General features: G+C 32.1%; 10 protein-coding genes and 1 non-coding gene across 13 annotated transcripts in view; 8 read left to right on the top strand and 3 right to left on the bottom strand.

Annotated features, from left to right (window-relative positions):
• Window positions 1-180, top strand: part of LOC109351703 (nucleobase-ascorbate transporter 12) — a 7,171-nt gene extending 6,991 nt beyond the window's left edge. For both annotated transcript variants that reach the window (XM_019593267.1, XM_019593265.1), the window contains exon 10: window positions 1-180. This exon is cut by the window's left edge. The gene's annotated coding sequence lies outside the window, so the exon portion shown is untranslated.
• Window positions 1,973-3,605, top strand: LOC109351705 (arogenate dehydratase/prephenate dehydratase 6, chloroplastic-like). The gene has a single exon (XM_019593269.1). It carries the CDS (start codon window positions 2,160-2,162, stop codon window positions 3,432-3,434), a length of 1,275 nt encoding a protein of 424 aa, XP_019448814.1. The 5' UTR covers window positions 1,973-2,159; the 3' UTR covers window positions 3,435-3,605.
• Window positions 13,323-14,806, top strand: LOC109353039. Its single transcript, XM_019595226.1, has 2 exons — window positions 13,323-14,110; window positions 14,354-14,806. Exons 1-2 carry the CDS (start codon window positions 13,389-13,391, stop codon window positions 14,433-14,435), a joined length of 804 nt encoding a protein of 267 aa, XP_019450771.1. The 5' UTR covers window positions 13,323-13,388; the 3' UTR covers window positions 14,436-14,806.
• On the top strand, window positions 16,230-19,399 carry LOC109352045 (histone deacetylase HDT1-like). Its single transcript, XM_019593825.1, has 9 exons — window positions 16,230-16,349; window positions 16,587-16,663; window positions 16,740-16,945; window positions 17,137-17,165; window positions 17,265-17,303; window positions 17,386-17,480; window positions 17,757-17,828; window positions 17,945-18,035; window positions 19,100-19,399. Exons 1-9 carry the CDS (start codon window positions 16,325-16,327, stop codon window positions 19,186-19,188), a joined length of 723 nt encoding a protein of 240 aa, XP_019449370.1. The 5' UTR covers window positions 16,230-16,324; the 3' UTR covers window positions 19,189-19,399.
• Window positions 21,848-25,886, top strand: LOC109351980 (GABA transporter 1). Of its 2 annotated transcripts, XM_019593720.1 has the most exons (7): window positions 21,848-22,047; window positions 23,312-23,542; window positions 23,982-24,079; window positions 24,161-24,347; window positions 24,628-24,758; window positions 24,859-25,092; window positions 25,321-25,886. In XM_019593720.1, exons 1-7 carry the CDS (start codon window positions 21,933-21,935, stop codon window positions 25,699-25,701), a joined length of 1,377 nt encoding a protein of 458 aa, XP_019449265.1. In that variant the 5' UTR covers window positions 21,848-21,932; the 3' UTR covers window positions 25,702-25,886. The 2 variants fall into 2 exon arrangements, with proteins under 2 accessions (XP_019449265.1, XP_019449266.1); XM_019593721.1 differs by lacking the exon at window positions 23,312-23,542.
• Window positions 28,464-37,907, top strand: LOC109351702 (DDT domain-containing protein PTM-like). The gene is made up of 10 exons (XM_019593264.1): window positions 28,464-28,697; window positions 28,860-29,748; window positions 30,468-31,163; window positions 31,392-32,616; window positions 33,561-33,846; window positions 34,361-34,485; window positions 34,591-35,051; window positions 35,165-35,193; window positions 35,508-36,101; window positions 36,191-37,907. The coding sequence occupies exons 2-10, from the start codon at window positions 28,949-28,951 to the stop codon at window positions 37,198-37,200; spliced, it is 5,226 nt and encodes a 1,741-aa protein (XP_019448809.1). The 5' UTR covers window positions 28,464-28,697; window positions 28,860-28,948; the 3' UTR covers window positions 37,201-37,907.
• On the bottom strand, window positions 39,213-39,294 carry TRNAS-GCU. Its single transcript has one exon. It is a non-coding gene; the product is annotated as a tRNA-Ser (tRNA).
• On the bottom strand, window positions 40,200-43,143 carry LOC109351701 (UDP-D-apiose/UDP-D-xylose synthase 2-like). Its single transcript, XM_019593263.1, has 9 exons — window positions 42,797-43,143; window positions 42,612-42,704; window positions 42,411-42,518; window positions 41,823-41,937; window positions 41,592-41,725; window positions 41,399-41,500; window positions 41,174-41,266; window positions 40,942-41,077; window positions 40,200-40,850 (listed from the first exon to the last, which is right to left on the bottom strand). The coding sequence occupies exons 1-9, from the start codon at window positions 43,070-43,072 to the stop codon at window positions 40,738-40,740; spliced, it is 1,170 nt and encodes a 389-aa protein (XP_019448808.1). The 5' UTR covers window positions 43,073-43,143; the 3' UTR covers window positions 40,200-40,737.
• LOC109352741 (recQ-mediated genome instability protein 2) lies at window positions 49,454-51,565 on the top strand. Its single transcript, XM_019594931.1, has 4 exons — window positions 49,454-49,616; window positions 49,709-49,823; window positions 49,971-50,032; window positions 51,279-51,565. The coding sequence occupies exons 1-4, from the start codon at window positions 49,497-49,499 to the stop codon at window positions 51,390-51,392; spliced, it is 411 nt and encodes a 136-aa protein (XP_019450476.1). The 5' UTR covers window positions 49,454-49,496; the 3' UTR covers window positions 51,393-51,565.
• Window positions 56,996-61,487, top strand: LOC109351698 (aspartic proteinase-like protein 2). Its single transcript, XM_019593261.1, has 10 exons — window positions 56,996-57,429; window positions 57,802-57,931; window positions 58,017-58,267; window positions 58,398-58,625; window positions 59,701-59,863; window positions 60,043-60,116; window positions 60,249-60,345; window positions 60,662-60,728; window positions 61,086-61,157; window positions 61,278-61,487. The coding sequence occupies exons 1-10, from the start codon at window positions 57,215-57,217 to the stop codon at window positions 61,451-61,453; spliced, it is 1,473 nt and encodes a 490-aa protein (XP_019448806.1). The 5' UTR covers window positions 56,996-57,214; the 3' UTR covers window positions 61,454-61,487.
• Window positions 62,543-68,412, bottom strand: LOC109351697 (protein argonaute 5-like). Its single transcript, XM_019593260.1, has 22 exons — window positions 67,758-68,412; window positions 67,371-67,591; window positions 67,091-67,246; window positions 66,851-67,005; window positions 66,667-66,773; window positions 66,312-66,415; window positions 66,031-66,169; window positions 65,831-65,947; window positions 65,654-65,761; window positions 65,497-65,568; window positions 65,073-65,195; window positions 64,823-64,991; window positions 64,629-64,750; window positions 64,385-64,522; window positions 64,172-64,314; window positions 63,974-64,036; window positions 63,817-63,880; window positions 63,603-63,729; window positions 63,352-63,425; window positions 63,171-63,265; window positions 63,053-63,084; window positions 62,543-62,969 (listed from the first exon to the last, which is right to left on the bottom strand). The coding sequence occupies exons 1-22, from the start codon at window positions 68,253-68,255 to the stop codon at window positions 62,797-62,799; spliced, it is 3,000 nt and encodes a 999-aa protein (XP_019448805.1). The 5' UTR covers window positions 68,256-68,412; the 3' UTR covers window positions 62,543-62,796.

Genomic DNA, 70,456 nt, shown 5'->3' with positions numbered 1-70,456 from the left:
TAATTTATTATAGATTAACCATGTATCTAGTTGAGTCATTCATCATCTCCAACTTTTTTCTTGCTTTATTTAAGGTGAGATTTCACAAATCATTTTGGATGTGTATATATATACATTTTTTTAAATTTGAAGTTTTATCCATTTTCATTGTAAAAGAGGCAGCAAGCTATTTTATTGTCACTTGTCCGTTGTCTGTGGTAAAATCTGGTATATCTACTCTGCATTTATGAAACATAGAATGCATCTTCTCTAAATGTAGCTAGCATCTTAGATGTTTTATTGTGTGGGAAATCTTAGCATCATAGATGTTTTATTCCCTTGTGTTTGTACTCAATTTAATTCTTTAGAATGCTTAAACAGCATTGGTGGTAGGGTTACCATTCCTTCTCAACCATCAATAGAGATCATAGGAATCAGCTTCTACATCAATTTGTGGATAGCCACAATCTCAATTAATCCCTGGCCCTCTAAGGATTGCAGGTTGTTCTGCTTATATGGAATAATAAAGTCCAGTGTGATATGTAGCATGCTTAGACATCATGTAAGGGTGTAAATTGTTTAGGTTTGGCATGGTTAATCAACTTGTGATCTACTGACTCAATTTGAGACTTGATCAACTTCCTACGTAGATGTTTTTGTGATTGAACTCATGAAAGTCCGAATCTCTTTGAATCTACTATTGAATTGGTTTGGTTTGACGTGGTTGATTGATCTAATTCTAAGTGTTACCAGGGTTCTTGTTCTGGAAAATAACCAATCCAACCTGAGCCGATGATTGATAAACTTCCTCCATAGATAGTACCATTTCCTAAAATATTACATAGTCACGTGAACAAAAATAAAATAATATGGTAAGCTGCGGCTGCTATGTCACTGAACATAACAGTATAATGTAAGGACTTACATACCGTTTGAAACAACAAGTTGCTGGGTTGCAAGATGCTCAAAGCTAAGGATAGAAACTAGTCAAGCTAAACTTTCTGCTACATAGACTGAACATATATAGTATATAAGAGACTTAGTCTCTGGTTTGTATAAAAAAACTTGAAAGCCTAGGCTTAATATATTTAAAAGTCTATCTTAACTGTCTATTTAAAAATCTTTTATATCATAAAGCCTTGAAATAAGTAAACATATATGTATTTAATTAAACTAATAAATTTACTTTTAATTAAGTTCATCTAATCCTATCAATTAAATTATATATTTTTTATAGATTTTTATATTAAAATTGTGTACATAATAATATTAGTTATATTATAATAGTGTAATATAAATATTATTATATAATTAAATAAACTTGTCTATTAGAATTAATATGCATTTTAAATAAACTTGAGCACAGTCTATTAAGTTAAATAGGTTTTTTTTAAAAACTAAATCTGAAGTATTTACAAAAAAGTCATACCAAACCTGTTATATGACAGGTTATAAGCCTCAAATAGAAAATCTGATTTATGTTCACTCTTAGTCACAGCTCTAAAACAATATGATATTGCTAAATCCTATTATGTTTATCCTGGTTTCACATTATAGAGAAAAAACACATTTAGCTTAAGATCTTAACATGTATATTAACCATCTTATATTCTCTGGCAACAATAGCATTCTCTTTCCACTGTGATCATATAGTACTTTATTAGTAGAGATAAAAATAGAGAACTCATTATTTAGATATTTATGTTTTCAAATAAACTAGTCTAAAAAATCACACACTTGGTCTAAACATATATAAAAAAAACTTATCTTTGAAGTTATTTTCTAATTTTAATTTGGTCATAAAAATTTTATATGTTTCAAAAAAGGTTTTTTATTGTGAAGTTGGATTTAAAAAAACTTGAATGGGGAGTCTCCAAAAATATAATATAAATAAATGTGTGTGTAATAATAAGAGAACACAAAGGGGGTAGGTGTGATGGTGACATTAACCGAACCAGCTTGGCGCACACACCATCATCCCCTTATCACTTTCAATCGCACTTTTCTCTTATGCCACTTGCTTACCCAACTCATATTTAAACCCCTTTCCCCTTCCCTTTCCTTCCTCAGCTTGAGTTTCCCTTCTTCTAAGAGAACACCAAGCTTTCTAGTTTCTACCCTAATTCCTAATTCACTTCACCTTTCTTTCTTCTTCTTAATTCCTTTTAACTCTCTACAATATGCATACTCTTTCTCACCCCTATTCCAATGTTCTCAATTTTTTCAATCACTCGCGCCCTTCTTTTTGTCGGGTCGGGGCGACCCGAATTTCCATCAAATGCGGTCACGGGTTTGAATCTGTTTATGGATTCGGATCTGCCCGAAGCGATTGGCAGAGCGATTGTGCTATCTTAACCAGTAAAGTTGATTCGCTGAAGGATTCTCATGTCGTCAATGAAAATAGCAACGGCGGTGCTGATCATGTCGCCGCCGTCAACGGCCACACTTCTGCTGTATCCAATCTCAATCTGGTTCCAATTGAAAGCAAAAAACAGATTCAGCCTAAGCCTCTAACCATCTCTGATTTGTCTCCGGCGCCGATACACGGCTCGCAGTTGCGGGTGGCGTACCAGGGAGTCCCTGGTGCTTACTCCGAAGCCGCCGCCGGGAAAGCGTATCCGGATAGTCAGGTTATTCCGTGTGACCAGTTCGAGGTGGCGTTCCAAGCGGTGGAGCTATGGATCGCCGATCGTGCGGTTCTACCGGTGGAGAATTCCCTCGGCGGATCGATCCACCGCAACTATGATCTCCTCCTCCGCCACCGCCTCCACATCGTTGGTGAGGTCCAGCTCCCTGTCCACCACTGTCTCCTCGCACTCCCCGATGTTCGAAAAGAGTACTTGACGCGCGTGATCTCACATCCTCAAGCTCTAGCACAATGTGAACACACCTTAACCAAACTAGGTCTCAACGTTGCTCGCGAAGCCGTCGATGACACCGCCGGAGCCGCTGAGTTTGTCGCCACGAACAACCTCCGAGACACGGCTGCGATCGCTAGCGCACGTGCCGCGGAACTCTACGGTTTACAAATTCTGGCAGACGGAATTCAAGATGATCCGAATAACGTGACACGGTTCGTAATGCTGGCCAGAGAACCCGTTATTCCTCGAACGGATCGACCATTCAAAACTAGCATCGTTTTCGCACACGATAAGGGAACTTCAGTGCTGTTTAAAGTTCTCTCTGCGTTTGCGTTTAGGAATATCAGTTTGACTAAGATTGAGTCAAGGCCTCATCGTAACCGTCCGATTAGGGTGGTAGATGATGAGAGTGAAGGTACTGCGAAGCACTTTGAGTACATGTTTTATGTTGATTTTGAGGCTTCTATGGCTCAAGTTAAGGCACAGAATGCACTTGCAGAGGTTCAAGAATTCACGTCTTTCTTGCGAGTGTTGGGGAGTTACCCTATGGATATGACACCTTGGAACCCCTCTTCTTGTCGCGGGGGAGATTAGTTATTTATTTATTAAATCTCACCTCATTCTCAAATTTGTGAATAACAAAACACGTTGTTACAGTTTGTATATATTTTATTTTCTCTTCTGGTTTGTTACTTTGAAGAAATCAATCCTATTATAAGAGGAGGAAAAAGTAGTTAGTTATGGGTGAATGGGGTTGTTGGGTTATTTAAGAGTGCAGGAATGTAAGGTAAAAGTGTGTTTTATAATTGCACACCTTACAATCTTCATCCTGTACCTAAACAAGATATGATATTCTGGTTACACACATTGTATATTTTGGTCAACAAATATAGTGTCAGATTTAAATTATTTTGTCCATATTCTCAAACAGTAGTTGGATATTTTACAAAATTATCATTAATGAATGAAGAATGGCATAAAATATTGGAAGTGACTATAACTTCACTCCTAAAACATCATACGTATACTACATTAGGTGAATGTTTTATGTTTGGACATTATTAAACAAACAAAAAACAAGTGAACGTGAGAGTATTAGATTTGGCTTTATACTTGATAACGTATTTAATATCACCGTCCAGAAATCTATGATGACAACGGCTGCGAATGCAACGGCGCTGCAGGAATCGTGGTAGGTACTAGTAGCAAAACTCCGAGTCACAGGCAGATGGTGTTGGTGTTGGTGCTTGTCTGTTGCAGCTTCGCATCAGTGTGAGTGAACACTTTTGTATCACTGCGCCATGTTTGGTGACCAGCCTCTTTTGCATTGTACAATGATCTTCTGTCCCCAAAATACTATCTCCTCATATCCTTAACCAATATCATATCCTAAAATAATATAAAATATTAATTTATGATTTTTATAAAATAAAATTACAATAAAATATTTTGATTGGTTTGATACACCATTAAGAACATTAGATATTCATCCATAAGTTGTCATCTTGCATCTCTTTCTATTTTTTTTTGTCTTGGCTTGTGTAGTTCCAGAAATTATGTGGGTTCAATCATTTAGCGGCTGGACTTTTTTTTGGTCCATTCCTTGACTATGGACTAATTCCTCTTTAGATGTGTACTATAAGAATCGAAATTTTGAGTATCAAATGCAATTTTATATTGTTCGATCAACATCTTGATTGTGGTTGGTGATGGGGTTAATGAGGGTGGGTGAAGTGAGTGACTATAGATAGGAGTAGTGAAGATGGTGGTGACATATTTGGAGTGTTGGTAGGGCTATCAATAGCTAATGGGGGATAGAACAATGGTGGATAGAAGCACATCTTCTATCTTAAGATATATATTATTTATTCTTTGGTGATGAGGAAACAAATATAAAGTTAATATATTAATGGAAAACAAATTGCGCATAAAGTAATACAAATTTTTTTGGAGGAGGTAATGTAGCTCCTTGGTTGATATATACTTATTTGAGAGTATTATATTATCTATTTGCTAGAAACATTTAATTAGTTATTTAATGATAGTTAGATCTTCCTTTAAGAACTAGTTTAATTAGGTACATCAAGACGTTTATGTATGGAGAAAAAAATGAATATTTACTCCTTTAATTTAAAGTACTCTTTAGTGCTTAGTGCTCACCAACCAAAGTATACGATATTCACATTCAACCATACAAGTTTGATTGTCAAAGCGAAGCATAAGCCAGGACATAAAATGCATAACTTTGGTCATTATTTGTTTCTTAACTCTGCGCCAACCAATTGAACTTTTTACAATCCACGCTTTCCAAACTATTTTTAAAATGCCGCCTTTGTTGAACTAATCAACCTACGCATGAAAATAAACTCACGACATATTTCTCACTAGATTGAGAGGCTGGATTTAAAATATCACTTACCCCATCATAATTGACAATTGTATTAGATACTTTTAGTAGTATTAAAAATTAATAATTGTATTGAATAATTTAGATGGGTTGGTTTTAGTTACAAAATATGGAGGTCACTTTAACATAGAGTAAATGCTAAAATTACTCCATTCATGATGTTTAAGAATTGTATTGCCTTTATCTATTCGTTTAGATATTTTGCCTTCCTTTTTTACAATATTGTTAGAGGAAAAATATGAATGTATTGATAAATAGAAGTTTTTTATTGTTATAGAATTATTCGTCATTTATTTTTAATTATCATTGAGTCTACAAATAAATGGTGGATTATGGTGTATAAGTCTTTTGATTAAATATATATACACTGATAGTATAAATATTTTTTAAAGTGTCAACAAATTATCTATCATTTATATGTTAATCATCATTAAAAATCATCTATTATTTATATGTTAATCATTATTAACTTTTAAATTAATAATATAAATTAATGGTGGATGTAATGGGGTTAACAGAAAGAATTTAATTGTTAGAGGTTAAAAAGCAAGGGGAATTATTTGCAATAAAGAAAAACTTATACATATGTAAAATCAAATCATAACTTTGGGGTCAATATAGTAATTTTGTCAAAAGAATACTAACGTTAACTTTTCGACCTTAATTTTCAAAATGAGCTAAGTTTACGACCTCATTGATAGAAAATAAAATCGAAAACATCATTTAACATAGAGATCGTATTAGTTAGAAATAAAATTAATAACATCGTCAGAATAAGCAAGGGTTAAAATTAATAACATCATGAAAATAAGTAATATAGTATATGGTAGAAAATTTGGGAGTAAAATTATTATTTTCACCAATGTTATTAAATTTGACTCGCACATTAAATGGGAAGAGATTTTATATTAAGTTTATTCGGTTAAAATGTTTGGTTAGACCAAATGATATCACATATAATAATAATCATATATAATTCTATAATTATATATAATTATATTGAATTAATATATCTCCATTTTTTTAACATGAAGAAAACAAAACATAAGAAATGTTTGTTTTTTAATTTTAAGTGAACTCTTTGATTTAATTCCTTAAATATTTCAATTTAACTAAGTTTAATATGATTGAATATGAATTTTCCATGTTCAAAACGTTACAATCATTCACTCATCAAAAATCAAATCAAAATTATTTTCAAATCCAATCAATAGTAGGATCAATAGAATTACCGATTGGATTCTCATAAGAATGATTTTAACAGAGGCTAGTGCAGTTTGTGATAATTGCGGGGTGATGATTAAGAATTGAAAATGTAATTATTTTGTTGAGAAAGAGGGTTTGGTGATGAAAGGGTCGTGCGTGCGTGTAGTGGTAGGTGAGGATGTGCTTTGTCATATTCATAATCATGTGTGATTTTGAGATTGAGTCTTTCATTAATTGTATACTCTTCCACTCCACGTATGGCCTTAATTGTATAGTCTTTGACCTAAAATTAATGTTGTGAAAATGGGACCATGTAAGCTTGTTCAATCACAAAATTGATGAATTAGCCCTTGCAATGATATGTAGGTTATGCAAACATAAAAAACTCTTGTAATTAGGGTTGTTTATGCTTTTAAGATATTGTGTATTACTGAATCACACATTTTGTTTTAACAAATCATATAAATAAAAATAGTTTTTATATTATTTTAAATTTTTCAATATATAATATATATTTATATATAACTTTATTTGTATGTAATTTAATCAGTGTACCATTAATTAAATTATTATATCATCATACAAGTACTATGAGTGCTTTGATGAATACAATATTAATAATATTGCTTAAAACTATATTATGAGTTTAATACTCAGGTGATTTATTATATTCCATTATATGTGAATATGATTAATCAAGTGTGAACAATTCTTATATAAAACTGTGATAACAATAAATTTGGGTTTTATAACCAATCATACATGATTAAGATCAAGAGTTAGTTATTAGTCACATGATAGTCATTTGTAAATAATTTTTAATTTTGACCGTTCAAATAAGATCAAATGATACATATTAATTATTATCATTTCTCGTAACAGTGCATTGTTCTCACATGAATCACTGTCCAAACTAAAATATTTACGCTGATATAGTTTAGTTCTTTAATAATACATGTGCAAATATATAAATCATGAGTAGATATTATTTTTAATGCAGAAGATTTAAAATGCTTTATATATTAAAGGTGTTGCATCTGAAAAACCAACTAGTTCGTGAATTACAAGATTAATTTATATCGGTGCTTAGTTGATTTGTTTTCAATACTTACCACGTCATGTCGGTAGATTTTGTCTCATTGTAGTATGTTCTTAAGCCAAATAAGGTATTGACAATATATATGAATTTTATATACTGTTAATATATGATTTATATTTATTTATTATTTATTATTAAAAAATAATAAATAATATAATATATGTATATAAATCTAGTGATAGTATATATATTATATTTTTTTGTTCTCATCTAAAGTTTATTCAACAATAGCTTGTGCAGTTATTACCATACATGCGTGAAACTAAGGTTTTTCCTTGTGAAATTATATATATGATATTGAATAGTTCTTTTGGTTAAAAAAATAAATAGAATTTGCCATTTGTTTCTCAATAAGTTTAACCTTTCTAATTAAGAAGTTAGAATTACTTTCTATAGCGATGAGGAAAAAATTTACCTCAAGTTTTTAAGGTGCTACATCGAATAGAGAGTAGGATAAAATAGTATTTGGGTAATGATGATGATTTGATAGTTGTGGTGGTCGGTATATAGTGTAGTATAGTAATGGGGTTGGTGGATTTGGTTGTTGAGGAAATGATTGAAGCAACGTGTAAATAGTGTTTAGTGTTTAATCTATAAATTGATACTTTATATTGTCCTTAACCTACTTGAATGAAATTAAAGTATATCAGAATTGATTTTTCCTAGAACTACATCAATAATATAAATAAAAATCTTCTATGTCTACTATTTTATATTATTATATCTACAATTTTTCATAAATAAAAAACAATCATCTCAATAAAAACAAATCATAAGAATCTTTATTGAGAATAGTTAATTGGAAATTTTTATACAAATATTCAACTTCATTTCTTGAAGAAAAGCCCCATGAAAAAGTAAATGATAAAAGTCTCCAATGGTTTCCCATTAGACTATATATAATAGAAGTCTTCGTGGTAGTAGATTACAGGAAAAATTGTAAACCCTTCCTTTCACTGCAAGTAGGAGTGATTATGGGTTGGGTTGGGACAGGCTAAGGCTTACCTTATCCGACCCTAAATATTGGTTGATTACTTTTTTGAATTCGGACCCGACCCTAAATAGTGATCAAGTTAGCCTTTAAACTCGACCAAACAATATATCCGATTAAATATAATGCATACTTATTTTAGATAAAAACTTCTCAGTATTATTTATTATTATGAATATGTAGTTTGATATATAAAATTATATATGTATATATATTATTAATCATGTATATATTACGGAAAACTTAAGGATATCATTACTCTATACATATTTGAGTAGAAACACATACAAACATGATGAGCGAATGACCTTGGGACGGGCCGGGACATGATTGGTCCCTATCCGACCCTAAATATTGAATGAGTCTATTTTTTGAACCCGAACCCGGCCATTAACTCGATCATAATTAGACAATATCAAGTGAGCGGGTAGGGTCGGGTCCTAGTCACCTCTAATTGTATGTAAGGAAAAAAAAGTGGAGAAGCATAAAATAATAAAGAATACCCAGCCGAATAACATGGGTTAAATAAGGGTTTACCTCCCTAAATAGTAATAGGAGTAGAAGTGTACGCATCCCTATTTACTTAAATTAAGAAAAAATCATTGTAGAACACAGCAGTATGGAAACTCTCGTGGACAGGGAGTGTCCCCTGTTTCATAAAGTATTTGTCTACATGTACCTATTTCATAAAATAATATAAAATAATTTATTTTTTATAATTTTTTTCCTTTAAATGATATATTATGATTGACTTGAGATACCAATGGAGACGTCAAAGGAGACATGAAATCTTCATCCAACTCCGTCTAATCAAATAAGTTAGTTTTACTAATAATAAGTGAAGAACAACGATCATTTTCATTAATGGAGAGACAAATTCATATATTTCTATTTGTTTTTAATATCAAAAATACAATTTTATTATAATTAAAATGATAAATATATCAATAAAAATTGTATTTCTCTTACTTGCCTCTAAATTAATCGTAACTCAAGTTAAACTTATGGTCCCTACAGGCAAAGAGAATTATTTGAAGAAGAGAATGCCCACCAATGATAAATATAAATGTGAGCGATTGAATAGGGCCTAAGGTAACTTTAATCCAATGGTTTCAGAGGACTGGGCTGGAATGGTTTTCGATTGTATATGGCTAACTTGGGCCGGGCTAAGGGGACATCATACCCATGTCTTACGTTTGGACTTAGAAGGATGTCTTCATTTTGGAAATGACAGAATAATGAGCGAACAAAAAAAGGTACATAATCATTACTAAGTTATTAGTCAATATTCATGCACCACCATTCAACCATTCTCTGACATTTTCATAGCAAACCAATTTTGTTTTTTTGTTTTTGCATTTTTAAATGATAGAATAAAATGAGTCTTATTAATTAGATGGACAAACATTGGTATGTTCTTCTTGCTAGCAGACTGAAGAGACATGTCTTGTCAATTTTACATGATAATTGGGGGTAAGTTTACTTTGAAGCCATGACTTAAATTCATACACAAAAGTCTAGACAATCCACATATATAAATTGAGTAATGATATATGCTCTTACAAAATTCTCATACAAATTTTACTACATCATAATAAAATGATATATATAACTTGTAAATCAATAATTAATAAATAAAATATCATTTTGGAACATATTTTACTTATAATTAATATATCATTTTTCATGTAAACTATATGCATTTCACCTATAAGGCAACAATGAAGTTAGTGTTGGACAAGAGTTGGAGGTATTCTCATGTGTATTGTATATATGCTCACAATTAGTGTTTATGAAGCCACGACAAGTGCTCAGTTTCACATATAGAAGCAATTTCACTAAAAGTACGTGTTTAAAGTGTTCATTGCATGTATTAATATTAATGCATGTTCATGGGTGGTGGACTAATGATGTAAATGATATAATTGGTATATCTTTGATCAACGGTTTGTGATTATATGGTACTAGTGTGTACAGGCACTTCGTGTCTGCCAGTCAATATTGTATGATATTATATATTCAGTTTTTATATATTTCATTTTTTCATAATTAGAATATATTTGTTGTATTCAATGTACTTTATACTATAATTTGTGTGTTTATGATAATGTATAGTTTAATGTGAGAGATGTGGTTAATTAATGTGTTGGTAGTGATTAATTAGAATTATATGGTTTTTTTTGTAAAAATTAAATAATGTGAAAGACAAAATAGGAAGTGAAAATTACACCATGGTGGAAGTTACACCATGATTTGGCTTTATATATACCAGTGTGTACAGCACTTCGTGCCTGCTGGCGAATATTGTGTGATACTACATATTCAATTTTTATATATTTCACTTTTTTTGAATTAGAATGTATTTGTGGTGTTCGGTGTATTTTATATTATATTTTTTTGTGTTTATGATAATGTTTAATTTAAGGTGAGATATGTGGTTAATTAATGTATTGGTGGTAGTTGCTTATGATTATATAATTTTTTTGTAAAAATTAAATAATGTGAATGGCAAAATAGGAAATGAAAATTATACCATGAACGAAGTTATTTCAAGTTTTGACTTTATATATAACTAGTGTGTACAGGCACTTCGTGTCTGCCAGTTATATTATGGTACCACATACTCAATTTTTATATATTTTATTTTTAGAATTAGAATGTATTTGTTATAATTTTTATGTATTTATGATAATGTTCAATTTAATGTGAAATATATATATTAATGCGTTGGTGATGTTTATTTATGATTACTAGCGTGTTGACATGCACTGTCGTGCTTGTCAACCCGCTTTCCTATCATTTGTAATGTATAGTTTGTATTTTATAAATTCAAATATAATTTTTTACGCTAAATTTACGGTTGAATTTATTCAATTGGTCTAATATTCAATTTTTTAAATACACTTTTAAAATAAAAGATAATAAGGATAAAATAAAAGAAATATTATATGGTTTTTTGGTATAAATAAAAAGATATTGAGAGCAAAATAGGAAAACACAAATTACACCATGATGGATGGTTATTTTGTGTTTTCCCTTTATTAATAGTATAGATATAGATATATCTGTAGGTAGATATTTAAGATTCTTGTAATTATTATATTACTTCTTTCTCAGTTCTCCATCTTTATCGATATGTTATAATTGGTTATCCCTAAAACAATGTTAAATATTTTGTCTGAACTTGATTATTAAGGACCACCCTCTGTTCAAAGAAGACCAAATGGGTCCTTCTAATTTCTCCCTCTTGTTTACGTTATTTTTTAAGATATAATTGTGTGTTAAGCTCATATGTTTCTTTTGACGTAAGCTGAAATAAATACATATCTGCTATCTCACACTTTATGTCATTTCATGTTCCATAGCAATTAACTAACTATAAGTCAAAATGTTGGGAGAAAACCGTCACTTTCAACAGAGCGGTGGTGTGTGTCAACATTGCACTAAACACAACATAATTTAAAGCAACATATCCAAATATAAATAGAGTCGAGAGAAAAAGATTATTATTAGAAATTAGAAAGAGAAGGATTGGGATACCGGTTGGGTGATAAGAGTACAGATGGCAGCCAAAGGAAGAAGCAACTTGTTGGTGCATGAAGCTGAAGTGGGGCCCAGCGCCTTCAATTCAATCAGTAATCCCACCAGGACACGTGTCAATAATGGTGACACGTCCACACCCGCCAATTACAGCTCGACAACTTCATACACCCGCACACAGTAAAGATATTCAATTATTTTATAAGAGGACAATCATCTTTTTATTGAAATAAAAATATATTTACGTTGTGAGGTTCTTGTTAAGAATATTCATTGTATAAAAATTCTTTTAGAAAATATGGATCCTAAACAAAAAAGGAGTACTGAAAAACTTTTATATAGTGATGTAATATTTCATTATTTATGATGATACTTGTTAAGAAGGACAATTATACATTCTAAAAATGATCAGTTTATTACAAAAAAAGATAAAAATATACATTTTGTAGTAAAAATAATAATAGAGAAATTGTATAATAAATTGAGACTCAAATAAGAATGAAAATAATATTTTATTATAAGAAAAATATATATGTTATTATGAATTTATATAATATATATTAAATTATAAAATACTATGTGGATTGCAAATAAGAATGAGTTAATATTTCCTACATTAACATAGCATATACATATAATTATTATATTTAGTAATTTATATTTATGTCAAACTCATACCTTATTAATAAAAAATATTAGTCTAGTGGTGTAAAAACTTCTAAACCTCTATAATGATTAAATGGTTAATGATTTATTTTTTATGATCGACATTTGTTGGGAGAGTTATCATACATCCAAAATGAACTAATTCATTTCTCATAAGATAAAGGGATATTTTGGTTTAAAAAAAAGAAGACATATATTATTAAAAAATTAGTAATTTATAATACCAAAGTTATTCACGTTTTTTGTCAACAGTGTAGCTGCTATAAACTATTGTGAAACTCACTTTAATGTATAAAACAAGTGTTCCATGTTTTATTAAGGATGAATAAATATGCGTATTTTTTCATGTGCATAAAATTTATATATTAATAGTGTAAAAATATATACATAATTAGTATATCATCTATCATTTATTTAAATTATATTTCAATGATTAACAAAAAAAAATGAATGATATGTACATATTTTTCTCTTGTATTCAATACTAAATAATAATAAATGCATTATTATCTATTTTTATAAGATATATACAAAGAGATATTAAAAGTGATTAATCGTTGTCTTTAAAGAAACCTTTCTTTTTTTGCCGTCATCACTGTCTCTCGCTCTTAAATACTCTTCGATCAATGGTCGTGGTTGATGGTGATGGATAAATGCTCTAACGAAAAGCCCTTACTCTTTCACCGTTCAACTTCAATGGCTTATTCCTATCACCACCTCAATTGTTCCAAAGCCCAAATGTGCTTCTTCAAGATTCTCAACGCTATTTTATCTATCCCTCCTTTCAATCATGAAAATTCTTCGACTCACGGAGATCGTGATGATAGGTCTGAGTCGTCTTCTCCCAATAGAAACACCAGTAGAGGGATTAGTATTGATTTGAATCTGAGTATCTATTCCACTACGCTGTGTGGAGGATCCGAATCTTTTGTCAATAATGAAGAAAACAATCAAGAAGGAGAAGAAACTATGGCTAAAGCTATTCAAGAAAAGAGTGTGGAAGTTTCACAGGTTAAGGATAGCCAAGTTCAAAGCTTTGAGGTTGAAAACAGTGAAATTGGTTACGTGGAATCAGAATCGAAAGAAGAAGGAGATGGAAACAAAGGTAAAGGAGATGGTAAAGTGGAAACGACATCGTTTGGAGATAGTAATTCATTTGATTTGCTTGTTGAAGCGGCGAAAGTGATGTCTGAAAAAGACGAGTCAAACTCGGAGGAAGAGATGAAGGGACTGAGTTACGAGTCAAAGAATGGAAGAACAAGGAACTGTGCGTTGCCGTATAGGTACAGAGATTCGGTGGTGGAGCCATTGAAACGCAAGCAGAAACTATCGTCAACCTCAAACGCCAAGAAACGACGACGGTAAAACCCTATTCATCTTTATTTATCAACAAAAACGACATATGGTATGGTGGGTCTATCATGTAAAGACACATCTATTATAATAAAATAACATATTTATTATTAAAAATATGAATAAATTAAAGTTGTTGCTTCTTTATTAATGGAGAGGATCCCTATTCTATCTATTCTATTGACATAGATTTCCAAACTTTTCTCTCAATATAATAATATTTTTCATTTTGGAATCAATGATGGCTACAGTGCAAGCATCGAAAATAGAAAATCTAAGTATGGAACATGCGGAGTGGAGCATCTGCTGAAGTTGGATTGGAACCTAATTTGAATATATGCTTCTTCTTCGAAATAGCACAGCTCTTCGATTCATGTTTCCTAGTTAATATTGTTTGGTTCTTTTCTTTCTTTTATAAAAAAAAATGATAGTCAATGTTGTGACTTGTGAGGTGTTCACATGGTTGATGGTTTTGATACTTGTTCTTTTTTACCAACTAAGTAGTTTTAAGTTTATGGTATCACTCAAATTAGGAAGAAATGGAACTTAAATTATGCAATCGAATAACTTCGTCGTGTTGGTTTCTTTTTCTTGCAAGCACCAACGATATGAATGACAATGTTAATGATTTCAACTTGGAAGACATCAAGGATATCACTAAGGGTGGAAACAGGCCAGACCGCCTACCAGGGGCCTATTACCTGGCCTATAACAGGCCAGGCCAGGCCAGGCTTTCTTCGTAAACAGGCCAGACACAGGCTTTTTGAAAAGTCTATTTAGTTAAATAGGCCAGACTGTAGACCATCCAAAAGGCCTATTAAGCCTAACAGGCCGGCCTATTTAATTATATTATGTAATATGTTCATATTATACAATTTTAATATAAGTAATATTATTATACATATGTAATATTAATATAAAAAATATAATTTAATTGTTAGGGTTAGAAGAGTCTAATTAAAAGTAGGAATATTAATCTATCTAAATGTAGATATGATGACCTATTTCAAGATGATATAGTAAAACAAGCTTTTAAACAGGCTAACAGGTCAGGCCAGACTTTTAAACAGGCCAGGCCTAGGCTTTGAATTTTTTTTTAAACATGCTAACAGGCCAGGCCCAGGCTCCTACATACTATATAGGCTGGGCCTGTTTAAGGCAAAGCCTGGCCTGACCTGTTTCCACCCTTAGATATCACAATATCAGTGCGTGCTAACAGTGAATAAAGTAATCATAGTACGCAGATGTGACTGTTAACGAACAAACTTTATGCTGAAGAGACTACGATCATTTGTGTCATTGCTGTTAATATAAACTTTTCTTTTTTCTAGTGTACCAAAAAAAGCAGAGGGCCTAAGATATTACACAACTGCATTATATTTAAAGCATTTATATCTCAGGGAAAAGTCCAAAAACATTCTGTTGTGCAATTAAATCCTGCAAATTTGATTTAAATTACTTTACTGTATATATATATTAACTTCATTGTCAGATATAGTTAAACGTACTTTAATATTTTCTATTTTCGTTCTATTTTTAATAGATAAAATAAACCATAGAAATTCTCTTTCATCTAAAAAAAAGTACTAAAATATTGTAAAAAATGCAAACTCTTTCAATGATACAATTAAAGTAAACAAAAACTTAGAGAAGTTTGTCCCTTATTTCACCATGAGCTAATTTTCATAGTCATGGAGTAATGGATAATATTTTTTGGAAACGGGAGAAGATAGACTTACTTTTAAAAGTAAGTTAAAAAAAACTTATGTCATATTTTAGTCATAAATTTTAGGAAAATTTAATTATTTAAATTAGTGAGTATATCTAAATCATTATATTTCTCTAGAATTGATGGCTAAAAACATGATGTAAGTTTTTTAAACTCTCTTTAAATAAGTGAATCTCCTCTCTTTGATAAATAAGTCACGGAGATTGAACATATAAAAACATATTAACCATCCAATTCATTTGATACCTTATCTTCATTCCAGTATTCCACTCTTGCATGTGTTGTACGAGTTGAAGCCCAATTAAAATACTACAAACGTGTTCCTAGGCCCACTTAGAAAAAGCATGAAAAAACAGGCCCATTTAGGGCATTACCTCAGTATAAATATATTTATATTTGTAAAACCCTTAAACCCTCATCTTTCGTCGTAATCGTCTCACTCTGCAGCCGTACCCTTCTTCCATCACTTTTGCCTCTCTCACTTATTTTCACTATGTCTGTTCCAATGGAGTTTTGGGGTAACGATTTCTCTATTTTCTATCAACTTTTTCTTTTAGTTTTCGCTTCTTTTTATTTAAACCTGTCATCGAACTTGCTATGTTTATTTTAGTCTTATATTAATGTTTGTGGTAAATTTATTTAACGTCAGAGGCTTTCATAAAAAATTACAATGATAATTCTATTCACTAAATATTTTGTCATCGTCGATGAAATTTTTGTTGCTCCGTAATTGTATGCGTTGGTTTGAATTTTAGGTGCTGAGGTTAAGGTAGGGCAGGTGGTTAAAGTTGATCAAAATGAACTACTTGGTGTAACAATCCACCTTTCTCAGGTTAGACAATTTCTTATTTATTTTATCCGATTTTCGCCGAAATTGGCCTAAAATCTCTAACGTGTGTTTCCTTCAGATTGCTCTTGGTGAATCAAAGAAAGACAAAGCAAATGAACCTGTGATTATTTCCTTGAAAGTTGATGACAAGAAGTTTGTTTTGGGAACTCTTACTAGGGATGGCGTTCCTCAGTTTTCTCTGGATTTATATCTGGACTCGGAATTTGAGCTTTCTCACAATTCGAAAAATTCTAGTGTTTATTTTAGTGGATACAAAGTTGAAAAGTATCCTTGACACAATTTGCTCTATCATTACTTGGTTAAACTTTTTGTGTAATTTTGATTTGTTGTTTTATGAGAGTGATAACTTAAAATTCCAAATTGTGCAAATTTTTTGAATAAATCTTGTTTAAATGTTCTTGTACTTAATATGCATCACTGCTTTTTTCCCTTAACTTATGCTGTTGTTGTACCAGTGACATCGATGACGTATCTGACTTTTCTGGTGAGGATTATGCATTTTAATTTAAGCTTGCTGTTGATATTTTGATTATGTCAGTTGCTCAAACATTGTTCATTGTTGCATTTTGTATGATTTGTACAGATAGTGATGAAGATATCCCATTGTTGACCAAAATTGATGGTATACACTTCCTCTTAATCTGAAATATTGTCAGTTTCACATATTATCATAAGTGTCTGATAAATAATCATATTCTTTTTAGGGAATAAAGTCGAGACTGCTGATCCAAAGAAAGACAACGAGAATGAATCTGATGATGACTCTGTCGATGAGGATGATTTTGGAAGTTCTGATGAGGTATTTCAGTTGCTTTGGTTGTAACATACTATTCAGTATAATTTATCATTCTATGTGGAAGATGTTCAGTTGTACTTTTTGTTGTGCTATGTGCACAAAATGTTCAAATGAGATACTTTTGCAGACGATCATTTTTGTAGTAATTTCATGTTCATTTCGGATTGTTTGGTGAAGTCAACCATTGTTTTTGTTCTCCAATTAGAAATATCTTTTGATTTTATTAGCTGGTATTCAAGAATTTACTGTTTAGTAACATTTTGACTCTGATCATTACAGTTGGGTGCTAATAGTGATGATGAGATTGACAGTGATGAAGATGAATCTGAAGAAGAGACCCCTGTTAAGAAGGTAATGCTAGTCCAGCTGTATCATTTGTTCTTTTGTTTTGTCATAATGTCTTATGGTTATTATGTCTGTGTGATTGGGTCTTTGCAAGCTCTGAAATATGGCTTCATTTTTTGTAGGTGGATCAGAGCAAGAAGAGACCCAATGGACCTGCATCAAAAGCTCCAATTCCTGCCAAGAAAGCTAAAAATGCTACTCCTGAAAAGACCGGTTAGTCTTTGATCTATATCAGTTTCCTCCATGGTTCATCTGTTTTCACACATGAATAATTAGAAAAGTTATTTTCTTGAATGCTTGGTTTAGTGCATAGTTCTGTACCGTAATCTTTGTTAATGCATTCTTACTTTAGCATGTTCATGGGTGACAAATGTACAGATTGGATGGATTTGGATCCTAATGTATGAAAGACCATCCATTGATCCATATAAATCCATTAAATCATATTTTAAATTATTTAATCCATCTATATCCAAATTTAATTGATGAGTTTCAATACATCCCTGAATCCGTTCTAATGGATTGGATGATGGATATCCATTTTTTATTCTGCAGAAATAGTATTTTGATGAATATCGTCATTTTAAAAACTAACATTTCAATAAAGCTTTTAAAAAATCATGTTGATTTTTTTGATTTTTTTTAAGCAACACTTCTTAAAAATGTGACTTTTGAACTTAAAAAATAAAACACATTTTTTTGCAACATTCTGGAAGCATGTGATTTGTAAGTTTCTATGTGTAAAATTTTTAACAAATATTTATATATTCTATATATTTAAGAACAAAATTTTAATATTAACCACATTCACATGTCCCATCATTGATGTCACCTAGCAAGTGCTACCAAGAATATATAAGCCATTATGAAAATTTAATTTATTAAAAAAAAAAAACAAAGTGAGATTGAGAAGCACATACAAGAAAGTGAAAGTTGGGAAACTGGAGGAAATTGAAAAGCAAATGACAAACCGTTTGTGAATATTTTTTTTTATGTATTGATTATCCATCCAGATGGAAGATATCCACTGGATTTATCTAATGAATTTGAGCCCATTGAATTATACTCATTGAAATATATTAATTTTAATTTTCTTGGATTTGGATATAACCTCGATAAATTTGTTACTTCTAAACATGTTATTAATGGAAGTTGTCATTTCTTCTACAAAAACTTGTCATAGTAAATTATACATCTAAATGTCCTTCTCTATATTTTAAACACATTTGAATACTTATAAAATTCACTAGTAATATTTGATTCAATTTGTGTTGCAGATGGTGGTAAGAAAGGTGTACAAAAATCTACTCCCCACCCAGTGAAGAAGGGTGGAAAGAATTTTAACAAGAAAGGGCAACGCTCCTAATTCAGTTGGACAGAATAGTTTTGTTCAGTTGATTATGAGTTGAGTTACTTTTTTTGTGGTATCGCATTTGTTACCTTATCCATGTACTATTTTCCCGCTTATTACAAGGAGTATAGCAAAGAGCTTGGGTATTGTATCCTTGTTCTTTGGCATCTTAAACAAACGATGAGTTAATTTGAATGAATGGTTTTGAAGTTTTGTTCGACATTTTTAGGGTATGTATGTCAAAATTGCTGCGTTTAAATCTTGGTTAGTTATTCAATGTGTTAACCCTTTTTTCTTCTGGGTCCTCTACCGTTTCTGAAGTTGATTACTGAAAAAGACATTAAAAGGATATCGTGTTCTACAAGTTTTAAATTTTAGGTCATGTTTGCAGTGCGGTTGAACACTCGGATACAATGTCTCAATCATTTAATGATGAGGTTAACTCACTCTAAGTAAAGGTAATGAAATTCTAAACGTTTTCAGCTACCCATAATAATTATGGATAATTATCTAGGTAAACTGTGAGTGGCTTCACCTAGACATCATTTACTGTCAAACATTAAGAAAAGATTGTAGTAAAATGGCGACAATATTGTTCCCTTTAATTTTTTGCTTAGCGTTTAGTTTTCTTCTAATAGTGATAGCCAGATATTACTCATTGTAGTAGAAGGGATACTTGGAAAAAAGTATATGATTATAAAGGAATCCCTTTATCTCCATGATGTAGAAGCAATTATGACATCAATTAGAATATTCCTTTCTCTTATGTATGATCAGTGTTGTTAATCCAATACCGATCAACTGGTTAGGGTATTTGTAGAGTGGTATAATGATTCAACCGGTAGTTCATTAATTAAACTGCATACTGACCCGTATGATCGGTACAGTTCAATTGAAAACCAGCCAGTATGACTAATTTTAATTGATATGATTGTATGACTAATATAATTATTATATCGTACTGGTGGATTTTATAATTATAATAGTCACTTTCTTTATACCAGTTGACAGTTGTACACAGTTACATTGAGGATGACATATTTAAAACTAACATTTCAGTCATGGGTAGTTAATTGTTCCTATTAGTCCATTTAAAAGGAGCCTTTTTAACCTATTTAAAGGCAAATCAGATTGCTTATTTAATAGCCCTATAGCATAAATTATATTCACACCAATTATGAACAAATTAGATTGCTTATTTATGAACAAATCAGATTGCTTATTTATGAACAAATTATATTCACACCATTTACTTATTATCATACTTTTTTGATCTCAAGTTGAAGTAAGCTAGGTAGCCTTACAATATTCCTGGTCAACCATATAGAGTAAATGCGACGTACTATAAACAAAGAGTAACATTAAAGTCAAAATCATTGTGTAACAAGGGCTATATAGGGGGGAGTGTTTTAAGCCTAAAGCCTTGTGTAAGGCCACACGGTGGAGCTAGGAATTTTGTGTTAGCTAATACCTGTTTGCTATTTGGGATATTGATGAAAGCTTGCTGTTTTTCCATGGCAAACCATATTAAGTGAGGAATTGATTTTTTTTTTTTGGATAATTGCTCATCTCAACAAGTGTTATTCCTGGAAGTTAAACTCTTGGATTTTTTTTGTCTATCTGTATAATGTGAATCTAACATGACCTTATACCACTTGATTAATATTTTGTTGGTAGTGAAGATTAGATTTAGTTGTTAGATTATTCTTTTCCATTATTTTAAACTGCACCCGACAATTATGTTATAATATTTGTCCCAAAAATTATTATTAATGTTAACTATTCTTAACAAACTTAATTTTAGGCAAAGAGGGAGTTAGGATAACGCATATGGGTTACAGATAAGAAACTTAACTAGTCCTAACAACCTCAATTCTCAACATGTGGTTTCTATTTCATTTTTAATATATTTTTGGGTCTTTCATATATACATCTGGCCACTGTGACCATTTTCTCCAATGTGGCTGGTGCCATAAACTTGTCAGTCTAATTTTGACAAAAGCTTAAGACCAACTACTTTATAAAATGCTTAGATATAATATAAGTCATCAACATGCTAACAAGTTGCCTAGAATTATTATAGCCAAACCAATATTCACCACAACTCTTTTTCAATCATATGGAAGCATACCCTGTACCACTAGTTTCCTATGTAGACAACTATACTTCAACAGTTTTTTACTGGTCAATTCACATAAGTCATGGGTGACGAGTTTAACTCCTCTCATTAGTGGACTCTAGGAATATGAGTAAAAATATGTTTTTAATTTTAATTTTTTATTAAAAAATAATCTAAATTTATGTTCTTAAAAAACAAAATTTGCCATTATGTGAGAATCATCTTTGAGGAGATGATATCTATCCATAGTTGATAACTCATAATATTTAGAGTATGAGAATAGAAACCCCTCCACTACTGAAGATATAAATACTTCAAATTTCTTTTGTTTTCAATCACAAAAATATTATTTTATATATTTAAGATGATATGTGTTATTATATGGTGATTTTTCTGTTGTTTTTTAAGAGAAATGATAAAGTAGATTTCAAAAATAGTGTAGGGACAAAAATATTTGTTAAGTTGCATAAAAACATATTCAACACTGTCAACATGGTCATATTGCCCCTTCTTTCTGTTCATATAAAAGCTAATGGTCATATCCCAAATTTCTCTTTATATCAAGATACCAAAATAGCATCAAAAGACTTCCAAGTCCCAACCTTTGTTTCATTTGTTAGAATTAGGCAAGGTGAATAAGATGGTTCCAACCTCAATAGCAGCACATGAAACATCAGAAAAATCAAATGAATCCCAACAACTTCACTACCAAAAAGATGTTGATGCAGGCGCTCTCTTTGTCCTCAAATCAAAAGGTACTCATAATTTATACCTTTCTTTTATGCCTCTTTAGTCCTTACTATGTTTACCTTTTCCTTGAACATATAGCACTGTGGTTCATCTTGTCCCTTATATTTTCTTTCTTTTCTTCCATTCCACCTTTCCTTCTTCAGAATATATTGCTGATTTTAGTACTCTTAGGAACAATGAAGTCTTTAATGACTATATTACATTTACGTGAAATTAATGGACCTGTTTCCTTGTGTGAACATACCCCTCCACAGATATGGAAAGGAATATTAGCAATGATCCCATTATTCCCTATGCCAAAAACGAAAGAATCAAGAGTTCAATGTCTATATACTATTATCATAAAGATTTATGCATACCCAATATGTCATTTACCATTTATTTGTATTATATGTTTTATTAATAATGGTTAACATAATGATGGAGGAACGATAGAATGATATTGTATCAAATTCATACACCGTCAACACTTATATTTTTTTCCTGAATAATTAATCAATTTTCAAACATACATTAAGATTACCAAAGTGAGTCACAGTAGTCAAGACAATGAAACCTAAAAGTCCAAGTACTTAAAAACCTATCAAAAAGTCCAATAGGTGAAGTATTAAGAAGTTATCTGTGTACATGGAATTAACGGATTCGTTGCATCATGTGAACAAACCCGTCACCACCGCCTCAAATATTGAGACGAACATTAATATTCATTTGACTCCCACGCAATTAATTTTGTCTCAAGTAAAAAGTCTACTATACTTGAATATATAATATTTAGCATGTACTCGCATGCTTGGTGCATATTTTAAAAAAACAAAGTCATGACTAACTTTAGTAGCTGGCTTTTGTAATATAAATAAATAAAATCATTTCATTTTTTATTGTTCTCACTTCTATCTTGATGTTGTGACAATGTATAAAACACATACAATGTTATTACATACATTTTTTTCTTAATATTATATTATACTATCACCGTGCCACATCTTTATAGTTTAAGGCAAGGCAGATTTCTAATCATTAGTTTGGTTTCTATCTTATAGGAAAGTATCTAGAATAACTCTATTAATTAATTGATAAATATATTAATTGATGATATAGTAAAACATGATACTATATATAATTATGAATGACGAAAACAGTAACTAAATCTTAAAAATACAAAACAACAAAAGCTCTAAAAAAACACTAAAAATGATAAAAGATGTAGAACGGAGAGGATAAAATATTAGTAAGATATTAATATATGATATGAAATTGTATTATTTGTAGGTTCGTGGATACACTGTGGATACCATTTAACAACTTCGATTGTTGCTCCAGCACTCCTAAGTTTACCTTATGCGTTCACATTTCTTGGATGGACAGCTGGAATATTTTGTTTAGTGATTGGAGCATTTGTTACTTTCTATTCATACAATTTAATATCTCTTGTTCTAGAGCATCATGCTCAAATGGGTAATCGCCAACTACGATTTAGGGACATGGCTCGCGACATTTTAGGTACACAACTCTTACATTATCTTATTTATTTTAAAAACTTTAATATTATCTAAGTAATAATAATTGAGTAGGTTAATGTTTAAAATATGAGTCTAGCATCTATGGAAATGTTCAAAATACTATGCACGGATTCGACCTCCCTTATTTAATTTTCATTCCAAACTTTTACAACTATTGGGCTCATTGCAATTTTTTAGTCCTTTCCAAGTATTTGTTCTACATATATGTATATATTTTTTCGATGAGAAAAATTGTATTAAAGAGAGCATAAATATTGTCCAACCCATTAAAATTATATTTTTTTTAAGCTAAGTTAATATACTACTTCACTTTGGGAAACAAAGATGAACATAATGGGGTAAGTAAGCATCATGTTGGCCAATTCATGTGCCAAATTAAGGCGTAGAGGCTAGAGCTAATGTAATACTATCCTTGGCAGGTCCACGGTGGGGTCGATATTTTGTGGGGCCAATTCAATTCGCAGTGTGCTATGGTGCTGTTGTGGGTTCTACTCTTCTTGGAGGACAATGCATGAAGGTTATTTTCAACTATTCATCACATTCACACACTGAAAAATACACACATTTGACCTGTTTTCCCAATGGAATTTAACTGCAGGCAATTTACCTGCTATCAACACCAAATGGGACCATGGCTCTTTATGAGTTTGTAATCATATTTGGATGCTTAATGCTTATTTTGGCTCAAATCCCATCATTTCACTCTTTAAGGCACATTAATCTGGTTTCTCTGGTTTTGTGCTTAGCCTATAGTACTTGTGCTACTGCTGGTTCCATATATATTGGTATGTCTTTGATCTCCTTTCCTTCTTTTGTCAATCAGTAATTTGCACTATATCATTGGAATTGATCTAAACATAAAACTGATGTACAATTCTTAAGATGTTCATGGTACTGTTTTCCAATAAAACATAACATATGTGACAACTTGTACTTATGATGTGCTTCATGTGTCATGTTTTAAATTTTATGGGAAACAACATGATAAGTATATATTGAATTGTATCTAAAATTTTCTCCAAGAAACTATTTGGTCTGGACTTAGCTTTACCATTATTACTACAGGAAAGTCATCAAAAGGGCCAGAGAAGGATTATTCTTTGAAAGGTAATACAGAGAATCGCGTATTCGGAATCTTCAATGCTGTTGCCATCATTGCCACAACTTATGGAAATGGAATAATTCCAGAAATTCAGGTCTGAAATAGTTCAACTCCCTCAGATTACATTACACACAATGCATAATGCTTAATGCTCACTACTCTGTACTATATGCTTGCATTTTCTGTTGCTACAGGCAACATTGGCACCACCAGTGAAAGGGAAAATGTTCAAAGGACTAGTGGTTTGTTACACCATACTCACGGTCACTTTCTTTAGCGTAGCCATATCTGGTTATTGGGCATTTGGCAATGCATCTGAAGGCCTCATTTTAAGCAACTTCGTGGACAACGGAAATCCGTTGGTGCCTAAGTGGTTGATATATATGACCAACATTTTCACTATTGCACAATTATCAGCAGTTGGTGTGGTAAATAGCAAACTCACACTCCCTTCTTTACATAAACATGTCACATACAAATTTAACATTAGGCCAACATATCTATGTTTAAGGATAAGAAGAAATTAAATTGAATACCGAATTGTATCATTTGATGACATAAACAAGTAGCATACAAATTTAACATTAGACCAACATATCTATATTTAAGGATAAGAAGGAATTAAGGTGAATACTGAATTGTAACATCTAATGCAGGTATACTTACAGCCTACAAATGAAGTGATGGAACAAACATTTGGGGACCCAAAAAGTCCTGAATTCTCGAACCGCAATGTTATTCCGAGAGTGATTTCGCGGTCATTAGCAGTAAGTATCGCAACCACAATAGCGGCAATGCTTCCATTTTTCGGGGATATAAACTCGCTTATAGGAGCTTTTGGATTTTTGCCACTTGACTTTGTTTTGCCAGTGGTTTTCTTCAACTTGACTTTTAAGCCATCGAAGCGAAGTCCTATTTTCTGGTTGAACGTAACTATTGCTGTGGCCTTTTCAGCATTAGGAGCTATAGCACTGGTTGCAGCAGTTAGACAGATTGTTCTTGATGCCAAACATTATCAATTATTTGCCAATGTTTGATCACATTGCATTGGACTATGCCTTGAAGCTTGTGTGTTTTGTATTTCATATAAGCTTCTTTCAGATAATGTGACAAGGGTTCAGGAAGTACACAATAAATTTAGATATATTCAGCTTTTGTATTTTTCATTTTTTCAAGAGGAGATTTATATGAGCCCTTAAGGCTTTTGCAATGTTTTAAGTTATTGATGTGTATATAGACAATCACAATATATGCAATCACAGTATCCCAAAACTGAATACACTAATACCTTATTAGTATGATAATCATTGTTATCTGTGTATCTTTACAAACATAATGGAAAGGCTAATGTTGGACATGAATATGTTCTATGTAATATCTTAGGACAATATTTATGGACTATTAATGTAAATATTTGTACATAATCATTATATCATATACCATTTATTTTTTCCTAAATATTTTTTTTTACCAAAATAGTGAGTAGAGAACTATTTCACGATCATAATTGACTTCCGCTGCTCCTCACAACTTGGTAAAAGATTACATGTATTTAACTAACAAATAATTTTTTTTACATGTTATAATGTTGTTACGGCCTCCCAAGAGCCAAGCCTATAAGGAAATGACTTTAGGGCCCTCTTTTAGAAGGCCCCAATTTTGTTTAATAATTTGAAATAATAGAAAATAATATTTACTTAATAAATAATTCTAATTTATTATGACTATAAATGTTTTCCAGAAAAACCTCTTATCTTCTCGTGATTTTCCCTATTCTCATAAATATTATATTAATAATTATTAAAATGATAATTATCAAATTTTAATCTTTGTACTTGATGAAATTTTTGTTACAAAATATTTATACCTATATTATATATAAATCTATATTTTACTACAAATAAAACCAAAACTTGAAATAGCTACACCATGATTCTATTTTTCTATTTTGCCCTTAATATTTTTTTCCTAAAGTAAAACCAAATAATTCTAGACAACTATAGGATATTATAGTAAATACAAAAATTATAACACGAAGTACATCCAATAAAAAACATTCTAACTCTCTAAAATAAAAATAAAAATTTAATACTTAATATTATAAAATAAGAATGCTGGTCGGTAAACACTTTAACACTCACCACTTGATTATATTTATTATAAAAATACTAGAAAAACAATATTTAGTTGATTTAATATTTATGGTTTAATTTTTTCTTTTCAGTTTTGATATATCATTCCAATATACTTGTTGGTAGATATTTATCTATGAATTTATCTACTTATATACTCTTTAACTCATCCATTCTTGCCCAATGTGGGACTTCTTCATTCACATTTGGAATACCCAACATCTCCCCTTCAAGTGTGAATTCTCATCCGATGATTGGATACACCAGAGTTCAGCTCTCTATCTACTTGCATCGTCGTTGGCTTATCCTTTCATCAATGGAACACGCCACATTGACCTATCGTTAGGAAGACTTTCGACACAATAATATCTCATGGATCTATCGAACACTTGTCTTGTCGCTTTAATACTCCGTTGAGCCGTCGAACCATCGGCTCTGATACCACTTGTTGGGAGATCTTCATCCATGAGTTACAACATTCCTCCATGGACTAAGTGAAAGAAGCATAAAAGTGAGTTTGACACCACATCTTATTGACCCAAAACCTTAAGGCATTAAGTCTATGAGTCTATCCACTTATATGCTTTTTAACTCATCCATTCTTGCCCAATATATGACTTCTTCATTCACACTTGAAATACCCAACAATACTATTTACTAAAAAAAATCAATAATTATTAACCCATGAATTAAAATTTACATGGTAAGTTGAGAAACTATTTTCTCCAAATAAGTATACAAAGAATTTTCAACCTCATGCACTACCTATGCTCATTATTCATAGCACATAAGTAATATAAGTAAAATATAATAAAATGAATGCTAGTAGGATCACAGTAATAGATAAAACTACGGAATGAAATCATTTTTATAATACACCAATAATGAGATTAATTTTTATATCGAAAATAGAGAATTACCAGGAAAATCTAAATTGAGCGTTGGATTGTTCCCGCCAAATATAAGCTAAACTACAATTCATTTCTTTTAACGACCCTTTATTTATTATTAGAAAGCTAAACAAAGTTGATCTTACATTAATATCTTTTTTCATGAATTCTTTAATTACATATGATAACTCATTCCTTTACATACATTTATTTCATTCAAAAAGTAATCCATGTAAAATATCCTAGAGTTGTCTTATTTTATTGTAAAAGTTGTTTAGACAATTACAATTTAGCTTAATAAAGTTGAGAAAAACAATTTTTACACCCTCATTTAATTTATGCCCAAAATTGTCCCATAATTTCCCACAATAAAAAACTTGATTCATGCCAAAATACTAGCTCATAAATTTCAAAGAAAAATAAATTATAATGCATAATCCCCAAAATATACATTTTATGGTAAATAGTATTAATTAGAGTAAAATGTATAATAGTTTCAAATCATAATATGTATTTATGTACACAAAAAAATCATAATATTTATATAAGATTTTTTATACCTATTAAACATAACAATATTTTTTAGCCAACAATAATATTTATTTGCAAGCTGGAATACCATTGTAATTTTTAAATTTAACTTATTTGTGCACATGAGGAAACTATAATAAAATCCTTTACAAATTTGAGAAATCCTCCATCTGCAATTGGAGAATGACTAAATGATGATTAATGGAGAACAATTTTGGCGGATTCAATTATTCAAATTGGTACCAAATTTTCTATTTTACTCACTAACACCGAGTGAGTTGGGTGGGTGAACTCGAACGTGACGAGTCAACACACAACCTGACTCGTTCTGTTCCTGTGATAACAATAATATAACTCGGTAACCGAGTTTTTAACAAAAACCATTCTTCCCCACTAGGGTTATCTTTTCTCTCACACCTGCACCATCTTCTTCTTCATCTTTCGCACCTTCTAGAAGTAGCAGATTCTTCGTCTTCAATGGTGCTCTTTTAATCCAACTACACAAGCACTTTCTCTTATTCTCTCTTCGCTTCTCACAAATCGTTTTTCAATTCATGAATTTCTGTTTGAACTTGGATTTTCCGTTTTTTATGTTTCACTATTGTTGTTATTAACATATGTTTCATATTGTTACTTTTGAAGGATTTGAAGGAACTTTAGCCTTTTGATTTTGTTCGGTAAAAATCAAAAGTTTCTGAAAAATCAAATCGGTTTTTGATTCGGATTGCACGATGGAACCACCAGTTGCTAGATCGAGGGGAAGGCCACGGAAGCGGAGAAGAAATGACGAAGACAAACCAGTTGCGGAATTGAAGAGGCAAGTTGTGGAGACAAGGTTGATAGCATTGGTTGGGAGATTCGTGCTGAAAAAGTTCCCGAGAAACGGATTTTTTCTCGGTAAGGTTGTGTATTATGAGTGTGGACTGTATAGGGTTCATTATGAGGATGGAGATTGTGAGGATTTAGATAGCAGCGAGGTTCGTGCAATTCTTGTTAATGATAGTGACTTCGACGCTGGTTTGACTCGAAGGAAGGTCAAATTAGAGGAATTAGTTTCACAGATTAGTGTAAAGGTCGCAGATGAGAAGAATAAGGGTTCTGTTGATCATGATAAAGAGGACTCCAAGGTCGATGTGCCTGTTTCTAGTGAGTCGAACAATGATGAACAAGATGGTGAGGGTGATGGTGGCGACTCAAGAGATTCTGGTGTGGGTTTAGGGGAACAGGGTTCCGGCACTGAGTCTGAGACACTGTCTCTGCCACCACCATTGCAGTTACCGCCTTCATCAGGAACTGTTGGAGTGTCTGATCAGTATGTCTCGCACCTGTTTGCCGTTTATGGATTCTTAAGATCATTCACTACTTGCCTGTTTTTAACTCCCTTTACCTTGGATGACTTTGTTGGCGCTCTTAACTGCCAAGTTGCAAACACATTGTTTGATGCTATACATGTTTCCCTTCTGCGCGCATTAAAGCATCGTCTTGAAACCATTTCATCCGAGGGATCAGAGCTTGCATCAAAATGCCTTAGGTGATTATATTTATTCATGTTATAATTTGATGGAATTTTGCGCATATTGTATACTGCTTGTAGTTTTATGCAAATTGGTTATATTTTATGCTATTTTGGTAAGATCATTTATATTTGGATAGATATTAAGTCTGTCTCTGACTCACAGGGCTTGTATGTTGTGTTTTTTAATTTGATGAAAGTTGTTGTATATACTGATGTAGTGATGTAGTGTATTATCTGTACAAGCAATTTGTTAATACTTATATGCTATTGTTATTTTGTTAGATCATTTATATTTGGAGATTTGAAGTGTCGGATTCACTTGGTTTGTATTTGTGCTTATTGATTTGATGGAATTTCGTGCATATGGTATATTGCTGTAGTGTATTATCTGTACAACTATTTTTTTAATACTTTATGCTATTATTATTATTTTGTTAAGATCATTTATATTTGGAAAGATATTAAGTTTTTCATATTCGCAAGGTTTATATCCGTACTTTTTAATTCAATGAAATTTTGTGCACTCATTTACTGTTGTGGAGTAATATCTGTACTTGTGTCAAAATGCCTTGTGCAGTTATATTTATTTGTACTTTTTAGTTTGACGGAACTTCGTGTATGGTATGCTACCGTGGTGTATTATCTGTACAAGTAATTTGTTAATATTTTATGCAGTTATTATTTGGTTAAGATCATTAATATTTGAAAAGATATTGAGTTTCGGGTATTTGCAGGTGCAATGATTGGAGCTTGCTTGATACGCTGACTTGGCCCATTTTTGCGATTCAGTATTTAGTCATTAACAGATACACAACAGGACCCGAATGGAAAGGATTTTATAATGAGATTTTTACTGGGGAGTATTATTTAATTCCTGTGAGTAGGAAACTAATTATATTGCAAATCCTTTGTGATGATGTTTTGGATTCTGAGGAGATAAAAGCTGAAATGAATATGCGCAAAGAATCGGAGGTAGGGGTGGATTATGATACAGAAGATACCCCTCCTGTGGAAATCAGGCCAAGAAGTCATCATCAAAGATATGGCAAGACTTCTGCTCGTGAGGATAAAGAAGCAATGAAGTTTGCTTCAGTATCAAATGTTGTGAACCAACCTGGTAATTCGCTTTCATATTTCAGAGATACTGAAAGCACTGAGGATGGTGATGTTGATAGAAATGGAGATGAATGTCGCCTGTGCGGTATGGATGGGACCCTGCTTTGTTGTGATGGGTGCCCCTCTGCTTATCATTCGAGATGTATAGGTGTGATGAAAATGTATATACCAGAAGGGGCATGGTATTGTCCAGAGTGCAAAGTTAACATGATTGAGCCAACAATTGTAAAGGGAACAACACTTAGAGGGGGTGAAATATTTGGAAAGGATTTGTATGGGCAACTCTTCGTGGGTACTTGCGACCACTTGCTGGTGTATGTTCAACATCTTTGTATTGTTACTTCTATTTACCCTTTCGTTTGTTAAGATAGATAAGCACTGATACTATTTTTGAATTTGAGGAAATTTAAAGCTCAGTTATGTTCATGCCTTAGACTTGACTTGTGCTTTAGTATTTTTCTTTGCTATGTTTCTCACCTTGCCCTTTATTTTCTGAAGTTTTATCTTTTTATGACATTTTAATTTAACATGGGTGACTGCAGGCTCAATACCAATGATGATAAATCCCAGCTTAAGTATTACAATCTGAATGACATTCCTAAAGTTCTCCAAGTCCTTTATGAATCTTTGCAGCATAGAACACTATATCATGGTATTTGTATGGCAGTGTTACAATACTGGAATGTTTCAGGAAGTTTCTTGCCTCTTTCTGTTTCAACTGGAACAAATGTAAACTCAGTAATTAAAGAAGAGACAGATTTCTCTACTTCATTACTTCCTCCCTCGGGTGAAGTCAATCACAATCCTGTTAATTTGGTGAATGGAGAGTACCCTCTAACCACTCCAAGTTCGAATCATGGTGATATTGCAGTGCTATCTCTTGATGCTTCATCTGTTACCACTCAGAGTCCTGCTCCTGAAAGCCTTTATAATTCTAGAAGTAAAGAGTGCCCTATTGTGGATACAAAGCTTCCTGAGGAAACTAGGATGGAGTCGATCATTTCATTTTGTTCTGTTAGTCATCAGTCTGATGTGAATTGCCATCATTCTGTGGATAGTTCTATTTCAATGGATCATGCTAAGTGCTCTTTGGTGAACAGACAATACAGTAATCCAAGTCATGCAAATGATATGGGGTTGCCTACGAATTGTTCAGTGCAAACCAAAGAAAGCCCTCAAGTAGGTTTTGGAAAGTGGGAACACAATATTACTAATAGTTTTAGGTACATGGGATTCTCCTATAAACCTCTGGCGTACATTAACTACTATATGCATGGTGATTTTGCTGCATCAGCAGCTGCTAAATTGGCTGTTCTTTCTTCAGAGGAGTCTAGGTCAGAGAGTCATGTATCAGACAATCAGAGGAAAAGTACAGCTGCAATTGTTTATTTGCAAGCAAAAGCATTCTCACTAACAGCTTCACGCTTCTTTTGGCCAAGTTCTGAAAAGAAGCTTGTGGAGGTTCCAAGAGAGAGGTGTGGCTGGTGCTTGTCATGTAAATCCCATGTTTCAAGCAAGAGAGGATGCATGTTAAATCATGCTGCTCTAAGTGCCACTAAAAGTGCTATGAAATTTTTTGCTGCCTTTTCTGTTTTAAGGAGTGGAGAGGGAAATCTTCCTAGCATTGCAACATATATTATATACATCGAGGAGTGTTTACACGGTTTAATTGTAGGCCCCTTCCGAAGTGCAAGCTACAGAAAGCAATGGCGTGAGCAAGTTGAACAAGCCACAACTTGTAGTGCTCTCAAGCTGCTTTTACTTGAAGTGAGTGATTGTTTAGTTTTGATTTTGTTTCAATCAATTTAATGCCATTTTTTAGTTTTTGCAAGTATTTCCTTTTTTCCTAATGAGGTTATGTATCTGCATTTGATCACTTTTGCATTTGTTATTTCAACAATTCATGTTTCCGGTGTAAAATATGCTGTGTGCTGTATAATTCTTCAACACAGACCTTCACAGGTGCTAAAATGAGGGATTAAAGGGTATGGTTGCTCAGTCAGACGCATGCCACTTGTGCCTTTCACTTTTTTGGTTTCTTTGTAAACTCCAAGGTGTTTTTTTTTGTTGGACTGAGGCAATGTGAATGATAAAAATGAAAGAATTCTTGAAATTAAGATCAATGAATTAGTTAATACTTATTCAGTAATTACCCAGGAAACCCTTCACAATAAGCTTGCTTCTGTGGTACAGCCTAGTTATTCTAAATTTCTAATAAGAAGGCTGACTTGAGTAATGCCATCAATCAGAGACTAAGACTTCCTAATATTGAATTAGTTGTTGCTAATCCATATGAGCCAAATGATTTTGAAGGGCATAGTTTCCAATGAAAGAGATGTCAATTTGGATTTAAATCTGATCACACCAAGGATGGAGTCGGATTCTCTTTCTGTTTCATTTATGAATTTAGGCCTTTTTCATTTCTCTATCTCCTTTTGCGATGAAATCCAGGCTGGCACATGGGACCTAACTTCTTGTAACTTAAGGTTGCCTTTTTTGCCTTTGATTACCTTGCTGCTTTAAGTCACTTTATATACTTCATCCGATCTTGTAGAAATTGGTGTTTATGACGATTTTATTGTATACACTTAAATGTGGGTTTCTAAGTGATGGTTGTAATGGGTCGGTGATTTCATGCTTTTGCCAAATTGCCATGTGAGAAACTTTGAAACCCCTTTTCTGGTATCTAATAAATAAAATTTCATTTTCAGCTTGAGGAGAATATTCGTACAATTGCTTTTTGTGGGGACTGGGTTAAGCTCATGGATGATTGTTTGGTAGAATCTTCCGTAATACAAAGTGCGCCATCTTCTCTTGGGGCAACACAGAAACGTGCACCAAGTGGGAGGCGTTATAAAAAGCGATCAGCTAGTGATGAAGCTAAAGTTGATGCAACCCCAGAAAGCTTTGTATGGTGGCGAGGTGGCGAATTCATGAAATTCGTATTTCAGAAAGCAGTTTTGCCATTATCCATGCTCAGAAAAGCAGCTCGCCGAGGTACTTTGTTTCCAACTTATTAATATATCAGGTGTGTAATTGAGCCTACTTTGATATTTGAATTAGAAATCACTGAATTTGAACTTTTAATATTAGTATACCAGGAGTTAATTGGGCCTGCTTTGAACTTAATGGTTTGACTGAGTTTGATTTGAATTATGATTTTATTTCTGTTCAATATTAATATATTAAATAATTGTGAAATTTAATTGAACATATAGTTGTGTCACTTGTGTGTCTGCATGTGCACACATGCACAATTAGTTGGTTATGCTTCTGAGCTTTCAAGCCAAGCTGAATATTGTGTACTAGATAGATTGGAGTGTTATACAGATTCGTTTGATATAATCTAGGCTTGGATCAAATTAAGCTGAGCCTAGAGAACTCCTATTGAATGGTTGAATTTTATCGTCACCTCTTTATACAAGTAGACAACTATTTGCCAATTCTGGACTATTTTGGTTTACATTTGTTAGGAAATAAATGTACATTTGTTATTTATTGTGGTCAACAGGTGGTCGGAGGAAAGTTTCTGGTATTTTCTATACTGATGACTCTGAAGTCCCTAAAAGAAGCAGGCAACTTGTTTGGAGAGTTGCAGTTCAAATGAGTAGGAATGCATCACAACTGGCACTTCAGGTTCTTTTTTTATTATGAATTTATTTCTTGAATTAGCTAATTTTGTTTGGTTGTAAACATAATTGATTTGCTAACATTGTGAGTTGGTGATATTATTTGTACCAGGTAAGACTTCTAGATTCTTATCTCAGATGGAATGATCTTATTCGCCAGGAGCAGAACATCCAGGATGGGAAAGGTCAAGAGACTGAAGCTTCTACGTTCAGAAATGCAAATATATGTGATAAAAAGCTTGTAGAGGGAAAAGGTTGTTATGGAGTACTCTTTGGGAGCCAAAAGCATCTTTCTTCCCGGGTGATGAAAAATGTTGTTGAAATAGAGCAAGGTTCGGATGGAAAGGGAAAATATTGGTTTTCCGAAACACGCATTCCTTTATATTTGGTAAAAGAGTATGAAGAAGCCAATGCAAAAGTACCATCTGGCGAAGAGTGCTTGGATTTTGTGTCTCAGTTGCACAAAAGGCGATTGAGGACTAAATGCAAGGACATATTTTTTTACCTTGCCTGCAAGAGAGACAACTTGGACACGTTCTCGTGTTCTGTATGCCATATGGGGGTTCCAATTCGGTAATTACCTAAATTGTTTACTCTTTCTATTATTTATTTTATGGTTTCCCTCACTCCTCTCCTCTTTACAACTAATATCTCAAGACCATAATATCTATCTTGCATCATTTCAGGACCACCTTCCAGTGCAATGCATGTCAAGGTATCCCATATTTGATCCATAATCCTTTCCCTTACTATATATTATTCTGTCCAAAGTCTCCAAGATAATCTTTAACTGAAAAGGAAACTTGTTCATTTTCTTACATAATAACTCAATATTTTCCATATATACTCACTCACACAACAACACAGAACAATACCTTCTGTTGATTTTGGAAATAACCCTAAACTAAAATGTTGCTTGTTGGAATGTATTAGGATGTGGAATGTGGATTCCTTTTTTTGTATCTGGCCTTTTATTTTATTCTTGTTCATAAATATAAGTTTTAATATTAGGTTCTTTATTGGCATTAGGTTATTGCCACGAGGGCTGTTCCATAAGTTCAAAGATCTTTACCAACGAGAAAGTTGAGTACTTGACCACATGCAACCATTGTCACCATGCTAAGTTACTTGCTCTAAAAGAGACTAGTAATGAATTTCCAACTAGCCCCTTGCTCTTACGAGAGCGAGAAAATGGTTCTTTGACGATTTTGAAGGGACCGATGCCTAAATGTTATGATCAAGTACATAAATCTGCCAGGACAAAAGCTAGTTCTCCTGGCATAAACCAAGTTGGTTCTGTGTCAGTTTTGAGGGGACCAAGATCTAGATGTGATGATCAGCCATTGACTTCTACCAGGACAAAAGATAGTCGTCCCGGCAAGAAACAAGTTGCTTCTGATTCCAGTTCAGCAGCAAAAAGTCGACACAGGAATAGTTCTTGGGGTATTATATGGAAAAAGAAAAATAATGAAGCTGTTGAAAATTCTGCAGATGTTGATTTCAGGCTCAATAACATACTTTTAAAGGGAGGTTCTGGCATGCCTCAAATTGAACCTGTTTGTCACTTGTGTCGGAAGGCATATAGGTCTGATCTGATGTATATTTTCTGTAAGACATGCAAAAGTAAGTTTTCTCTGGTCAATAACTGATTAAATTAACGCACGGTACACACTTCCGCCCATAATGTTGATATCTATACTTGCTTTTCACAGATTGGTATCATGCTGAAGCTGTTGAACTTGAAGAGTCCAAAATTTTGGACGTGTCAGGCTTCAAATGTTGCAAGTGTCGCAGGATAAAATCACCTGAGTGTCCCTACTCTGATGTGAAGCCTAAGACACAAGAGGGCAAGAAGTCCAGGTCACGCCCAATGGCTTCAAAGAAAGAGCATTTTCCAGCGGATTCTGATTCTGGAACATTTTCTGATATGAAAGAATGTGAACCTGCTACACCTGTCTTTCCTGTAGATGATGATCCTCTGCTCTTTCCTCTTTCAAATGTAGAGTTGATTACAGAACCTACGTTAGAAGTGGATATTGAGCAGAATACTGTCTCTGAGTTAGGACCTCAGAAATTACCAGTGAGAAGGCAAGTTAAGTGTGAGGGGGATGAAGATTTGGATGTTGAGTGGAATACTGTCTCTGTTTCTGGACCTCAGAAATTACCCGTGAGAAGGCAAGTTAAGAATGAAGGGGATGGTTATGATTCTTTTGGGGGTAATTCTTTGCATGCTGAATTCTCAACACACAATGAACCAGACAATCTGTCCAATCCTGCATGGGGGTCATCAACTCCTTTAGAATATGATACTGGTGTTTGCTTTGACAGCAATCTTATGAATGACTCTGAAAGTTTAAATTATGAATTAATGGATTTTGAACCCAATACCTGCTTCTCTCTTACGGAACTGCTGCAGCCTGATGGTAGTAGTAGCCAGTTTGATGGAGTTGATGCATCTGGAGACTTGTCTGGATATGTTGAAAATTCTGGCACCCTTGTTCCTGAAGAATGTGGAGGTGTTAGTTTAGTTGAAAGTTCTAAACCTGCAATTTCCTTTGAAGATGACAACTTCTATTTTTGTTGGCAATGTTGCCAAACAGAACCACCCCCTGATCTTTTTTGTGAGACTTGTGGGATGTTAATTCACAGCCAATGTTCAACTTGGGCTGAATCACCATCTAGGCTTGGAAATTGGAGGTGTGGTAATTGTCGGGAATGGTAATAAGCTGATTTACTTCTCAACTTGTTGAACTTCTGTGATGTAGAATTCTAAGTTCTTGACTTCCTCTTGGCGGAGTTGGTGGGTTGAACATGAGAAGCAATTTTATCATAAATACAAGTTGGCTCGATGAATACTGAATAGATATTTGCTTCCAGTTATCACCATGGACTAGTTGAAACTATATCTGTTAAACTCGCATGCAAATTTGCATGTGCACTTTGAGGTTAATTGGCTTCGCCTGTCTTACCTGCTCACGGAAATGACTGCTGTGTCTGCAGTAGAATCAGTTTTCAGTTCAGTGATTTGTTTTTCAAATTGCAGTCATTGCCTTGATCAGTGCTCTGGAACCGTGGGATAATTTTTTCCCATTTCGCCATTGGCAGAACTTTGCTTTGATGAGATAAGCAGGTTTTTTCCGTGCTGATTATTTGATGGCATTTTCTTTTTTGGTGATATTTGACATCATTATTTGTATAGATTAAAATTCTCATTTTTCTAGGACTAGATATTTTAAATTCTCTAGTGAAGGGGTGTTAGGATTAGTGCTGTTGTGGTGATAGGTAAAGTCTTTTCAAAGTGGTGAAACACAGTCCTAATTAATATTGTTAAATGGCCTTTGTCAGTTACTACTTGACATGGAGTGTTTTTCAACATAATGAAATGCATTTGGTGTTCACTTTGTTTCCCCCTTGAACGTCATTTGTCTTGGTGAAGATGCCATCTATACCTGCTAATTATAAGCTCTGTTGAAATGAAAATGCGAAATGGTGAAATAAAGGGGCTTGGACTTATTATTTTCTTCAATAATAATAGAGGCCAATTACTAAATATAAAAAACATCAGCGTGTTTCAAAGGTGTTCTAATATGTTACTGTTGGTTGTCACTTCAATGTAAGTGCACACTGTCCTCTTATCTATGCTTTTGGATTTTCATAGGCATCACAAACCCATATATATATATATATATATATATATATACTGTTGCCTACGCTATTTATTGCAACTATAAGAATATAATAATACAAACTACTACAGTTTCTTACTTTCCAGACAATACATCAAATGGTATATTTGTGCATCACAAACAATCCAGTGAAAACAAGGGTTACAATATAAGAAAACTGAAGCCTTGCCCTAATGATGTAAAATTGCTCTCAAGACATTCATTTTCTGCAGAATGATAAAAATGCTGATCAACACAGAAATATAAATTCAAACATAACATCTAGCTTACCCTTAATTCCGCTAGCCCTTTCAACATGGTTTTGTTTATGCCTCATTGATTACATTAAATCAGGGTTGAAGAGTCAAATGTACATAACCGCGAATCATTCACCTTCACTAAATCACAGAATAGCGGCCAGTGCCGCACTGATCAGTAGAGCCACTGCTGATATTGGAGGCTGTTGTGTGTTGGTACATGGGTTGCAGTTGCGATGCTGACTAGTTGTTGGAGTCCTTCAATCTGGCAAACCAAGATCAGAGTCTATTGATAGCAGCTAGTAATTTGCAAAAACTAAATAACATACTCGAATGTTAGTGTCGGGTCCCAAGAAGCAACTATTAAATCAGAAAATATGATTCCAAAGTCCTGCACTAGAACAGATATCTAGCACAAGTTCCACGTTTTTTCACTGTTTATTATCTCTGTTGGGAAGTTGAAGTGGATGCAAATGCATAAGGTAAAAAATAATTGCCCAAGTTACTACCAACTAGTCGTAAGCCTAAACAATAATTTAACAAGCTAAACAATAACTTGTTTCCTTGCCTATTTTCTGATGCTGCAAAAAAAAGTTGTGTAACAAGATGCGTGTCATAATCAATTAGTGTGCATGGGAACCTGGGACATCGAAGCTAACGGCTCTTGTGATTAGTAAAAGCTAGACATCAATTATAATAGCAACATGATCCTTCAATGAACTGAGTTTTCAAAATTGAGCTTAAGCAGTGAAGAACTGATCTTGGGGTCAATATAATAGGAAAAGAACAAAAAATGTTAAAAACAATTTCCACGACGCCTGAGAGATTCGAACTCTCGCGGGGAAACCCCATGTACTTAGCAGGCACACGCCTTAACCACTCGGCCAAAGCGTCATTCGTGAACAATAACGAAATTTCTTTTTATTTGATGTAGTCGCTTCAAAACAATCGTTAGCCACCTTAGCTATGTAGTTCTTCCTTAAATTCATCTATATGAATACAATTATTGCATGCCATCACTCAAGCAGACATTAATTCCATATTTCATGCATGAAAGATATGTGAATCATTTATGAGAGAAAAAAAACAGATCAATCTCATCCATAATAGTTATTCACAGTTGGTCCATGATATCTGCTAAATTTCCTCCCATTTTTCAACATAGGGTTGAGGTTCTTTTGCCTGTCGAAAAGAGTTGTTCTTTTATCTCATATTCCCATAATTTTAAAATCAAAATGTCAAAATTTCATTAAACCAACTCACTTTTAACATGCTTCAATAATTCCGAAACTTTCATGTAATTTAAGCAACAACTTGTGGTGCCACTTTCAGGAACAAGAACCTCAACAAAATCATTCCCTTCAAACTCCTTACAATTATTGTTCGTATGATTAAGAACTCAAGCAAACTTTCAACAAAACTGCACACTTTGATGAAATTTGATTCTGGTATGATTAAGAACAGTAGTTATAGAAGAGATGATTTCTCAATTAGCATTTGATCAGTTTCTTGCTGGACTTTAAAGGAACAAGCTTATTTTTATCTTGAATATATCGTATCCAATTGCAAACATATAAGCTTTTACAGTTTTTATTTATAATGCAACAGTATTTGGACACACTAGTAAATCCATATAGAATTCCGATCATTTTTCAAATAAGAAATGATTTAATTATCCTTGTACAAAACTTCAGTGCTAGATGATTCGAAAACTCAACATATTGTGTATTAACAAAATATGCGAGTAAAACCGATTTGTAATCAAGTTTTTCAACCACCACCGACAACAAACATAACACTATAAACTAATTGCCAGGTTTATTGATGACAAATGACAAATAGGACCCATACAATAAATTAGAACACATGGCTTAGAAGAACAAACAAAATGTTACAACTTACAGTGATCATAGGACCCATACAATAAATTAGAACACATGGCTTAGAAGAACAAACAAAATGTTACAACTTACAGTGATCATAGGACCCATACAATAAATTAGAACACATGGCTTAGAAGAACAAACAAAATGTTACAACTTACAGTGATCATAGGACCCATACAATAAATTAGAACACATGGCTTAGAACATCAAACAAAATGTTACAACTTACAGTGACCTGGAAAAGACAACAAAGCAATGACCACAGATCTCTAAAACATGGAAAAGAAAAACAACTGTCCTACACTTAAATACATAATAGCAACATAACTGATTTTATTTTCTAATACATAGCAACATAACAGATACCCGCAGATAAATTCCTGCTTAGGCAGAAACATATGGGATGAATAACCTTCTCAGAGGCACTAAACATCACCATCGCCGTGTAAGCTTAAGTTGCAATTGGTTTTGCAATGACTTTCTTGATGGCTTCGGCATATGTCCTGTGCTGATAAGTGAGAGTAGATTCAAGCAGATCCCAAAGTGAGGTCTTAGGATTCCATCCTGAGAGAGAAGGGCAACAACATCCCATTAACACTTCAAAGTATCTTATAATCATTCAGGTCAAATATGGTGAATGAATAGGGAAACCTACCAAGCTGCTTGTTTATTATGGTCATGTCAGGAATTCTCTTATCACTGTCATCATATCCCTCGCCATAAAATTCTTTTGAGCTCACATCAATTGTAGGTGTTTCAGGGGTTTGTTCTCCACTTACCTTTGAGTAAACCTGTAAAAATCCGATAATAATTCTTGAATCCCTGAAACAGCATGCCTAAATTCTAACATTAGAGTAAAAGTAATAAGAAAGGATTACTCATTTCACCTGAATCATCATTTCAGCTAGCTGCCTAACTGTAACCTCATTGTTTGGGTTACCCACATTAAAGATATGGCCATTGGCCCTGGCAGGATTTTCCTGTTAACGGGTAACAGCATTCAGTGGACCAGTCAAGAAAAATGATAGTTGAAGATGAACTTTCTACAATAATCACATAAACTTTATTTGAAAACAAATACTCTGCATGAAAGATTGGACATAAGAACCTACAATCATCAATAAGACAGCTTCAATAGCGTCCTTAATGTAAACAAAGGTTCGCTGGGATTCGCCACCATCCACAAGCTTGAGAGGCTCTCCTCTGAGAAGATTCTGCAGAATAAAGATAAATTTAGAACAAAATAAAAAATTGATTAAAAATATACAGACTTCAACCGACACTCTAAATTGAAAAGTAACTAACGTTGCTGAAGCAAGCCAGGACACGAGGAACACCCTCACTTGGACCATCAACGCCAGGAATGAAATCCATCCGAGGTCCAATCCAGTTAAAAGGCCTCACAATTGTGAAATCCATACCATTTTCAGCACCCTCAGCTGTCAAAGATATCATGTCGGTGAACAAAGTCAAGATCGGAAAACAGAAAAAGTCTATACCAAAAACAAATTATAATAATATAAATCAGCTTCTCACCATAAATCAGCCTCTCAATCAACTGCTTTGCACAGGCATAGGACCACCTCTGCTTTTCAATTGAACCAAAAATGCATGGAGAGTCCTCTTCTTTAAGAAGATAGTAAGCAGGATCCTAAAACAACATTGGAAATAATATAGCTGAACTTATTACAAGAAAGAAATAGTCAATGTAAGTCAATGTAAAAAGAAAAAAAGACAAACAAAGAAAATAACAGATAGGGACGACACAAATATTTGCTTGAAAAAGTCTACAGTCACTACTAAAATAGTAGATAGGAAGCTAACAAACAAATCATAAACAATCATATGAACTTTATTTTGTTTTTTAAGGTCAGAATCATACCAATAATTTATAACAAATGACAATATCTCAATTTATTAATTCCCTATAGTATAACTAACAAAGCCAATTTTAGTTAAGATCTGAAAACCTGGTGAGCTTAACCACCGACAGATTCCACAGTAAAAAATGGATGCAATCCAACGGTTCACAAAAATAATATCCAAAATGCAGAGATCTGAATTGAATTCCTTAATTTTAAAATGTCAAAAGAAATAGCAAAGATTATGAAAATGAAAGTTTACCTCACGAAGAGGACTATCTTTAGGGAGAAAGCTCCCAATAGTTTTCCCATACACTTCACATGTAGAGAAATGAATGAGCCTTTTGTTATTTTCCGAACAGTACTTCACCTAAACACAATCAAATCAACATCATTACACTTCAATTTCAATCAATTCATCAATATGCACAAAGATTCATTCTTGATTCAAAAGAACACGTACCACAGGAAGTGCATCAATGAAATTGCTGAAAATTGTATCGAGAGGTCGTGTATTATAATCCGCCGGAGTACAAATTGCAGCCAGATTTATAGTCTGAAACACAAAATAAGAAAATTATTTCCATAAATCCAAAATAGCATGCAATACATTGTTCGTTAGAAACATGTATAGATATAATTACGAACCAGATCTGACATCTTGATGAGGCCTTCGAGTCTCGAATCGTTTTTGATATTGAGGCGGTGAAAATGAATGCGACCGTGCCAAGGTAGATTATCGGGTTCCAAAAGGTGTTTGATCTTATCGTTGTAAACATCCAAGGCAAGAACATTGTGTGGGGTCTCGTTCATGATCTTCTCACATAGGTGAGAACCGATGAAGCCACCGGCACCGATCATGCATATTGTAATTGGCTTTATTTGGTTACCGTCAAGATCTACACGCTCCAATGAAGAAGACATTGTTCTTGTTATTTGTGAGAGAGTTAGAGAGATTCTTCTGTGCTATGGAATGGAATGGTATGGAAGTGGTGTGTGTATTTATTTAAGGGTATGGGGATGATGTAATAAATGAAAAGAAAATCGGGAAGGTATCCATTTACTCTACATATTATCATCAATTTTAGGAAAATTTAATTATTTAAATTAATAAATATATCTAAATTATTAGATTTATCTAAAATGGATAGTTAAGATGTAGAGTAAGTCTTATAAACTTAATTTCTTGGAGTAAATGAATACCAACTCAACAAAAAAAATAAAATTTAGAAGGAAAGGGAAAACACGTGTTTTGGATTATGACACCTCATTCAACATTAGTCTTTCATATACAATGAGATAAATTATTTTATTTCGTTACTAAAATTATAACACGTGTCATATTTAATTTTTTTTTACAAAAATAATATATGTGTCATATTTTTATTAGCTGAAAAAATAAATTATCTCATAGTACGAACATATACTTTATTATTCTCCTCATATTATACATGTTTTGATTTTGTTGATTTATATTAAGAAATCTCATAATATCTTATCAATAATTATATATGATTTTCATTCGGTTTAATTCGAGTTTTTAATAGAAGGTTGAAAAACATTACAATTAAACATTACATAGAACAAATTTTCTCCTAATATAATGATAACTTTATTCTCCTCATATTATACATGTTTTGGTTTTGTTGATTTATATTAAGAAAAATGATACATTCTGGTCAATATTTATATGTGATTTGATTCAGTTTAGTTAGAGTTTTTAATAAAAGGGTTGAAAATGATTAACGTTACAATTAAATTTGTGTTAAAAATGATTAATGTTGTAATATATATAAAAACTAAAATTAAATAATATTGACCTAACACTCTAATTTAAAATAATAAAATTAATGGAAAAATATTTCAATGCTGTTAATTTAAATGTCTCTCTTAAAAGATAATTAAAAATAAAAATAATTTAGAGTAAATTACACTGATACTTGCTGCGTTTTAGTAAAATTATACAAATCAGCCATCACTTTTCTACACCTACACGTACACTCTAATTTTTATACTTTTATTACACTGATCATGACTCATGCATGAGAAATAAGTGTAATATTTTAAACAAAAAATATGATAAATGCAATTAAGTTAAACAAGACATGATATATTGTGGAGACAAGTTCAAATAATATATGAGTCGATATCTTTTTATTATTTTTGGTTCATTGCGATATAGTATAAGAACAACAAACTATAGAATGTTTGTGTAGGTGTAGAAAAAAAATGATGGATGATTTGTACAATTTCATTAAAACTCATAGAGTATATACTTAACTCACTAATTTATGATGACTTGTTATAAAATGAGTAAACTGTGGTTTTATACACTTTCTCCATAAGAATAACAATTCTAACTCATTTTTGAAATGTTAAGTTCACAATATCTATTTCAAAATGATAAAATTAGTACAAAGTGTCAAGTATGCAAGGCGAGCTGCTTTAGTTAAAAGAAAAGCTCCATACTCCTATAACGACAGCCATGGTGCCTCTGCCACAGGAAATCACCAATCACAACACATAACTGACTCACTTTGTGCGCACCATTTCCACTACTGCAGACTACCTCAAATAAAAGAAAATCACAACTCCTTATAGATAAGAGAGCAATGTGAAGAAAAATGTAAAGAAAATTTTCCAATTTGTTTGTAATGAGAAGAGATGTGATGTGAAAATTTGGGTTTTCACCATTTTCTGCATCTAAAGAGGCAATGAAGAGGATTCCTGTTCCTGAAGAGGGGCGTGCAAATTCAAAGAAATGCACATCATTGTGCCACTGTAATCCGTGTATGAAACTTTGAATCAAACGGACCGTTGGATCATGGTATCATTGTTATGCTGCTTGACGTGACAACATCCTTGCAATCCAGAGAATTTGTGGTCAAAAGATGGACGTGACAACATCCTTGCATTCCATAGAATTTGTGGCCAAAAGATGGAGTTGTTTTAGATTCACGTGCCTGCTTACCTCAGATGGACCACAGGACCACACTCACTTAAATTCAATTAATATACATAGTACCAACAAGGTTGGTTTAAGTGGTTAATTCTTGGATTCGAATCTTATGAATTGAAAAAATATCAGCTGAGAAAGTTAGTCATACATATCTATGAATGTTTTCAACTCAGATATGATTGCCTCCAATATGAGAAATCAAAAAAATTAATATTTATAGTAAAGGTTTGAGCTACTAGATCTAAGAATATACATAAATAATAAATCATTTTTATGAAGAGATTTTCAGCGTCTTTCAAACCCATACACGATTAAATAATATATAATTCAATAAATTTTCATTATTTTTTTTAGTTACAATATAATACTTTTGTAATTATTAATAAACACACATTAAAAACTAAAAATGTAACCAAACACCACCCTTAGTTATACAAAAGTAACCAGACAAGTGAGAAATGATGTTTACTTCCAATTGCCAAGTTATTTACTTAAAGAGATTTCTGTCATGAGAAGGGAAATATAATATACATTAGTTGTTCGGTCATGATTTACAATATTTGTCAATTGTGTAATGAAAATTCACAAACAAAACCTAACTCTCTACTTACCACAAGATAAATTTGTTGTGAGTAATAAATATGATGTCTAAGTAGTTGGTCATGTCAGTACTCATACATTAAATACTTTACACACACATTTATACAATAGAATGAAAATACAGAAGAAAAGAGTGGTGAGAAGGATATTAACATTCAGCTGTGAACCCTCCCAGTCTTACCTATTTTGAGCCTAAAAATAAACCCAAAAAATAAACTAAAAATAATGTTTTGAATTGTATAACATTTGCATTTGTATCTATAATATATTATATTTTGTTTATTTTATTTATATTTATCATCATTTTTTAAAAGATCACATTTATTTATTATAGATGAGTAATTAAAGCTCAGAAATATCAATGTAATCTACTCGAATTTAATTGAGTGTGGTAGGTAGCAATACGTGAATCTAAAACAACTCCATATTTTGACCACAAATTGTGTCGATTGCAAGGATGTTGTCACGTGAAGCACCATAACAATGATACCATGAATGGAGGGTCCTTTTGATTCAAAGTTTCATATTGGTTTATGTAAGTTTCCTAAAACATGGGATGGTCTGTACACATTATATAAGACTTAATAGTGTAAGACCTTGCTAAATCCATATGATAACTAAAATATAAAGATTTAATTCATGAGAGCGATATGTATTGAAAGAGACAGTCATATATCCCGAAAAGAATTAATTTATTATCCAAAAGGTGGAAAAATACATTCAGTAATACATAAAAATATTAGAGTAGACTGTTTAATATGATAAAAATTATATTTTTTCGATGATATTTCATTCGACTTCAGAATCAATTAAATTTTAATAAATAATATAAAAATAGAAACCAATGACCGTGAGGCTATATTTCATGTTTGGCAAAAAAAAATAGAAAATAAAATAAAATATTACTTTCTTTTAAGTGGTAGCTATTAAAAAAAATCAAATGGATTGATGTGTATGCTTAGCCTAATATCTTCTTCCAAATTATGAGTAGTAGAGGTAAAGTGGACAATGTCCACATCTCTACTTGCATATTCCGTAATTTTTTTGTGGTCACAACATATAAATTTAGTTTATTTGGTTGTATTTATTTGACATATTTATTCATTAAACTTACGTACCCTTCTCTTGAATAATGCAGGTGACCCATAAGTATAATATTTAAAAAAATGTAAAATGCAAAAATAAATTATGATGTAATTTAATAACTTCAAAAATTATAATGTAATATGATTTGCTCAAATAAAATGAAATATCAAAAGTTTTTATACCATTTATCTCAAACTTATTTATTTAATTAATTTTTGTTTTATAGATTTTTTAATTACTTATGAATGGTCACAAGCAAACTTGGAAGACATTAGCTACTTTTAAAATGAGGAGGCTAAGAGAATTTGGCCTAAGAATGGTAAGTGAGTATGTCTACACTTGTTAATGATTTTTAAGCATTTTGTCAGCACGAGCTAATAAGGTCGAGTGACATGTTTTAGGATCACTAATTGTTACTTTGCATAATGCATTGCCCCAATCAACTTGATTTTTTTTCCAGATGGATTATTAATGGGTTGGACAAAATAGAATATAAACATAAGAGGATGTTTAACTCAATTCACAAAAAGAGCAGAGCAGGAGAGATTGAAGGGCATTCTTGATTAAAAATAGAAATGTGTTCTATTAACTAAAAACCCTCCTAATAATTACTATATCAAAGGACAAAGTAAACTTTATGAAATTTTAAGAATAATGTATATTTTTTGTCATTTTCTATAGGTTTTTATACTAATCCCTAAATGATGCGTAGATATAAAGATTTGAACACATGAATCAATAGTTAAAGTTCACCTTTTGTATAGTTGATTTTTATTCTAACCAACCAAATTTGGAAACATTGAATACTTTATAAATGGGATTGCTATGATTAGCATACAAGAGGAGGTAAATTAAAGGGAAATGTGAACACTAATCATATCATCTGTCAGAACCTTTTTGGTGTCTCCATGAATCATATTCATCCCAAAATATGTATTCAAATGCATTAACACATGTTCTTATGGAATTCTTATTGTATAATATAGCTACCTCTAGCAAGCTCGTTATACGAAAACCTTTTTTCCTTCATAAAACTATTGATAATATAACACATGTCATCAAACTCCATATCGCCAATCTAGTTGTATAAAAAATAGTTTAAATACTTCTTGAGGTGATTGACACATAACTAAATTTAATATTGTTTTCAAAAAGCTTGGTAACAAGGTCATAGAGAGGTTGTTAAATGTCAAGGATAAACAAGTTTTGATGTAGGTTAATGTTAAGATTGTCATTAAAGCATGTATTAATGAAGTTCGAATTAATCAACCATGTAAACCTCGTAAAACATAGTTTTAAGATTTATGTAATAGTTTTGAGTAAAAGAATCAATGTTCCCAACCGTAATAATGTATATACTAGTATACATAATTGATGAAACCTTGATTACTGGTTCAATAGAATTGCACTCTACACTCATAATAAAATTCATCTTCAAAAGAAAAGATAATTTCTTTATCTTTTATTTTGTTTATTTCTTAGAATTTTTTTTCAACATTTAATGTAAAATTCCTTATAAAAATCATTTTAAATTATATAAAGTAGAGAAGATTTTGATATAAACAAAAATGAATAGTTTTAAATTTTTAGATAAATTTATGTTTTAGCGTAAAATTAGAATAACTAGAAGTAGTTGGGCAAAGTTTGCACCCGGTAGAAAAGAGATAAATTCAAGGGTTTCAACTATAATAAATGAATGAATGCAGGCCAAACAAAGTTCTAACATATAGTTAGAAAAAATATAAAATATGTGTTAAGAGAAAGGAGATTTTATGATGAACCTATATGCTAGTTGGGAAAAAAATATGAAATGCATGTTTTAAGAGAAAGGAGATTTTATCATGAGCTCTTGTCCTAGTTGAAAAAAATATAAAATATGTGTGATAGAAAAACACATAAATTATATAATAATATATCTATCTATTTTATTATAATTTACATATTTTAGATCAATTTTTTATATATATATATATAGTAAAATTTAAATTGTAAAACCCCATTACCAAACTTATTTTATTAAAATAAAACTATAAGACCCATTTTCAAATTATAGTGGCTTTATAAAACTCATATATAATTATTACATATTTTTTTTCTCATTTCAAAATGGGTGTAGGAGTGAAATGTTCATGCCTTCATGGTGTATAATCTGGAGGATATGAATGCAATCAAGAGACTTTAAGCTTTATCGGCTAATTGTGTCAACCTTGACCTTTAAGATTACTACTCTATATTTTAGGATTGAGGAACAACTACAATATTCAATCAATCTAATGATTAAAAAATTGAATTTCAGAAACTCAAATTTAATTAATTTTACAGTTTTGAAAGTCAAGTAAGGAAACTTTTGTTAAAAACTTCTTACATAGATTTGAACTTAGACATTAATTATAAATTTAATATTTATACATTAATAATATAAATATTTATACATGATCAATGTATTATTTACTATTCATTTGTATTTGTGTTATTCTCATTCAAGAGTCTACGAAGATTAAAATAAATGGTGAAAATGTGGTAATAATGTAAAAATTTCTTACATATCTTTCTCTTAATTTATTATTTTTTATAAACACTTACAGATAAATTTGAACTTTTATGATGAAAAAATACTTACCATTTAATTATGTTTAACAAGATAATGGTTTTTCATCTCTATGAAAATAGTTAGTATTGAACTTTGAAAGGGTTTTCTGAGTGATGGATTACAGTCTAGCAGCGCTGAAATTGTTATGCTTACAACTGAAACACGTTCGAGAAGTGGCGTCTCAGAACAGCTTCACTCTCGGTGGCATTCTCTTCCAACGCGTTTGGTTGCAGGTTTCTCTCTCTCTCTCTTTCTCTTTCTCTTTCTTCTTCTCCATTTCTATTCCCTAAAACGCCACCGTTTTCACCTCTTCATTATGTCTCAGGGCGTTCTCGTCTCCTCCTCCGACGGCGACGATGTCCCTCTGCTTCTCGACGACGGAACTGGTCTCATCCAACTCTACTTATCTGGCGACTTCCGACACCGCCATTGGAAACTTGGTAAATTTTCGCTCTCTAGATCATATCCGCAATTCAATGTTCCGTTCTTGTGTCCCCACTTTGTGTCATTCAATTCAACGTGGGGGTCTCTCAAAATTGGAACTTTCTTTTTAATTTTTGTAAGATCTGTCTTTGTATTTTTGGCAGGGATGTACGTAATGGTAGTTGGAGGGTATGTTATACGCACAGGAGAGCCTCCCATGCTCAAGGTAATGTACATTTTTGTTATTAATATATTCTGTATTTTATTTTGTACTACCAGCAACCAGGGTATCCTCACCTTTTTGGGTAAGGAACTAATCCCTTTCGGCCTCCCAACAAGTGTTGCTCCCAGGAATCGAACCATCGACTTTGGGATCCAATGGAGTCTCACACCACTAGACCAGTGTTTTGTTGGTATTAACATATTCTGTATGATGCACTGCTAGTATGAATTACAAAACTTGCACTTGCCATTAGTTACTTGCCCTTGCTATGGTTTTTAAATTATTGTTGTAGATGTGTAGTTTTCAAAACCCCAATATTGTTGTGACAAACTGACAATGGTGGACCACAATGTTGATGATATTAGTTTTAAGACTAAATTATCAATACCCCATCAATGAAATCACATAAACTACGATTTTTATACACATACGCAAACCACCCGAGGTTTACCTTTGTAGCGGAGATTGACCTCGTATTAGGGGAGGTGATCGTAATGTTTTAAACCTGAGGTGTGATGAATGTAAGTAAGTTAAATATAAGGGGTGTTAGTATAATTTACTCTAATTTTAACTAGGCTTGGGGTGTGCTTATTTGGGAGGCGGGGAATTTAGCATGAGAAGTTTTCCTTGATCGGTATAGTAAAAATATCAGATGGTTGAAGGCCAAGTATGACTCTTTTGTGCCCCAACCTATGATGTGGGCAATTTCTGTAACAATTAGTTGAAAGTGTATTTTCACCCTTAACCATCTAAAATGGGTGTAAATCAAAGTCTTCCTTGTGCTTTCAACCTCTTCAATTTCTTCCTCGTCAAACAAAACACACTGTTAGGTGCATTTATATATGGCTATAAGCATTAAAATCATGTATGCCATGCTGTTTATATTGCATCTATACATATATGGCTACCAGTTCCAAACATGATGATGGTATTATAGGCTAATATTTTTCTTTCCAGTGTCAAGTTTCATAACCTGGCATTCAAATGACCTGAAATGACCTCTAGCAAGTTTATGTAAAAGAACTGTTTTTTTGTGTGGAATGTTGCTGGAAAATCTAGTTTTTATTTATTCACTTTTTTTCTTGAAGTTGTGTAATTATCTTAAGAGATTGTGTCCACTGGTTCTATCTTCTATTTAGATTCTCAAGGCACTAAAAGAACCCATCATAATGTTGTTATCACTAGTAAAAAAATATTGATGAAGGAAATCGGGGACAAATTATCCTAATTTGAGTTTTTGTTGTAACAGGTTCACAAGATTGTTGATCTTTCATCATCTCCTGACCGAGAGGCAATGTGGTATCTTGAAGTTATTGAAGCATACAAACTGTTCTACCAGCCTCTTGTTGAAGAATTTACATAATCTGAATGCGTGTTTAAACAGAGAAAAGGGTATGAGGTTGGCAAGTTAGCATGAGAAGTATTTTCTATGATTGAGATGGTAGTAACATCTCTATTCTCTGAGAAATTTACCAACAGTGTAAACCACTACATGCTTTAAGAAATATACAGATCTGGTATATCAATTTATTTGTCCTCCATGTCTCTTCTACAAAATCATCTTTTTACAGCTTATTAATAATCAGCAATGCTGCTATGAATTTGTCCCGGTATATGAGCATTTATGTTTGTCAGAACTCATTTATGTTTGCAGAAGTTGTAACTAATAGGCTTGCGTTAGAATATTTTCAGCATCAACCTGCAATTTGCTCACAATTTTAACCTGTAATTTTCAAAAGTTTTTTACATTTTGATCTTATGGGTCTTGTTCCAACTATTACCAAAGAAACTAACCTAGGAACTCTAATACTGAAAATTTTACAATATCTGTATATAACTGAACCCAAACAATATTTTACCTAGTTACTGATTACTAATCATACCATTCAGATTTATCATTCTCACATTCCTAAAATAAATATTGTGCTTGTTATAGACGCCCCTATAGATTTTAATAATATAGTCATTGTTATAGTTACATAGCAGAGTGTGATCCTTAACCATTTGCAACTACTACTCCTACTTTGTTTGGAGCAGCTAGTTGAAGATGAAAAAACATGTTGGTAGGTTTTTCCTGACTAGAGGGCCCATGCATAAGGCCTGTGCCATATACACAGGGCCGAATTTTGGGCTGCAAATTTGGGCCATAATAGTCGCAGTGTGCCAGTGTTACGCTTTGTTTACTTAACATGGACAATTTGCCCAACTCTCATTGCATTGTATTGCCTTCTGTTTGTATTAAAAGCTTTATTTTATTACGAGATTACAACTTTATACTCAAATAATAATTATAATACCATAATTTAAAAAAAATTGTGGTTCCTGTCAAGTTTTTCTTTTAATTTTTGTAATGTAAACTATATAAAGTTAGGCAGCTTTAACTTTATACTTGAGAAGGAACAGAGACAACTAAAAGAAGTGGAGTCCTACAAAGATGGTGTTCTATAGAATCCACTCGCTAAAAGATTATCCTTTCCTATAAAAAGAAAATGCACCCTACAATTTGTTTATTATTACCAAAAAGTTGTAAATGATGCATAACATGAGAAAAAAAAGATTCAATAATGTGTATCTGGTGCTTGCCTTGGTGGTGTGGTGGACCTAGTAGTGATTGAATTTGAAAGAACTAATGCATATGACTGAGAAACGTGTACAAGTGAAAAGAATAAAGATGCTTATTGAATAGTAGATTTTGGCGCATGGTGCCTTCTATATGCAAAAAAAAAAAGATTGATTGATGATTCATTTCAACTTATCAAACCTAATGTACAAGATATCATGTTCATAATTCATTTATTAAACATCAATCCATTTAATGGGAGACAAAAGTGTGATTCTTAGTTTATATGTAAGGGTTTGCGATATTTAATTGATTGTTGATGCAAGTAGCTATGACCTGGAACCACTTATCTTGCAAGAAAAGTTAAGCATAACTTGGTGCAGAAAATTTTGGCATCTCTCATGCACAAGCTACAGACACTTTACTCATGCCACAGCTCACTCATCCGGTTTTTCAGTATACCTTTGGTCTATTTATTGGATAAGGTATTTAGCAAAACATGAGATTTTTTTTTTGGTATTATCAATAATATATTCTCACATTTTTTTAGTAAGGAATTAATTTCTTTTGAAGTTCATAGCGACTCTCTCAATAAATGTTTGCTCTTAGGAATCTAACCATCAATCTTAGATATCTAATTTGGCCACTAGACTAATGTCTTCTGATTAGCAAAATATTGGATTTTATCACTTCATATATCATTTATTATAAGTATCTAAAAATTTATTAACTATTGAATAATTTTAAGCTACTCAATCATAAAAAGTTGCACTAGCATATAATAGAGTAATATAATCAAGTTTTTGGATTTTGATTTGTTAAACAACTTTTCTCAGAGAGATGCATGTTGGGTTTATCATTGTATTCTTTCATTAGATACACAATAAATCAACCACTCAAAAAGCATGGATAGATGCTAAAGCGAAAATGAAATCAATTCTAATAATATTTTTTACATATACTTAAATCTAAAAATCAGACTTAATATGACTCAGATCTCTTTCACTGAACCATTTATAAATTAGGAGTTTTAGTGAAAAATGAACCCTAAACTATATGCCCTAAATTACTCCAATATAAATCACATTTTACTATTATCAATAATATATTCTCACATTTTTTTAGTAAGGAATTAATTTCTTTTGAAGTTCATAGCGACTCTCTCAATAAATGTTTGCTCTTAGGAATCTAACCATCAATCTTAGATATCTAATTTGGCCACTAGACTAATGTCTTCTGATTAGCAAAATATTGGATTTTATCACTTCATATATCATTTATTATAAGTATCTAAAAATTTATTAACTATTGAATAATTTTAAGCTACTCAATCATAAAAAGTTGCACTAGCATATAATAGAGTAATATAATCAAGTTTTTGGATTTTGATTTGTTAAACAACTTTTCTCAGAGAGATGCATGTTGGGTTTATCATTGTATTCTTTCATTAGATACACAATAAATCAACCACTCAAAAAGCATGGATAGATGCTAAAGCGAAAATGAAATCAATTCTAATAATATTTTTTACATATACTTAAATCTAAAAATCAGACTTAATATGACTCAGATCTCTTTCACTGAACCATTTATAAATTAGGAGTTTTAGTGAAAAATGAACCCTAAACTATATGCCCTAAATTACTCCAATATAAATCACATTTTACTATTATCAATAATATATTCTCACATTTTTTTAGTAAGGAATTAATTTCTTTTGAAGTTCATAGCGACTCTCTCAATAAATGTTTGCTCTTAGGAATCTAACCATCAATCTTAGATATCTAATTTGGCCACTAGACTAATGTCTTCTGATTAGCAAAATATTGGATTTTATCACTTCATATATCATTTATTATAAGTATCTAAAAATTTATTAACTATTGAATAATTTTAAGCTACTCAATCATAAAAAGTTGCACTAGCATATAATAGAGTAATATAATCAAGTTTTTGGATTTTGATTTGTTAAACAACTTTTCTCAGAGAGATGCATGTTGGGTTTATCATTGTATTCTTTCATTAGATACACAATAAATCAACCACTCAAAAAGCATGGATAGATGCTAAAGCGAAAATGAAATCAATTCTAATAATATTTTTTACATATACTTAAATCTAAAAATCAGACTTAATATGACTCAGATCTCTTTCACTGAACCATTTATAAATTAGGAGTTTTAGTGAAAAATGAACCCTAAACTATATGCCCTAAATTACTCCAATATAAATCACATTTTACTATTATCAATAATATATTCTCACATTTTTTTAGTAAGGAATTAATTTCTTTTGAAGTTCATAGCGACTCTCTCAATAAATGTTTGCTCTTAGGAATCTAACCATCAATCTTAGATATCTAATTTGGCCACTAGACTAATGTCTTCTGATTAGCAAAATATTGGATTTTATCACTTCATATATCATTTATTATAAGTATCTAAAAATTTATTAACTATTGAATAATTTTAAGCTACTCAATCATAAAAAGTTGCACTAGCATATAATAGAGTAATATAATCAAGTTTTTGGATTTTGATTTGTTAAACAACTTTTCTCAGAGAGATGCATGTTGGGTTTATCATTGTATTCTTTCATTAGATACACAATAAATCAACCACTCAAAAAGCATGGATAGATGCTAAAGCGAAAATGAAATCAATTCTAATAATATTTTTTACATATACTTAAATCTAAAAATCAGACTTAATATGACTCAGATCTCTTTCACTGAACCATTTATAAATTAGGAGTTTTAGTGAAAAATGAACCCTAAACTATATGCCCTAAATTACTCCAATATAAATCACATTTTACTATTATCTCCTAACAAAATTGTTTTAATAAATTTAAATAAAGTTGCTTTATCATGAAGAAATTGGTTACTACAATAAATTGACGAATGCACGGAACAATATGCAATATTAGTTTATTTAATAATTTTTTTAATTAATATAAAAAATTGTCCTTTACTCACACCACCCTACAGCTGCAAAGGAGAATGATCGACGGAAAAATAATTTTCTCATCTAATTAAAAAATGTCATTAAAGAAAAAGAAAATTTTAAAAACAAAATATAAATTTTTTATATTAATTGAAGAAATATAATGAATAGAGACATGGAGACACTATGTTTTTAAAACAATAAATCTCTGTTTACAGTGATGAAATAAAGATCAAGATTAGTTGTCTTTATTCTTATCCCATTCAAGTAAAAAGTGTGTTGATATGGTGAAGGAGAATCAGTTTATTGCGACAAAGAATCCCACAATTCTAGCGTTGTTACATGTCTCATCTCATTCATTTTTTGATTTTATCAAGGCTGTGATGAAAAGCATTTGAGAGGCAGCTATTTTTTATTATTTTTCCTTCGTTTTTTATTTATTAATTCATATTGAGGAACAAATATTAAAAGAAGTAGAGGTTTAATCTTTTCAACAAAATATGTTTTATTCATGCAATAGAAGTTGAGTCCAGTATATAGAGTTATAGTTGAAGTTTAGGGCACACGGTCTAGGTTCCATTTTCATTATTGAGATTGAAATGAAAGTTTTTTCTTTTTGTGTGTTTATAACCTTTTGTTGTTGTTGAAAGCTTTGTTAAGTATAACTTATATTAAATTTACATGAAACTGTTAACTTTAATTTTCTTAAAATATAAAATAATAATTATATATATATATATATATATATATAAGTAACTAAGTAAATATAATGTATATCATCCATTTATGATTTAACAACTCCAATAACACCGTGTAGTATAGCATATGGGTAAATTCTACTAGCATCTTGGTTTCTTAGGTAGTTGGTTTGAAATTATATCACCATGTTCAAATGCTGGTACCAAACAAACAACAACCAACAAAGCAAAAATATTGGTAAATTCTGCCTTTTCATATGTTTTGTTTGCACTTGAGGTGATGTAGAAAGAAAAAAGGCGAGTTTAACACACGTTATTATTAGTTATTCATAAAAAAATTAAATTACATATCTTCCTCCTTTTACGAAATCAATTTAATCTTACACGTAAAAAAAAATTTGGTAATTGCTACATATGTTTCTTACTATTTCAAAGTATATAAAAAGTGACTAAAATCAATGGGAGATTATTTTGTTGGTAGTAATCAATGGGAGATTAATACATACAATTAGATTATAATATTAGTTATACAAAAAGAGTACAATAATATCCTTGTTAAAAAATAAAGTATGGTATGTCTAAACTCTAAAGTGCGGGCCACAGATTTTGCAAGGATTTGTTTTTCGATTTTCGATTTTGCTGTTAGTAAGTACTAAGTACTGTAGTTAATTAAAGTTAAGTTGAGATGTTTTCTATTTTGCTGTTAGTAAGTACTGTAGTTACTTTACTGAATCTATTTATTTATCCATAGTTAAGTTAAGTTAAGTTGAGTTGAAATGTTATAGAAGTTGCAAATCACAACTCTCACTTTTCTCTATCATCGCACATCTCTCCCTGAATTACAAATTTACAACCATGAATCGCAACAAAAACAACATCAACTTCCTCCACCTCAATCTTTGTTCTGTTTTGCTTTTTGTTCTCATATTCTAGTCTTGTTACCTTCAATTTCACTTTCCTTTTTTCTCCTTCCACAAACTTAATGGTGCCCATTTTTTTGTTCTCCTTGGCACTCTTTGCGTTGGTTTCTGGGTCTCCCATGACTTTGAGACTTGAAAGATCATTTCCTTCAAATCATGGAATGGAGTTGAATCAGCTGAGAGCGTGGGACATGGACAGACATCGAAGGATGTTACAGTCCACTAACTATATTGTCGATTTCCCAGTTAAAGGAACCTTTGATCCATCTACAGTTGGGTAATTCTCTCTCCTCTCTTCCATAATTTACTATATTTTCCTTTTCTCCGATAAATATCTCAAAGGGTGTTATTAAAGTTACGTCTTTTATAAATTTATCTCTTGCGTGAGTTGTCACTCAAGGAGGAACTTTCCTTTCATAGTTTTGCTTGTCGGATGCTTTTTAAGGAACCATTTTTAGTCCACAATTCCACATAGTTCGTGTGAGACAATCTTGTTTGGATAGGGTGTTTGATTCGGTCTCTCAATTATCATTGTTTTTATTTTGCAATGGTAGAAGAATATACGTTTCCACTTTTTTAGTTACTTGTTGGTTAAGTTTATGTCTTGTGCTCATCAATTATTAAATTTAAAATTGATGACTTAGTGCAGGCTTTACTATACGAAGATTCTATTGGGTTCACCTCCAAGAGAATTCCATGTACAGATTGACACTGGTAGTGATGTTCTGTGGGTTAGTTGCGGTTCTTGCAATGGTTGTCCCCAAACAAGCGGGCTTGAAGTAAATTCAATTTTCTCAATTTGTATAATCGATATAAATTTTATAGTTATATAACATTAATAAGATCAATATCATTTTGTTACAGATTCAACTCAATTATTTTGACCCTGGGAGTTCATCAACATCTTCATTGATATCTTGTTTAGACCAAAGGTGCAGGAATGGAGTGCAGTCTCAAGATGCCATATGTTCCAGCCAGAACAACCAGTGCACCTACACTTTCCAGTATGGAGATGGTAGCGGTACATCAGGGTACTATGTTTCAGACTTGATGCATTTTGCTAGTATTTCAGAGGGATCCGTGACATCAAATTATTCTGCCCCAGTAGTTTTTGGGTGAGTTATCATGAGCATGAAATAGTTGAAAATAGTATTCCTACTTTTTAAGTTGCATCCATTTTTTTTCTTTCACACTTTTTGTTTTAAAATTGGAAAGCGTCACCTTGTTTGCTGTGTAATGGAACAGTTGTAGCAACCTGCAGACGGGAGACTTGACAAAGACCGTAAGAGCAGTTGATGGGATATTTGGATTTGGGCAACAGGACATGTCTGTTATCTCACAGCTCTACTCACAAGGAATAGCGCCAAAAGTGTTCTCTCATTGCCTCAAAGGAGATAATAGTGGTGGGGGCATATTGGTTCTTGGTGAGATTGTGGAGCCAAATATGATTTATAGTCCACTTGTTCCATCACAGTACGTTCTTTCATTAATAATAAAACTCTACACTTTAATTTCTATATATCACATGTTTTGTGTTTGTTAAGTAGATATATACATGCTGCTCTCCATCTGATCATTGATTAAATGTAGGTAGCTTAAAGGCTTCAATGAAATTTTGGTACAATCATTAATTATCCTTTATATTATAAATGTGTCTTGAAGATTGAAATCAATTTATAATCTCTGACTCAGTTGTTATGTATGCCTAAAGATGCATAGCGTTTTGATTGTTTGTACCAATTTACTGATGAATTATATGTTTTCATTTTCCCCCAATGTATTTCGCTGTCCGCTCTTGGAACAGTGTTTTGTGATTAGCCTCAAATACAAGAAAGAACACATGTTCTGTCATGAATCAGAGTCAAAACTTTATGTTTAAGCTGATATACTCTTAAGCTGTTTAAATTTTGCTGGACATGTTTCCATATCGGAAGTGAGATGAACTCACCCTCTTCATTGTCCAGCCCTTTTTTCTAGGTCTCTTTTGATTAGAAAAAAGTTAGTTCTTCAAGTAGCACCACGTTATTAGAAAAACCACTGATCCATTCATCACAATTTTTTGGGATGAACTTTTAATTAACCCCATTCTATACAGGCAATATCAGTGGTTACACAAGATATCCTTTTGCCTTTTGAACTTGTAAAGGGGTATGAAAATGAATACCTACTTTTATGAGCCCAATCATTACTTCAAGTGAAGAAACTTTAGTTTATTGCTTTTAAGCCCATCCTTCCTTCTTCTGTGGGTGCATAGCTCCTAATAGGTGACATGGAGTGCATGCAGTACTCTTATTTTAAACTAGGATTTTATAAACAAGTGCTAACTCAGATTATTCTTTGGATTTACTACTCTATCATGGGTTAGAATTTTTTATTTTCGTTTTACCAAATATGTGCATTCCCTGTTGCGTCCCTTAAATGTTATGCAGTTGAATTATATTTGACAATCTGAACACGTTATTGACAAGATATATATTCAGGAATTACTTGATTTTATCTTCTTTGAGGAAAACATGTAGTCTAAATGCTTCCTTGTAAAAAATTTCAGGCCTCATTACAATTTAAATCTACAGAGCATCTCTGTCAATGGCCAAACATTGCAAATTGATCCTTCAATTTTTGAAACATCAAACAACAGAGGTACCATAGTTGATTCTGGAACGACGTTGGCATACCTTGCAGAAGAAGCCTATGATCCCTTTATTGATGCGGTGAGTTTTGCTTACATAAATAGGTAATTTCTTTTCATCCAAACAATTAATAAAATATAAAACTTCATGTGTTATCAGCAACAGCGACATGCTTATTTTTTCTAGGAGATTTTTCCTTTTTGGTAATATTCTTCATAGGAGATTTATAATAATTAATGACAAAAATATTGTTCATGTAGATCACAGCTGCAATTCCACAATCTATACGCACAGTTCTTTCCAAGGGAAATCAGTGTTACTTGATATCCACTAGGTTAAGTTGAACTATCTATTCATATTTTTATGGATTATTTTTTGCCATTCTTTTTCCCAACTTTATTCTAAAAGTAGGAATAGATGACTCTAACACTCTTTTAATATTGTCTTCTTGTTGTATTTTATTCAGTGTCGCCAACATTTTTCCTCAAGTAAGTCTGAACTTTGCTGATGGTGCATCTCTAGTTTTGAGACCTCAAGACTACCTTATACAGGAGAATCCTATTGTAAGTAAGCCTCAATTTTATGAGATTATAGTCCGTATTCTATGATTTGCTAAGACATTGACTCCAAGTTGCAATGACTTATATGTTACAATGGTTGAAGATTCACATCATCTATCAATCTGATTCTTTACTTTTCTGCCACTTAAATGCTGATTTTAGTTTTACTTCTCTTTCTAAAGATCCTTAGCATCTCTTTATAATACAATTTTAGAACTTGTATGTATCTATAAATTTCTGGATGTATAGCGAAATTATCCTTTCTCTAATTTTCTATTCTACATATTATCTCACTAATAGGATGATGTACTTGTTATAGGTTGATGGAGCAGTGTGGTGTCTTGGCTTTCAGAAAATCCAGGGTCAAGATATAACAATTCTAGGAGGTATAATTGCAATTCGGAAACTTTAGGTCTAATATTCATGCTGTTTTATTGAAATGATACACAAAATAAGTTCTTCATGTGATTGAAGTTCAAATAATAGTTAAATGTTAAAACTTATTTTGAAAGAAATCAAATTATAACACCTCCATACTTTCCACTAGATTACCTTGGCAAAAATTCTTGCACCTGTTGGGACTTATCACTCTAGTACTAGATCATGCTTCTACACTCAACCAACAAAAATATAAGTTTAAAAATATTGTTCTTGTTTGTAAATTCTTGTCCGTCTTCTAATGGTGATCACATTATCTTTTGGTGAAGATTAAGTTACTGACAACAATGACTATTTTATGTCAGACCTTGTATTAAAAGACAAAATCTTTGTCTATGATCTTGCTGGTCAGAGAATTGGATGGACTAATTATGATTGTAAGTTTCAGCTACACTACTATTTAAATATGAAATCAGAAGTCATAAACTTATAGTGATTTCTCAATGCTTTCCACTCTATATAGTTCTGATATGTCCAATTTCAATTCATTAATCTAGGTTCATTGTCGGTTAATGTCTCTGCATCAACTGGTACGGGCAGAAGTGAATTCGTCAATGCTGGAGAACTAAATGGCAGTACTTCTTTACGCGATAGAACTCACAAGTTCACTAAAGCACAGGTCCTGGCATTTTTGATGCACATGACATTGATTTGCTGCTTTGTATTTTTGTAGCGTGCATGAGTTGTAAATATATCATATTCAATTTGTATTATTTTATTAAAGATTAATGATAATTAAATTTGAATGACGAAAAATTTAGTTATAGTGTAAAAATCTCTTATACTATTGGTATATACATCTTTTCTCTATTATTTTTTACTATATTATATTTCTTGCTAGTATATAGTTTTTAACCACATTGAATATATGAAAAGGAAACAATTGAAAAAAATAAGGACTAAGGCCTAACAGAAGAGATCATGATCTCTATAATAATTGCCTGCATGAAGCTATGTTGGATTCAAGATGTCACTGATTTGATAAAAATGCATATATAAATTTTAGTTCACTGAATCTAATAGCTATGCTATTACATTGCCACGGATTTCATAAAAATGCATATGCATGTAGAAATTTGAGTTCACTGAATAATCTAATAGCTATGCTATTACATTGCCTATTGATTTTAAATGTTTTTGAATATACTAAGTTACTAACTTAATTTGCTAATTCAAAATTCAAATCCTATTTGTTAGAAATTACATTGAAAATTTGAAATGAAAATAAATAAATATCTTGCACGCATTAAACATTACCAATTATAAAATATAAATTGCAAGCAGTGTCCTAACTCCTAAGACCGTTGCTTATTACCTAGCACTAAAAACAATAACAGTAATCTCCTCCTGAAGTATCATCTCAACAAGGAAAATTTCTTTATCTGTTCATCAGGATATTTATTTATTTTAAACCCTTTAATTCGACTCATACTAATTTGATGCGTATATAAGAAACGGAGATCGGAGAACATAAATACATATTTTAAAAATTGTGAACATTTTTAAACTCAGTGATATTTTTTTCGTTATTATACTAATATATTCAAAATTCTATTCCCAACGTCTTCGAATTTTTTTAATTCTATAAATTTAATGTTATCAGTAATATTTCAATAAATAAAAACAAACTATATAGACTAAAATTTTAATAGTAGAATATATGAAACTAATTGTTACTAATACAAAATTTAATTTTAGAGATCATAAGACAACTAGAATCTAAGTTGAAAATACGAATTCCAAATATAACTTCTAATACAAATATTGCAAGACCAATAATTCATTCAGATAAAGGTAATATATGTAGACAGCTCACTCCTACAAAATAACATATAAGAGGAGCTATAGTAATATAGCCATAAACTAAAGCCATATTAAGAAGATCTGATGAAAATATTTTTGACCAAGAAACAAAAAAAAGGTCTCTACAAAAGCCCAAGAGAGAGTTCTGAGCCTAGATATCTTTCGGCCAAACCCAAAATCATGTTCAGCATGCACATATTATATATCTTCATTTCAGCAGAAAAACATAACTTCTTTCACATTCTCCATGACTGAGGGCATAGTCACCACCACATTAGTGCCCCTGCTTCCACTTCCACCACTTGTCGAACCTATTTCTGATGCTTCCCCTTCGATATAATAGCGAGCTCGGAAAGCAGCCAGGTGTGCATAATAAGCAGGAGGGACTACAACCAGGGAAGAAACTTCCATAAACAACTATTATCAAAAAATGATAATGATAAGAGCAATAAAAAGTATAGTATCAAACCTATTGATACAGATCGAGTGCACCTTGCATACCTGAAAAGAAAAAAGACGAGTACAACATTTTACAACTCAACAAACTAGCTACAATGTCTATAAACAGCTCGAGAGGGGAGAATTACGTATAACATAAGTTATTAGTCAGACTTTGCAGCTCATCAGCAGTGAAATTGTTTTCATCATACAAAACATGATAATGTGTAGGTCGACTTGTTCCCTGCATGCAATCAAATTAAATATTTTCAAACGGCAACTGAGCAGTAAATAGTAGAGCAGGCATAAAGTTGCACTAGCAAATCTTACTTGAATCCCGGCATGACTATTAAGGTAAAAATCATGCTCTCTAGGGTGACAGATTGAGGTGTCCACTACAGTCCCTAGAAAATTGTTAAAATAACTCAGTAAAATAAGGAAAAAAGATTTAAAACATTGTTAAACCAGAGTAGTTTTTCATGGCAGTGATATTGACAAGAAATCAAAGGGAAAGCGCACCAATCCAGAAAAATAAGTAACATTATTATTATATTAGTATATCTGACAAGTAAAAGTGAAACCTGGCATAATGTTTCCACTTTTATCTGTCTGAGAACGATCAACAGGAAAAAAGCGAGTGTGATGTCTCTTCTGTACCACCACAAAGGTAACCCGGGGTAGATATCCCTCTTCTAATGAGACACAAGCCTGAAAAAACAAATAATTGTGAAGCTTATATAGAAAAATCATGTTTTTTAAATTCCACCTAAAAGGCAAAACATGTCTATTAGATACCTTTCTAATTGCATCCATTTCGTGAAGCAAAACTTGACTGAATTGACCCTCACTAACACCATCTCTGTTTAGCACAAGTTAATATCAACAAGAAAAGATATTATAATATAAAATATACGGAACCGTATGAATGTGTTTTGTTTAAACCAAATAAGACCTGTAGAATATAATCCTGGCAGGCTTAACCCTGGCTGATTGATAGAAAGCTCTAAGTAACTCTCTGCAGAAAAAGAAGTACCTCAATCAAGTCTCTATTGATTATTTGCAGCAGAGATACACATCTAATCCCTCCTAGCTCAATTAAATATTTCTCAATATGTGGCTGTAGAGATGTATGTCTAAAGCCTATTATTACCTGATCATTCCACCATGTACCAATCCCCTCTTAGGATCCTGATAAGAATTATAAAGATCCTGAATAATTTCTTCTCGGTGAGATTGAGCAGAAACAATTCCCCTGTATCTTGTGACCCAAGGCCAATCCATGGATCCCACAACCTACACCAACATCTAACCATTAAAAAAAATACAAAATTTCTAAATAAGGGTGGAAAAAGAGAAAACTCACCGCAGCTATCGAAGGGCTGGAATCTTCTCCTGGTTGTGGATGTGTCACATCTGCACCCAAGATTAACGTTGGTAGATCGCTCACATGAGGAATCGTTCTCTGAATTGCATCATTCAAAACTGTATTTCGACCTCCAGCCTATATACAATTAAAATAATAAATTATTTAAAAATGATGGGTTTAAAATTTGGAAACAATCAAATAAATTTACTAAAGCCAGTATTGTTCCATGGATAACTTAGACCTTGACATTTATCTTGAGGGAAACATTTTCAAGGTATTGTTTACTCAATTTTGAAGCTTGCCTAGGCTGACAGCACTGAGAGACTATTCCTAATTCAGTTTCGCAAATACGCTTTATTCTTCCTGCAAGCAGATAAACGTTGAACAAGATGAAACCAAATATTGGTACTGAGTTTAAAGTTGGAGCGAACTCACCATAGGACCCCTTGACATCAGGCAGAAGTATTATCAACAGCTGAAGTTTTCCCTCCAGCTTCATGGTTGCAAGCTTATTCACGGACTGCTTATGCACATCCACGAGAACTCTCTCTATTTGAGAAGGCTGAGCAGAAATGATGGGTACAAAAGGCTCTGGAGCAAAAACCTGCAATAAAAATACATTCAAGTAAAAAATGTCTCTCGTTGGAAAAAATGATTCACTGAAATGACAAAAACAATATCACACCATTCCTTTGCTAGTACACATATTGACTAGCTCAAAACAAAAAGTTGAAGGCAAGTCTCTGTTAACTCTTGTTGAAAAGTTGACACAACCCCAATATCGCACCTTCCCACCATCAATCATTTTCTGTAAAATATCAAAGATTAATCCTCTGATCAGAAATGAAGTGATCATAGGATACTGCCTATATCTTAAATTATGGTAGACAACTAACATTAAAAAAAGGTTTCAACATAAAGTTTAAAAGACAAGAAATATATGACACTGAATAATATTAAGATTAAGTTGCATCATGTAAACATGCAACAAAAATAAAAAAAGAGGGCACAAGTGTGATAAATTACAAGAAATATCATGACACATTCTCCATTAGCCTCAAAATCATACATAAAAACACTTTCCTTGGTAAACCTGCCACAGTTATCACCTTGTTTATCATATTCCATTGCCCCATCCAGGGGTCAACACTTGATTCTTTCCCTGTTTGGTGATATACAAGCTGCAGGAGAAAAAGGAAAATTAGATAATTATCATTACATAAATTTAAGTTGCCAATGTTTTTCGAGCCATAAGCACATGTATACCGTTGGGGGAGGCAAGACACGGGCTTCGACCGTCGCTAGTTCTTCTTTTATTTGAATTCCGAAGTCATGCACAAGCTTGTCTGTGTTGAAATTGTTCTGCCTCAAAATCTGCTAAGTAGCAAAACATTAAATATGAGAAAACAGGGGCATCATAGAAGAGCATTACAATAAATGTACCTGTTTAATGTAATTTTCCCTTTCATGAGGACGCTGACAAGTGGCCCTTAAAAGAGCAGTGACTTGATCCTCATTTAATCTCTTGGTGTACCTCTGTCCAGAGACAATCTGACAAAGCTACAGTGAGAGAAAATAACATAAGCAGAGCACAAAATAACAGGATTATAATAATTACACGGGGGGATAGTTAAGAGAAAAACCTCCATTGGCAGGTAGACTGGTTTTGTGTCACTTCCAGCTTGGACAGCAGGAAGATTTGTATGCTTCAACTCGACTTCATATTTCTCATAAAAATATCGAACAACTGATTTTTTGGTTTTTTTATCATCCAGGATAAATCTAAGGAGGTAACAAATTACAAAATCAAGAGTTAGATTCAAAAAGTACAGGGGAAAACATCAAATAATGGAAATATCCAGTTTATCTCGACCTGAAGACAATAATCAAAATAAAACTGAAATAAAAAAAAGCAAAAGTTTACGTCAGCTCCCGCAAGGGCTCTTTTGAGACACCAGCAACTTTGTAACTTCTAGTATTCCCAATTCCAATAACCACTACCTTAACTCCTCTCAATGCTTTCTTAATCTGAATTCACAAGCAAAAATAGACATCAGAAATAGTTTCACAAACTGGCAGGCTACAGAGTACACATGTATTTAGTATGAAAAGTTCATATGAAAAACATAAGGCAAACAAACTATTATTTTCACAAATAATTTAATTTCACAGTTTAATTTATCAAGTATATTCACAAAACTTACCCTCAGTATACAAACTTATATACACAAGCGTCACACAATGGAACAGATTAAATACCATAAATCTAACAAAAATACCTTGACACGATCTTGATCAGACAGCGGCCTTGAAAAATTGAATTTAAAATGTTTAACAAGAAAATCAGGCACCAGAATCGGTTCGTAGAATGCCCTGGCTGAGACATCTGTGTGATAAGTATCGTTAGAGAAAGTATCTCAACATAAGAGAAGAATAAATCAATGCAAGGGATAGAAACCGTACCAACATTCAGAGATAGCCCCATCTGTGTTGGGCGAAGGCTTTGATAATACCCTCTCCAGTACTCTGTACCACTGCCAAGTGGGCCGACCCCACTGCCACGTGAACCACTTATCCCCAAATCCGGTGAAAAAAATGAACTCCCCACAACATTATACCTGCAGGGTAAAAAACAAGTTCAATGTTAAATAAAATAGAGTAACAGACTATAACAACAACCAAATGCAATATCAGAAACTCTACTTCAAAGAAGGTGTTGCCCTCAAAACAACATCGAGAGCTTGTATAGTCTCTTGTGGAGAGTCCAACTGTTGGCGCCTAAGGAATTGCTGCAGATGATGCAGGTCTGGCTTCGAAGCAAATCGGATGGTCACCTTAAACTCACGCTCACGTTTTTTACTGTATTGAAAACTAAGAGTCAAATCATCTTCTCTAATACATACTATAAAATTAAAATTGACAACATTTCTTAAGTCAAGTAACAACTAAAAAAAAAACAAAAGCATATTGTTTTCAGTTTCACCTTGCTGAACCTTCAGAAGAATGTGGTTGTTGATCCTGATCAACCAACTTAACAACAAACTCTTTTGATGAGAACGGTAATGCGCCTCCGGTGTAAAGATTCTTCCGGCCATCGTAAGCTGGTGTGCGCTTACCAAGATGTGTCTCTTGATATGTTTCAACCAATTGTTTCATGATATCTCTATTAACCTTCTTCGAAGTAACCTCAGGATTTATTTCCACCTATGTACATAAAATCAAATGATTCATATACATCGTCTTTACACTTTCTTTACTTTCAAATCACATTGCAAAATAGTAAGTGATAAAATAATTTCGTAAATGATTATAATATTTTTATTTTATTTTTTTACAATGAAATGTAATTTCACAAGTCTGAGTAACTGACATCGTAGTGGTGTAAATCCCTGTCAGCAACTTGCACGAGAAAATGATTTGCACGGATTCTGATTTTCTTTCCACGTGTCCCATAACCTGGCCGGTTAGGAAATCTAACCGCCTTCGATGACGACGGCGCCGGCGGTTGCAATGTAAGCCGCTCCGCAACCTCAGAACTCATGGCTTCTACTGAAGTCGGAGCCGTTGTCGGAGCCGCCGCTGGGGGCGGTGCCACAGAACTAGAAGCACTGGAAACAACATGCGCTTGCAAAGAAGAACCGATCACCGGCGCCGTAGGTTGAGAACCAAACACAGGCGCCGGGGAAGAAGAACCTATCACCGGCGAAGGAACATGAGTCGCTCCACGGCCTTGACCAGAAACACCACGACCACCACCGCGTCCACGGCCACGACCTCTTCCGGAAGTTTCAGCGGGAGTTGGTTGCGCCGGAGAGGGGCGATCACGGCGTTGATCAGGTTGGTAACTGCCACCACCGCGACGAGACATTACAAAGGAGTGAGGGTTTGAAGAAAAAAGAGAGAGAAGTTGTGAAAGGAAAATGGCGTAAAAATAGCGTAAGAGAAAAATGCAAGAATGGTAAGAGGGACTTAAATAGAACTCTGCACACTATGAGAAAGAAACCGTCTCCTTTTAACGGATTGAATGAAGAGACGGAAATTTGAATTTTTTTTATGTATGAAATAAAGCTTTCTTTATTACAATTTAGTACAAGGGATGTAATAATAAGGGAAAAACAAAGCTTCTGCACAGTTATTTTAGTAATTGTAATATCAAAATGGATTAATGATTATTACTGTTTATGACTACAGTAATTAATGATTCATAAAAAATATTAACTTTATTTAAGTAGTAATTATAAATGATTTTTTTAGAAAGTATTAGTAATTATTGTTAATTATAGTATGTTTCCTCTAAATCATTAATATTTTAGTTTACCTATAAATCTGAATTTAATGGAGTTTTATATCATTAAAGTAATCTTTTATTGGTTAATTATAGAATGTAATCCAATATAATATTTTCCATAAATTAATACTATTGATGAATTTTATTTCATAATATACTATTTGGAAATATATTCTTTATAATTTAGAGGAAAAAAATGTATACACTAAAAATATACATCATAAAATATTTAAAATTAATGATTATTTATTTTTAAATAAAAATAATATAATAAAATAAATAATAAATGATGCATTGACTATATATAAATCTATACGATATCTGCATGTAAATATTACACTCTATACTCATCTACAACATGCTACTGGCAATGCAATTATGCACCTTTGTAATTAATGTGTAGTAACAGCTACAATTTTACATTATGATAGCGGAATTGTGATGAAATGAATACCATGTAATGTAATAATGTATATAATAACAGCTACAGACCAGCACATCAGTCTCCATTTTTCTCTTTCATAATTAATATTATAATTCACTAATTCCATAAATAAAAGTTATATCTATATCTGTACTATATATCTATATTTATATTATACTATATATAAGACAAAATATAGTGTAACTTTTACCATTGTGTAATTTCTATTTCCTATTTTACCCTTCACATAATCTTCACAATTGAAGGAAAACCCATAAATCATATAGAGAATTGGTCAAATTTAATGAAACGTTAAACATAAAATCAATCAATTAACATGAAAAATAATACTTCAATCATGATTAGAATAAAATTACATTTTCATCACAACATGTTCCATGGAAATTCATAAAATGGATATTTAGTTGTTAATAGAAAATGAAAAGTAAAGAAAAATGAATGTTTCTTTATCTTTGAAAACAAGAAATTATATCGTAGTGTATAAGTGAACTGAAATGAGCCTTTATTTAGCTCTGAAATTAATGAATTTTGGTAAACTTCATAATAGTTGCCACCTAGCATGGAAGTTTGGCGCCTAAACACGTAAAATGAGGAATGAAGGGTGAGGTCAACAAATAGTATCAAAAAACATCATTAGCAAACAATTTTTTGCATTTTTGCTCCATAACTTGTTTTTTTATTTATCCCCCAATCTTGAATTACCCGAAAAACATAGAGATAAAATAAATTATCTTCTCATATTACAAGATAACTTATAGATAAAATTTACTCAATCATTTATTCGTAAAACTTATTTAAGTGACATAGAAAATAAAACAACTAAATGATTTAGATGTTTATCTTGCATGCCATGACAGTTATCACTCCCCATATAATTTCACTACAAATTTTTTAACATCTACGTATTCCAAAAAACTTTTCATTTCTCCATAGATGATAGAATGATAATTTTTACATGTTTTAAAAATTCGAGAGTTATGATTATTTTATATTTTTTAAATATTTTTTATTAGTTATAATTGTCTGATCTATACACTTGCGGAGGAATTTTTCTGTTTTTTCCCGCAGTAAAGTTTTAAATTATTGTAGAGTATAAATGAAAATAAAATTAATATCACCTTCACTTTCATATATGAATATATATATATATATATATATATATATATAATTGAAAAAACTAGCCAAAAAAGTTCCATTTAATTTAACGCGCCTGTCCACTCGACTTCTTGGAAGGTTACACGAAAGAACCTGAAATTGTTTTTTAAGGAAAAATACAAAATACGTTGAAATTCAAAGAATGCTGTTTGAGGACGATTCCTTTTTTTTATTTTGTTGC

This window comes from Lupinus angustifolius, chromosome LG07 (genome assembly GCF_001865875.1).
Source record: "Lupinus angustifolius cultivar Tanjil chromosome LG07, LupAngTanjil_v1.0, whole genome shotgun sequence".
Taxonomy (NCBI): domain Eukaryota; kingdom Viridiplantae; phylum Streptophyta; class Magnoliopsida; order Fabales; family Fabaceae; genus Lupinus; species Lupinus angustifolius.
Note: the sequence above shows the minus strand (reverse complement) of the source record. Positions and strands in the feature narration are given on the sequence as shown.

Excerpts from the sequence above, each read along its gene's own strand:
- LOC109351705 (XM_019593269.1), top strand. The coding sequence starts at position 2,160 with ATGCATACTCTTTCTCACCCCTATTCCAATGTTCTCAATTTTTTCAAT.
- LOC109353039 (XM_019595226.1), top strand. The coding sequence starts at position 13,389 with ATGGTGATGGATAAATGCTCTAACGAAAAGCCCTTACTCTTTCACCGT. Across the intron at positions 14,111-14,353 it reads AACGCCAAGAAACGACGACG|TGCAAGCATCGAAAATAGAA; the intron begins GTAAAACCCTAT and ends TGATGGCTACAG.
- LOC109352045 (XM_019593825.1), top strand. The coding sequence starts at position 16,325 with ATGTCTGTTCCAATGGAGTTTTGGG. Across the intron at positions 17,166-17,264 it reads TGACGTATCTGACTTTTCTG|ATAGTGATGAAGATATCCCA; the intron begins GTGAGGATTATG and ends TGATTTGTACAG. Across the intron at positions 18,036-19,099 it reads TGCTACTCCTGAAAAGACCG|ATGGTGGTAAGAAAGGTGTA; the intron begins GTTAGTCTTTGA and ends TTTGTGTTGCAG.
- LOC109351980 (XM_019593720.1), top strand. The coding sequence starts at position 21,933 with ATGGTTCCAACCTCAATAGCAGCACATGAAACATCAGAAAAATCAAAT. Across the intron at positions 23,543-23,981 it reads CATGGCTCGCGACATTTTAG|GTCCACGGTGGGGTCGATAT; the intron begins GTACACAACTCT and ends TATCCTTGGCAG. Across the intron at positions 25,093-25,320 it reads AATTATCAGCAGTTGGTGTG|GTATACTTACAGCCTACAAA; the intron begins GTAAATAGCAAA and ends CATCTAATGCAG.
- LOC109351702 (XM_019593264.1), top strand. The coding sequence starts at position 28,949 with ATGGAACCACCAGTTGCTAGATCGAGGGGAAGGCCACGGAAGCGGAGA. Across the intron at positions 29,749-30,467 it reads CTTGCATCAAAATGCCTTAG|GTGCAATGATTGGAGCTTGC; the intron begins GTGATTATATTT and ends GGGTATTTGCAG. Across the intron at positions 35,052-35,164 it reads CATATGGGGGTTCCAATTCG|GACCACCTTCCAGTGCAATG; the intron begins GTAATTACCTAA and ends GCATCATTTCAG.
- LOC109351701 (XM_019593263.1), bottom strand. The coding sequence starts at position 43,072 with ATGTCTTCTTCATTGGAGCGTGTAGATCTTGACGGTAACCAAATAAAG. Across the intron at positions 42,519-42,611 it reads TCATTGATGCACTTCCTGTG|GTGAAGTACTGTTCGGAAAA; the intron begins GTACGTGTTCTT and ends GATTGTGTTTAG. Across the intron at positions 41,501-41,591 it reads TCCTGGCTTGCTTCAGCAAC|AATCTTCTCAGAGGAGAGCC; the intron begins GTTAGTTACTTT and ends TTTATTCTGCAG.
- LOC109352741 (XM_019594931.1), top strand. The coding sequence starts at position 49,497 with ATGGATTACAGTCTAGCAGCGCTGAAATTGTTATGCTTACAACTGAAA. Across the intron at positions 49,617-49,708 it reads TCCAACGCGTTTGGTTGCAG|GGCGTTCTCGTCTCCTCCTC; the intron begins GTTTCTCTCTCT and ends ATTATGTCTCAG. Across the intron at positions 49,824-49,970 it reads ACACCGCCATTGGAAACTTG|GGATGTACGTAATGGTAGTT; the intron begins GTAAATTTTCGC and ends TATTTTTGGCAG.
- LOC109351698 (XM_019593261.1), top strand. The coding sequence starts at position 57,215 with ATGGTGCCCATTTTTTTGTTCTCCTTGGCACTCTTTGCGTTGGTTTCT. Across the intron at positions 58,626-59,700 it reads AGTCCACTTGTTCCATCACA|GCCTCATTACAATTTAAATC; the intron begins GTACGTTCTTTC and ends AAAAAATTTCAG. Across the intron at positions 60,729-61,085 it reads AGATATAACAATTCTAGGAG|ACCTTGTATTAAAAGACAAA; the intron begins GTATAATTGCAA and ends ATTTTATGTCAG.
- LOC109351697 (XM_019593260.1), bottom strand. The coding sequence starts at position 68,255 with ATGTCTCGTCGCGGTGGTGGCAGTTACCAACCTGATCAACGCCGTGAT. Across the intron at positions 65,948-66,030 it reads CAGTCTACCTGCCAATGGAG|CTTTGTCAGATTGTCTCTGG; the intron begins GTTTTTCTCTTA and ends CTCTCACTGTAG. Across the intron at positions 63,266-63,351 it reads ATAGTCATGCCGGGATTCAA|GGAACAAGTCGACCTACACA; the intron begins GTAAGATTTGCT and ends GATTGCATGCAG.